At 60.2% G+C, this 56,579-nt stretch overlaps 5 protein-coding genes across 16 annotated transcripts; 3 read left to right on the top strand and 2 right to left on the bottom strand.

The window, feature by feature from the left end:
• Positions 1–4,842: 4,842 nt before the first annotated feature.
• Positions 4,843–35,635, top strand: ASPSCR1 (ASPSCR1 tether for SLC2A4, UBX domain containing). 6 transcript variants are annotated; one of them, XM_079904011.1, is made up of 17 exons: positions 4,843–4,965; positions 5,868–5,923; positions 8,882–8,996; positions 10,279–10,379; positions 18,299–18,356; positions 19,302–19,375; positions 19,729–20,161; positions 29,461–29,600; positions 29,837–29,918; positions 30,284–30,350; positions 30,798–30,860; positions 31,421–31,473; positions 32,534–32,658; positions 34,847–34,898; positions 35,135–35,204; positions 35,280–35,455; positions 35,540–35,635. In XM_079904011.1, exons 1-16 carry the CDS (start codon positions 4,864–4,866, stop codon positions 35,411–35,413), a joined length of 1,725 nt encoding a protein of 574 aa, XP_079760137.1. In that variant the 5' UTR covers positions 4,843–4,863; the 3' UTR covers positions 35,414–35,455; positions 35,540–35,635. The 6 variants fall into 6 exon arrangements, 5 of the variants coding, with proteins under 5 accessions (XP_079760137.1, XP_079760138.1, XP_079760140.1 ...); XM_079904013.1 differs by lacking the exon at positions 4,843–4,965 and adding an exon at positions 5,196–5,446; XM_079904015.1 differs by lacking the exons at positions 4,843–4,965; positions 5,868–5,923 and adding exons at positions 5,953–6,478; positions 6,765–6,955.
• A 1,177-nt stretch (positions 35,636–36,812) lies between these two features.
• CENPX (centromere protein X) lies at positions 36,813–40,901 on the bottom strand. 2 transcript variants are annotated; one of them, XM_079904079.1, is made up of 5 exons: positions 40,729–40,901; positions 38,070–38,121; positions 37,802–37,855; positions 37,414–37,502; positions 36,813–37,319 (listed from the first exon to the last, which is right to left on the bottom strand). In XM_079904079.1, exons 1-5 carry the CDS (start codon positions 40,756–40,758, stop codon positions 37,305–37,307), a joined length of 240 nt encoding a protein of 79 aa, XP_079760205.1. In that variant the 5' UTR covers positions 40,759–40,901; the 3' UTR covers positions 36,813–37,304. The 2 variants fall into 2 exon arrangements, with proteins under 2 accessions (XP_079760205.1, XP_079760204.1); XM_079904078.1 differs by lacking the exon at positions 40,729–40,901 and having other exon boundaries at positions 38,070–38,484.
• A 163-nt stretch (positions 40,902–41,064) lies between these two features.
• LRRC45 (leucine rich repeat containing 45) lies at positions 41,065–48,911 on the top strand. Of its 3 annotated transcripts, none has more exons than XM_079904006.1 (17): positions 41,065–41,673; positions 42,154–42,215; positions 42,604–42,674; positions 42,953–43,131; positions 43,406–43,534; positions 44,377–44,489; positions 44,860–44,918; positions 45,210–45,287; positions 45,588–45,723; positions 45,826–45,903; positions 46,001–46,112; positions 46,198–46,268; positions 46,691–46,783; positions 46,893–46,985; positions 47,531–47,704; positions 47,788–47,935; positions 48,206–48,911. In XM_079904006.1, the coding sequence occupies exons 1-17, from the start codon at positions 41,454–41,456 to the stop codon at positions 48,400–48,402; spliced, it is 2,013 nt and encodes a 670-aa protein (XP_079760132.1). In that variant the 5' UTR covers positions 41,065–41,453; the 3' UTR covers positions 48,403–48,911. The 3 variants fall into 3 exon arrangements, with proteins under 3 accessions (XP_079760132.1, XP_079760131.1, XP_079760133.1); XM_079904005.1 differs by having other exon boundaries at positions 43,394–43,534; XM_079904007.1 differs by lacking the exon at positions 46,893–46,985 and having other exon boundaries at positions 43,394–43,534.
• Positions 48,912–49,416: 505 nt separating this feature from the next.
• Positions 49,417–52,008, top strand: RAC3 (Rac family small GTPase 3). 2 transcript variants are annotated; one of them, XM_079904069.1, is made up of 6 exons: positions 49,417–49,567; positions 50,143–50,214; positions 50,415–50,532; positions 50,716–50,778; positions 51,212–51,375; positions 51,499–52,008. In XM_079904069.1, exons 1-6 carry the CDS (start codon positions 49,533–49,535, stop codon positions 51,557–51,559), a joined length of 513 nt encoding a protein of 170 aa, XP_079760195.1. In that variant the 5' UTR covers positions 49,417–49,532; the 3' UTR covers positions 51,560–52,008. The 2 variants fall into 2 exon arrangements, with proteins under 2 accessions (XP_079760195.1, XP_079760194.1); XM_079904068.1 differs by having other exon boundaries at positions 49,419–49,567; positions 51,212–51,371.
• Positions 52,009–53,402: 1,394 nt separating this feature from the next.
• On the bottom strand, positions 53,403–55,383 carry LOC307177170 (L-xylulose reductase). Of its 3 annotated transcripts, XM_079904064.1 has the most exons (9): positions 55,255–55,383; positions 55,074–55,171; positions 54,713–54,739; positions 54,400–54,554; positions 54,260–54,302; positions 54,084–54,183; positions 53,926–53,990; positions 53,716–53,833; positions 53,403–53,596 (listed from the first exon to the last, which is right to left on the bottom strand). In XM_079904064.1, exons 1-9 carry the CDS (start codon positions 55,304–55,306, stop codon positions 53,493–53,495), a joined length of 762 nt encoding a protein of 253 aa, XP_079760190.1. In that variant the 5' UTR covers positions 55,307–55,383; the 3' UTR covers positions 53,403–53,492. The 3 variants fall into 3 exon arrangements, with proteins under 3 accessions (XP_079760190.1, XP_079760191.1, XP_079760189.1); XM_079904065.1 differs by lacking the exon at positions 54,713–54,739; XM_079904063.1 differs by lacking the exon at positions 54,713–54,739 and having other exon boundaries at positions 53,926–54,183.
• Positions 55,384–56,579: the final 1,196 nt, after the last annotated feature.

The following is a 56,579-nucleotide window of genomic DNA, read 5'->3' as shown; positions in this document are numbered from 1 at the left end:
GCTATGTGTCATTTTATACTTATAACTTTTGAATCAAATAATATTCAAATCAAATAATAAATAAATATTTTTCATAATCAAAATATAACATTAAATCAAAAAAGAGTGAAAAAGACCCTAAAATTCAGTAATAAATGAACATGTGTATCCAATTAACATAACCACACACACAAAAAAGAATTAATGCAAATAATTTTGAACACAATACTCTGTATTTCTTTTGTGCGATATATTCTGAGGACAAAAATAACTACAAAGAAATCTTGAGATTTCCTTAGTAGGTCTGGTTACTAGCAGTATTGTTGTAGTAATTCCAAAGCTATTTGGAGGGTTGTTGTTTTTTTAATATTTATTTATTTATTTGGCTGCGCCGGGTCTTAGTTGCAGCATGTGGGAATCTTCGTTGCAGCATGTGGGATCTTTTAGTTGCAGCATGCATGCGGGAGCTAGTTCCCTGACCAGGGATCAAACCCGGGCCCCCTCTATTGGGAGTGCGGAGTCTTAACCACTGGACCACCAGGGAAGTCCCTGAAGGGTATTTTGGAACAGAGCAAATTTATAAATATATTGATGCTGCTGAAAACAAGGGTTCTCACTGTGGATAAGGGGATATTTGGTTGTGCCTTTTTTCGTAGATTGAAAATGGTTGAATATTGGCAATTTCATACAATTCAACCAAATATAAATACGGAAGGAGGGAAGAAGAAGACTGAGGGGTGGTGAATTCAGGATGCTAGTTCTGTCCCCTGAGAGGGCCTACAAACCAGAGGCACACCGGTAGCAACGAACGTGCTCAGCTCCAGACCTCGGTTTCTAAATCTCATTCCCCTCAAAAAGGGACTAGGGCTTCCTTGAGAAATGGCATTCAGGGCTGGGGCAGGGACATCCTGGGGGGGCCTAAAATACTTTCTTGTGGCTGAAGTGATGAAGTGCTCAGAGAACAACACAAACATCGAAAAGATGCAGGAAAGATGTGAGTGCTACAGGTGACTGTAGAGTAGCTCGGAGTGTGGTATCAATGACAGATCTCCCAATGTTGTATCACAGTTCGGTGGTGAAGTAAGAGAGCGGCCTTGCTCTTGAGAAATACACACTGAAGTATTTAGTGGCAGAGGTGAACAATGTCTCCACTTACTCTCAGGTGGTTCAGAACATATATACACATATACGGAGAGAGAGAGAGATAATGATGATGAAGCAAATGGGCAACATGTAAACAACTGGAGAGTCTGTCTAAGAGGTATGCAGGAGTTCCTTTTACTGTTCTTGCAACTTCTACATTTGAAATAATATGAAAATAAGAAGTCACTGCCCCCCCACCCAAGGGAGCATAGGAGCCAGCTTAAAGGGGGTGTGTGTCTCACTGGCCAAATTTGGATCAAATTTGAGCATCAGAAAGAATAACTGAATGAAGAAAAAGAATCCATGAGTTCATATTAATATTTAGGAATTAAAAAAAATTCTTGACCAAAAAATACCTATTAAATGTAGAGGAATGATAAAGTTGGAAGGTTGTGATTTTGCACCATAAATGTAATGATGGATTCAGGCAAGGACCATCAACTGATGCTAAAACCACTGGGTAAATGGTTCTTGGAAAAACATCATATTTGTGCTCTCAAAGAATTACCCCACACATAGCTTATTCAGTCTACACGGGACCTGGAACATGGAGGTTCAGTCTGCATGTCCCCACTAATGGGACAAACTGATATCCTGGACCTCCTGGGGGGCTGTCATCTATGCTGCCTCACTGCACTGAATGTTTAACTCCAGGAAAAGATCAGACAGATCCAGCCTTGGGCTCTAAAAAATGCAAATGTCATGAAAAATTAAAACGAAACAAAAAATAGAGGGACTGTGGTAGGGTGTTTTTTTTTTTTTTTTCTGGCTTCACCACACAGCTTGCAGGATCTTAGTTCCCCAACCAGGAATCGAACCCATGCCCTCAGCAGCGAAAGTGCAGAGTCCTAACTACTGGACCGCCAGGGAATTCCCAGGACTGTGGTAGATTAAAGGAGTGTAAACAGACCCAACAACAAAATGCAATGTGACAACCAGCTATAAAGGACCATTTGGGGACAACAAGGGAAAGTCTAAAGTGGGCTGTGTATTAGATAATATCATTATATCCATGGTTGTTGGGTGTGGTGATGGGTTATGATTAAAAAGGAGAAGGTCCTGGTTCTTAGGAGGAGCTGCCGCATTATTTGGGGGGAGAGTGCCTGGATGTCATCAACTTACTTTCAAATATAAGTATATATGCATATATTAATGCAAAGAGAAATGGCAAATGCTGTCATTTCCATAATGCTATATAAATGGAATGGCACAGTATGCAATCTTTGGGTACCAGCTCTTTTCACTCAGCATGTTTCCCTGGAGACTCACCCAGGCTGCGGTGTCAGTAGTTCATTCCCGTGATTGCTGAGCAGTGTTCCATGTGTGGATGTGCCACATTGTTTAACTGCTCAACCTGTTGACGGTCATCCAGGTTCATTCCAGCTTTTGACTATTAGATAAAGCTGCTGTGAAAGTTAATGTACAGATCTGTCATTTTTTAAAACGGCAAAATTGGAAAGAAAAATGTGAGCTGCAGAGAAAGGCTGAACTATGAGCACAAAGAAGAGGCTCCCCTTTGGGGTCTTGAATGCCTCTCAGAGATGATTTTTTTTTCCTAAAGATTATTTATTTATTTATTTATTTTTTGGCTGCATCGGGTCTTATTTGCAGCACGTGGGATCTTTCACTGCAGCATGCGGGCTTCTCTCTAGTTGTGGTGTTCAGGTTTTCTCTTCTCTAGTTGTGGTGTGAGGGCTCCAGGGCGCGTGGGCTCTAGCTCGCGAGCTCAGTCGTTGTGGCACGCAGACTTAGTTGCCCCGCTGCATGTGGGATCTTAGTTCCCTGACCAGGGATCGAACCCGTATCCCCTGCACTGTAAGGCTGATTCTTTACCACTGGGCCACCAGGGGAGTCCCCCAAAGATGATCTTTGACCCTACAGTTATCTCTGTGACCTCTGCTGTGATCACGCCCTTAAGGCTGTGCCTGGACCACCCGCAGGAGGTGATGGGGCCTTGAGGGAAGGTGCCAAGTTGCAGTGAGGAACTGTGGAAGGTAAGCACGAGGAGGCAGCCTCCCCACAGAGCAAATGGAGGGCCAGGCGTGTGGGTCCTAATCTATGGCAAACTTGCCATGGGGCAGGTGAGGGTCCTTCCTGCTGTGGTGTGGAGCTGGTGTGTTAACCTGGAATTTTTGCCTCCAGCCTGAAATAATCCCCTGTACCAGGGGAGCCTCTGCTGGGCATTTCCAGCCTCTGGAGGCTTCTCAAGCTGAGGTCCAGCATCCAGGGGTCGGCTCTGGGGCTTGCTTCATGGGAGCTTCGTGGGGTCTGGTCTGTCCTGCTTGGTCTTCACCAGGTCTGGCCCAGCCAGGCCACTAAGGGAGGCGGGTCTGCTCTGCCTTTCCCACCTCCTAGTGCCAATGCCAGGACACAGACCCCATTGAGCCTGGGGCACCCTGCCCCTGCCAGGTGAGTGGCAGCAGAAGGAGGAGAAGGCACATGTGGGGGGACTGTGCATTCGTTTGTCCCATCGATAGTCATTCCTCTCACAGATGTTTGCAGAGCACCCACCCCGTGCCAGGCTCTGCTCTGCGTGCCTGCCGGCGGAGGGCCAGACAGACGGGGCTGCCTTGGGACAGCCAGTAAACAAGTGAGCAGGCACGAAAGGCCTGTCCCAGTGCAGATGAGGCTCTGAGGAAACCCCACAGTGCTGAAGAGGCCAGGTTGGGGGCAACTTGGGGCCTGGCTGCCGCAGAACTGCATGTGGGGCCCTGCTGGGCTGAAGGGTGGGTTTGAGAGCTTGCAGGCAGTGGCCACAAATGCCCCACAGGTGTGTGCTCCAAGGCCTCGTGTACTCGGCTACACATAGATGATGAGACCCATGTGAGCAGGTAGGAGGGGGTGGGGCAGGTCAGCAGACGCTGTCTCTGAGCCAGAAAATTTCTCTGTCCTGTGTCCTGTGGTGTTCCCCGGCCTCAGGAGAGGGGACTGGCCGATGGGGACCAGGAAGTGTGTGTGGCTCGGTGAGGCACTGAGGTTGCATAGAGTGCTAGACAGTCCCTCGGGGGTGGTCGTGGAGCTGTGGCTACCCTGAGGCTTTCCCGTTTTCTCGCATAAGCATGCAGTCGTCTGTTTGTCAGTATGAAACTGCTTGTGAGACAGATGTGTCAGCTACACCAAGGCATGACAGCACCCACACCAGAGGGGTGGCAGGATCCCACATGCCCCTCCTCCCGGCCCTTCCACTGCCTTGGGCAGGTGGAATTGGGGGACAAGTTCTGTCAAGAGTTTAGCTGCTGGCAGAGTGAGAGCACGGACAGGCACAATGCTCGTCACAGACTTTCATTGAATCTGCTCTCTGGTTTGGAGTTTCTGGCCGGCCTTTCCTGGCAGCTGCTCCCTGACCTTGACACCACCCCACGGCCGGCAGGCATTCACTCCGCAGGGGTACCGGGCCTGACCCTACCCCTCGGGACCAGAGGGGGCAGGAAGGGGGGCAGTGGGACCCAGGACGGGCCGGCGAGGACAGGGAGCCGAGGCCTAGACGCACTCGCTGCCCGCACCGCCGGCCCAGAACCGGGCCACGTGGCCGCGCTGGAGTGACCGCGCCTATCTAACGTCGGGCGCGCGCTCGCGGGCCCCGCGAAAGCACCGGGGGCGTGGCCAGGCAGGGGCGGGCCCGGAGGCGCGCTGGCCCCGCCCCGCCCCAGGGCCCGCCCCCGAGGCCGCGAGGCTGTGCGTCCGGCTGTTGCGGATAAAGTTTGACGCTGGGCGGGCGGCGGCAGGTCACGTGAGGAGAAGATGGCGGCCCCGGCGGGCAGCGGGGGTTCTGCGGTGTCGGTGCTGGCCCCGAACGGGCGGCGCCACACGGTGAAGGTGACGCCGAGCACAGTGCTACTGCAGGTGCGGCCGCGGGCGGGCGGCGGGCAGCAAGCAGGGACGCGACGGCCGCGACTCGGCGCCGGCCGCTCCTGCGGTTCCTGCGAGGGCCGCGGGGCGGGGCCGGGCGGGACCCTCGGGGCGGGGTCTGCGACGTCCAATGAGCGGCCTCCTGGCGCGGTGGGCCCGCCCACTTCCGCGCCGGGCTCCGGGTCCGTGGGGGCGGGGGCGCCGCACTCAGGGGCTGTCAGGGGTCGCGGCCTCTGCCACCCCCACCCGAGCTCGCGGTCCTCCGAGCCCGCCTCCGAGGGCCCCCGAACCTTGTCCCCACCCCGGGGTCGCCCTTCGTCTCGGTGTGCTGTGGCCGGGTGTGCTGAGTCACTCGCAGCACTTCACCGGGCACCTGGCGGACGTCGATTGCATTACGTTGGAAATGCTTGTTGGACCCTGAAGTGTAGGGGACGGTGCACATACACGGTGGTGCAGGGGGCTGAGACGATGAATGGTAACTCAGTGTGTGCAGGGTAGGGACTGGGGCTCCCGCCCAGGGGGGCACCTAGGACCCACTCGAGCTGGGTCTCTGTGGAGTTTGAACTTTATTCTCTGTGTGTGGGGTGTCCCCGAGTGTAGGAAGATGTCTGTGGTGCCGGGTTTGTTGGGGACCCGGTTTGTTGGGTCCCACAGAGCTGGGTTGACAAAGCAGGCCCAGTGAGGAGGAGGAGAGTGAGCAGGATTTGCAGGTGAGATGTGTGGAGCTGTTGAGTGGACGGTCCATCACCTGGCTTGTATTAGGCTTAGTCCTACAGAGCCGACCGGCTCTCCAAGAGGTGGACTCTGTGCCCTTGGCTGCCTCAGTGTCACTTGCCTACCCCCGCCGGGGCCCACCAGGCCAGATACAGTGGCTCATGCCCTCATCTCACCCCTAGGTCCTGGAGGACACGTGCCATCGGCAGGACTTCAACCCCAACGAGTACGACCTGAAGTGAGTTTGCTTTGGCCGGGCCTCGGGCTCCAAATCCATCCACCCTTCCCGCAGGGCCCTGCTGAGGCTTAAACCCACAAGGTTTATTCTCTCACCCTCTGGAGGCTAGAAGCCCCTAATGATGGTGTTGGTGGGGCTGCACTCCCTCCAGAGGTCTAGGGGAGGCACCTGTCTTGCCTCTTTCAGCTTTTGGGGGCTCCAGGCGTCCCTGGGCTTGTGGCCGCCTCCCTCCAGTCTCTGCCTGCCTGCTTCCTGTGTGTTTGTGTCTCTCCTCTTTTGTCTCTTATAAGGCTACTTGTCTTTGAATTTAGGGGCTACCATGTAATCCAGGATGACCTCATCTCAAGATCCTTAATTACATCTGCAAAGGCCTTGTTTCCAAATAAGGCACATTCATGAGTTCTGGGTGTTAGGATGTGGATATGTCTTTTTAGGGGCCACCATTCTACTCACTGCAGAGGGCTTTTGTGCATTTGGTTGTGTAAGTTCCTGGTGGAGCTCTGAGGGCAAGAGGAGGTGGTCATGGAGAAATGGGAAGAAACCTGCAAACTGTAGGTGGGTTCTGGTGGGCTCACAGACTCTGGAGTTGTGTGCATGGGTCTTTGTGTGCAGGCATTTTTCCAAAGAGAGGGCTTTTACCAGATTCTTGTGGGGTCTAAGGCAATGAAAGGCTCAGAACGCCTCACTGGTTGGTATGGATTTCTGTCCCGTATGGGGAGCTTCCAATCTTAGCAGCGGCGTGTCCTTCACTGTTTGGCTGTCCTCACATTCAGGGGTAGAGAGGAGCCCAAGGGGTGGGAGCCTGCTCTGCTAGACCTGGCCCGTGCTGCCTCTCACGTAGGGCTCTGCAGAGGAGGTGTGAGTGGAGATGCCCTCACGTCATCCCAGATCTCTGCCTCTTGCCACCGAGAATCCTAGGGCCAGTGCTGGGCTGTCCCCTGGCATCCTGTCACAGAGCTGTGTGCCCTTTCTTTGCTCTCCCTGAACCTGCCTGAGATCTCCACGTGGTGCCTGGTTGGACTGTTACAACAGGTATTGATTTTTCTCTTGTCTCCTTTGTATCCACCGACTGTGTAATTTGTTTAAAAACTGCTGCCACTGCCACCGAAGGCAGCGTTTTGCACACGCATGTGTGTGCACGTGTGTGAGACCCCTTCCTCTCATCTCCAGAGCTCTGAGCCCCGCTTCTCGGGTTTTCCTTAGGTCATCTGTCCTGTCTTGCACTTGACGTTGAGGTTGTTATAAGGCAATTTCCAGCCAGTGTTGAAGATGGGTATCAAAGGTGTTTCTTTCCCAAGTCTTCTAAACGCCCTATTCATGTTCAGAAAACCATTGTTTCCAAAGGCATCTTGGCATTCATGCCATCGGGTGACCACTTTGTGTGTATTCAAAGCTCACATTCTCTCACTAGTGCTGTAGTTTTTCCCCTAAACGTTCATTGAAAATAGAGCTCACAGTCTGATTTCTGAGAGACATAAATAAGTTCTCTTATTCACTCTCCTGGTAACTTATTCTGGCTGCTGTCTGTCTCTTGTAAAGTCAAGGCCACACGGCAGAACTATTTTCTACTGTGGGCAGGAGCTTTTCTGAGACCCAAGTGATCTATAGGGTTAACAGTGGTGGTTCTCCTTCCTGTAGGGTTCCTGGGAGCTAAGGGGGTCAGGAGGAGAGGGCCCAGGGTCACTCAGGCTCCAGGGCCACCTGACCGCCACCCTCCCTGCCCACGGGTGAGGCAGTGTCCAGGCCTTCAAAGCCCACGCCCCTTCCTCTCTCTCCTCTTCTCAGGAGTGGGTATCTGCCTCCCTGTCAGTCCACCAAAGAGGTATGATCTGAGATGGATATCAGGAGCTGCAGATTGTGGTCCCAGCACTGCCTTTGGGTGGCCTGGGCTACCTACTGGCACTTCTCATCTGAGTTTCCTGTTTGTGAAGTAGGGTGACCACGACTCTGACTGTGCGTCTCGGGAGGGCAGGCTGTCAATAGAGAGCAGCAGGCGTCTCGGAGGTCCCTGGATTCTCCACCTGCCCTTCTCTCCTGGCTGTGGATATTTCCACCCTGACTCACCAGTTCACTTTGCTCCCCTCAGTTCCTTCCAAGAACCATCCCTCCTTGGATCCAGGAGCTCTATGCATGAGGGTCAGAGGAGGCTGCAAGCCCATGTGGGCCTCTTCGTCATCTGTTGGAAGCTCTAAGCTGCCAGGTCCCTGTGCAGCAGCTAAAACATGCAGGACACAGGCAGAGAGACTGAAGGGCTGCTCCAGGGTTGGAGGACCTGGCTTTGTGAGCTAGGAATGGCGGTCTCAGCCCTTCATCTGTGAATCTCAGCCACCGTGAGGGCCTGGCTCTCCATGGAGACTTCAGGCCCGGTCATTCCATTTGTGGTTCTCTAGAACTTTTGCCTTTGTCACTGGTCTTTGGGGTTGTGGCCCTGCTTCCAAGGGTAGCAGGAAGCAGGAGTGACAGGAGCGGGTCATTTTGGCTGATGGCCAGCAGCACAGGGAGAGTGGCCACAGTGGCCAGACTGCTGCAGCTCCGAGCAGTGGCGACAAGGCATCGTTCTGTTAGAACTTTTCTGCGCAGAGCATGGTGCACACCCCTTAGTCATGCCCACGTGCGCTTTTATCTTCTGAGTTTGTACTTGGGCTGGTTGCTGCTTCACAGTCTGAAAGAGCAGGCCCTCGGTTTGCCCCAGGGGTGACCTGTCTGTGTTCTCTCTGTTCTTGCCTGAACTGTATCAATGCTCACTCTCTCTTTCCTTTGGAAGACCCACTGCTGGAGTCAGGGACCCACCCTGTCTCTGCAGGCTTGCCGGCCGTCACTCTGTTCCTGCAGCCTTGGCGCCATGGGCTGTGGAATTGCTAGCCAGACGTGGGCGTCACTCTGCTTGTGCCGTCGTCCCGGCAGGGCTGGGCTGTGTTCGGGTCAGCGGGCAGCCTGTGGCTTTGGTCTGTTTTGCAGGTTTCAGAGGAATGTGCTTGACCTCTCTCTCCAGTGGAGATTTGCCAATCTGCCCAATAACGCCAAGCTGGAGATGGTGCCCATCTCCCGGAGCCGCGAGGGGCCCGAGAACATGGTAGGTGGCTCTCAAGGAGGGACTGGCTTCACTGCTCCTCCCGGCTCTTCCATTCAGACCATTTGGGCCGCAGGATGTATCAGCAGGCCGAGCAGACGGGGTGTGGAGCGTGGGCTGTTTCGGAGGGCTGTGCAGGCGAGGCGCTTGTCCTCGTCCTTGGGTGAGGCTGCCTTCTCTAGGTTAGGCCAGAGCCACTTTTCTACTCCAAAAGCTGATGATTGGAAATGAGACTTTTCATTCTTTGTGCTGAATGTTTTTTGGGGGTGGGGGGTGGAGAGGCAGTTAATTGTGCTGTGTCCGTATCAGCGTGCTGGTAGCATCCACCATACGACCTGATGTTTCTGGCCAGAAAATCACCAAGTCTTAGAGCCCACAGGACTCTGTGCGGTGTCCAGTGGAGCCTCACTTCTGGGACGAGGACACCCAGCTCAGGGGCGCAGGCTTCCTCTGACCAGTCTTGGCTAGACCACAGCCCGAGTCTCCTGACTGCAGTCCACTGCTTTCTACCAAATCAGTAACTTTTATGTCCTAGGGATTTAGTGAATGACACTAGGGTTACTGTGGATAGAGACAAGAATCATGGTGATAGCTGCTCTCTTGTGCACAAGTGGGTCCTTTACATACAAAACTGCAAATTCTCCCAACACTGCAGGGAAGTGGTTTTCATCCATGTCGAGAGGCAAGGAGGCTCAGGCCCTGGGGTGTTAGTTCTCTGTCCAGAGCCCACCAGGAGTCAGGCGCCTGGGGCTGAGCTTATTAATACACCTCTTTTTCCATTACAGTTGTGGTTCTCAGCCTTTCACATGGAAGCACCCTGACTTCCCTTGTGGGTTCCTTGGGTGTGCTGGAGACCCCCTCGCAGTTTCTTCCCACAGAACAGTTCCTCCTTTGTTTGTTATTGGGATTTAATGTAAATAAACGTGCCCTTGAGGAGTCCCTTGGCTAGAAGGGCAGGAGTAGCAATGACCTAGAGAGTCATGCGCTGGGCTGTGACAGGTGGGGCTGTGCAAGGTCCTTACCTTGGGTCTCTGCACTCGTGCTTTAGTGTGTCTGTTGTTCAACAGAGGGACCAGAGGAGAATTTACCCCCCTGTGGGTTATAGACTTGTGTCACTATTTAGGGAGATAATTGTTAAAATTATCCTGTAAGGCAGTGTGCTCCCTTACTAAAATTCAGCAAACACAATGCCCTCCGCCTGTGCCCTAAGGATCAGACTTGGTCTGGGGTCCAGCTGGGATAGCTGCTCCTCTTCCTGACTTGGTTCCTGTATCTCGCCCCTCAGGTGCGCATTGCTCTGCAGTTGGATGATGGCTCCAGGTTGCAAGACACTTTCTGCTCAGGCCAGACACTCTGGGAGCTTCTCTGCCGTTTTGCCCAGATCAGGTAAGTGTCAGTGAGCAGGTTTGGGGCTCTGCCTCCCTCTGCCCTGGGGATGCTGCCACGGTCACTGGGGCTAGTCCAGGGCCACAAGCCTGAGCTTTGCTTTGACTTCATACCAGCAGGTGCTGGTCACCAGTAGCTCATCTTTTTTACTTGGTGTCCTGGTATGATAGCCAGGCCGTGCCCTTCTGGAAGAGCTTGTGGGGAACCCAAGAGGTCCCCACCTGTGTGGTGAGCAGTCAGGGGAGAAGTGGGGTGCTGGGCTTCTCAGCTGACAAATGTTGCAGGTGTAAAACTTCCTTGTCGTGAGAATGGGCCGTATTTAAAGAAAACATCTTGATGACAGTTAACATGTGTCAGTTTCTATCTGGTGATTAATGGTTTAAACTTTATTTCTGAGTGTGTCAAAATGGTAGTCTTCTAAGTTTTGGTTTTTCATTGTGGGATGGAAGACTTTGTCCACTTTTAAAGGTCTCAACCAACAGAATGGAAGGGACCGTGAGAGGGTGTAGTGGTTGCTGTGCGGCCGTGGGCAAGTTGTTTGCCCTCTGTGGGCCTCGCAGGGGTGATGTGAGGATGAGATGAGTTAATGTGTCTCAAGTGCCGAGAACAGGACCTTGCCCACGGTTTGTCTGTGCAGAAGAAGGGGCTCTGGGTAGGGCCATCACGGTGACAGGGCCTCTAGGAAAGCCTGCTCTGATCTGATGTGGCACCCACTGCCCCTGCTGTCCCAGCATCCAGATTCCTGCTCCCCCACCTCAGCCGCTCCCATGGAACTCCTCTCCCCGTATCTGATGTGCTGGTGTCCCCCTGTTGCCAGTTCTTTCTATGACGAGGCCACGGTGGGCTGCTGTGCAAAGACCAGCTGGCCCCTGCCCCTCCTATGAGCCTGGTCCTGGGTAGCCGGGGATGCCGCCCCTGCAGCCAGCTTCTGCTTCCTACCCAGATGCTCTCCTGAGAGAACTCTGCCCCCACTCAGGTGGCTTCTGACAGTATTAGGGCTTCTAAAATGAGTACATAGGCTGCCACCTCACTCTACTGCTCTTGGCACCTGTTGTCTGACTGGTTCCTCTGTCAGCTGGGGGGGTCAGGCTGCTGTTACCCTTGTTTTCAGAAGAAGAAACAGAGACCCAGGGGAGGAGGGGGCTCCTCAAAGCCCAGGGCCTGGGTTGCCAGCACCTGCCTTCTCAGCTGCTGAAAAGATGGGGCCTCTGCCTCTGTTTCTACTTCCTTCTTTCATTTATTCAGCACAGGCTTGGCTGGGGCTCTAGTAGGAAGTTAGTCCTGGTCTCCCATAGCTAATAGGCAGGTATACAGAACTACCAGAAGAAACTATCAGAAGCTATCACAAAGAAGAAGGGAAGATGCCTTGGGAGGTGGTGGGGAAGGTCATGGAGGAGCCAGCTGCACTAGGATCTGAGAAGGAGACATCTGGGCCAAAGGAGCAGCAAGTGCAAAGGCCCTGGGGCAGAAATAAGGAGAGGAGAAACACATGGAACACAGCTTGTGATTCTTCTCCCTCCCAAAAGGCAACTAAAACGTCATTAAAGGACTTTACAGAGATACAGCCTGGAGGATGGAGAGAGCAGGAGCTGAGGCAGTGACAGCACCTGGACGTGGGTGGGGAGGGTGACAAGGGGCCAGGGGTGGCAGGGGGGTGGCCAGGGCAGGCGCTGGATGACGTGGGGTCCTAGATCCCCTCGCACTCCATGCTGCTGGTGCCAGAGCTGGTTCCCTGGGTAGGGTGGGGCTCTCTGGACTGGGGATGCCCTTGCTGTCCCGAGAACCGGGGTAGGTGAGCGTGAGCCCCCCCATGTGGCTTCCAAAATAGTGGAAGCTCCCAATGTTGGGGGCATGGGTGGCTCCCCAGATCACCACCTGGATACTGATAGCTGCACTGCGGCCAGAGCCCTGGGCGTAAACAGGAGCCCACAGCCAAAGGTGCCCAGACATTTGAGCAAGGCTGACGTGAGAGGCCAATGCAGACAGACAGGAAGAGATGGCAGCTGTCAGGACGGGTGACAGCATTTGTTTCTGTTCTCCGAGGATGGAGGGGCTGTTGGAACTGGAGCTGGATGCTATTAAAAAGAAACATTCAAAGATAAGGAAGGGCTTCCCTGGTGGCGCAGTGGTTGAGGGTCCGCCTGCCAATGCAGGGGACACGGGTTCGTGCCCCGGTCTCGGAGGATCCCACATGCCGTGGAGCGGCTGGACCCGTGAGCCATGGCCTCTGAGCCTGCGCATCCGGAGCCTGTGCTCTGCAACGGGAGAGGCCACAACAGTGAGAGCCCCGCGTGCTGCAAAAAAAAAAAAAAAAAAAAAAAAGGAAGAGCCCTTGGAAGTGGATCGGAAAGCTGCAGTAGAAGGTGCAGGGGTCAGCCACAGCTATGGATCAAACGGCACAATCCCTGTCACACATGACAGGGTGCCGCGTGTCTGGGAGTGGCCGGTGGTCCGAGGATATGCCGTTCTACTCACGCGCCTGAGGGTTAGCCGGTGTGACTGGCTGGTCTGCAGCCTGACTGAGCGCATTCTTTCCGAGGTGGCAAATGCCTGAGGGCACGTGGGGTCCGCCACTCGAGGCTTGGGAGCCGATGCTTGGACCTGGGGTGCAGGGTCCCTGCCATCCCTCCTCCTGGGAGGAGCCACAGAGCCAGGCGGCCAAGCACAGGATGGAGGCCAGAGGAAGGGGACTCGGGACAGGACAGGCCGCTGGCTCCTGATACTGCATCTCTAGAAATAAAACAGAAGCACAGGAGGAAGCTGGTGAAGATGGTGGGAAACCGTCCTGGAACCGAAGGGCATGAGTTTCCAGAGTGACAGGCTGGCTATGCCTGTACCAGTGGGGCCTCATCTGGTGGCATCACTGTAACTCATCAGGAGCTGGAGATGATGGGATGGTTCCCCACGCTCAGAGAGGGACAGCAGTCCTGCACAAAGGCCTCAGGCTCCCTGTGGCACCACCAGGAAGGTGGCCAAGCAGTGCCTTCAGAATACTGTAGGAAATTCATTTGTTCTAGAATTCTCTATTTTGCTAGATTGTTGAAGGGTGAGGATGAAACAAAGCCATTTTTAGACACAAAGGTCACCCATTTACCGCACACACCCTCTGAGCAAGCTGCTAACTGCTCCACCAAAGGGCAGGCGGGCAGGTCCACCCAGAAGCAGGCAGACGAGGGGCGTGGGGGGCTGACGCCTGGGCCCCAGACACAGGCGTGGTGGGAGCCCATGTTGCCAGACCCCCTCCTTAGGCTGTGACCACCAAAAGGAGGAGTAACCCAGAGGGAGGAGACGGGGCTCCATGGTACGGGGTCCATCCCCCCGGGAAGACTGGGTGGTTCCTCAGCTGTTGGCCTGGGGAGCCAGGGTCGCCCTGTCATGATGAAGCCTGATGCTCCCATCTGGCCCTCGAGTTGTTGGCTGGGCGGTCTGGGGGCTGCCTCTGTGGAGGGGCCGAGGTGCTGGGAACACTGGTTCACACGAGCCTCTCAGGACTGACTGACTCAGTAACCTGGGTTTAAGATACAAGAAACAGAATGTGGGGGCAGTGGGGACAGCGGCATAAGAAGCGAGGTGACATCAGGAGGATGTGGGCCCTGGGAGGGGTCGTCACGCAGGGACGGATTCTTGACTCATGCAGCGTTGAGCACGGCACGGCTTGCACCCTCTCTTTCTTGCTGTGACTGTTCTGCGTTTTTTTGGAAATGCCCTCAGCATCGTTTCCATGGCTGTGCAGTCCTGTCCTGTGTGTGTGTGCGTGCGCGCGCCCAGCCCATCCTGTGGGCAGCTGGAGGTCTGTGCCCCACTCCGCCCTGAGAATCTACTCTGGAGGCAGAATTGCTGGCCCAGCAAATGGGAACTTGTCTTGGCTTCATCTCCGGAAGTGCAGGTCCGGGCCTTTCCTTGGAAGCTGGCACTCCCTAACCGTGAAGCAAGGTTCAGATGAGGGAGGGAGGGCAGCGTCTTCAGCCCCAACGTCATGGCCAGATGCCCAGTGAGCTGGCGAAACCATGCTGGGGCTGTGCAGGGGCTGCATCAGCTGCCCACCACTGCAAGGGCCTGCCAACATGGGGGGCAGCTGCCTGACAGGTCCGGTGAGGCAAGGGAGCTCTGGCTGGCTCACAGCAGCTCCCTTGCTGGCCGGGGGCAGGAAGCTCTGGGAATTCCAAGTGTCCAAGTCCCCACAGAGTGGGACAAGTAGGAAGCTGGTTTTTCTCACTTGATGCTTTTGGGAGCAGTAAGAGTCCCAGAGCAGCTGGTGCCGTGCATGGCCAGGAGCTGTGGGAGATGAGCACAGCACCCTGGATCCACTGTTGGTCAGGAGGCAGGTCCTATGCATGGGGATCAGGGTGGATGGTGGCCCGGCCCTGACCCTAGCATCTGGAGCAATGAACTGTCCACTGGACATGCCATGTGGGCCACATGTGCGGGACATGGAGGTAATTCAGAATTTTCTGGTAGCCACATCAAAGGAAAGTAAAAACAGGTGTAATTAATTTTAGGAATATAATTAACTTGACTCAATATATCCAAAATATTCTCTGAACGTGTAATCAACAGGAAAAAGGAGATATTTTACATTCTTTGTTGGTAGGAGGTCTTTGAAATCCGGTGTGTCTCACACTTGGAGCTGGCCTCCTTCTGGGCCAGCTGCCCTGCGCGTGCTCGGCACCCGTGTGGACGGGTAGCCGCCACGGATGGCACTGGCTCCATGTGGGCTGGCCCGTCCTCCTCTCTGCTTCTCGGGCATCTGCTTCAGGGAGGGCTCCAGGCATGCCATGCCAGGCTGGATTCTTCCCGGAAGCCCGTTGCCCCTCTACACCTGGCCTCATTTCACAGCCAAGCCCACTGGTCCATCTCAGCCGTGTTCATCCCATGCATAGTAAAAGCAGGGAGTCGAGTGTCCCTGGGAAAGGTAGGTGTCTGCCTGTTCTCTCAGGGTCGTAGGGCCCCCAGGGCACAGCGGGCTGCAGGGAGGGGCTGCCCCTGAGGTTGGGGGCCGGCCTGTGGTCACGCTGTGCCCAGACCCAGAGCCTTGTGGGCGGGCAGCCAGAGGCCTAGATTCAGGGCTCTCGCGCAGCACCTCCCCACCCCCCGTCTTGTTTGGGAAGGCCAGAGGCTGCCTTCCCCCTGCAACTCCCCACTCCGTCTGCTCTGGAGGAGGAGTCTCTGTGATTCGGCCGAGCCTCGGCCTCCTTGCTCCCTTGGGCCACAACCTCATCTCTTTGTGGGTTGGGCTGCTGGGTGGTGGTGGATGTGAGTCACCTGACCCCTTGGGATGTGGCCTCACCCACCCTGGGCTTCCTTGTGGCAGCAGGGACCCCTCTGAGCCTGAAGTCACAGCTCTGTTAGTTTCAGTTGGTTTTTGTCAGTTTTGGTTGTTCTTTTTTTTTTTTTTGCGGTACGCAGGCCTCTCACTGCTGTGGCCTCTCCCGTTGCAGAGCACAGGCTCCAGACGCGCAGGCTCAGCGGCCATGGCTCACGGGCCCAGCCGCTCCGCGGCATGTGGGATCTTCCTGGACCAGGGCACGAACCCGTGTCCCCTGCATCGGCAGGTGGACTCTCAACCACTGCGCCACCAGGGAAGCCCTTGGTTGTTCTTGTGTGGGAGTGCTGTGGTGTCGGGCTTGTGTCGGTGGCACCTGAGTTTGTACCAGCCCAACTTGGTCAGGCCCAAACAGGTGACAAAAACAGAAGGGGCTCCAGATGCCTGCCTTGCCCCCAGTTCACAGCATCACCTCCCCGCGAGCCCTGCCAGGAGCCATCTGGGTGGGCGGATGGCCCATGTCTATGGGGTGACACCCTCCATGGTGGTTGAAGAGCACAGCAGCAGCAGCACCTTTGCCCTGCCTGGCTGACCCTGCTGGCCCCAGGCCTGGCCCCGAGAGCAGGTGTGCCGGCCTTAGATAGAGTGAGATCCTGCCACTCCTCCCCAGCATCATCCCTTGGGCCAAGTGGCGTCCAGTGGCTCTGCCTGGGCTGGGGGGTGGGAGCAGGTCCAGGGGCACAAGGGTCCCCAGGAGGTCCCCTCTAGGCTCCCTCTGAGACACGTGGAACTTTAGCAATGTCTGTTGCAGGGAGTGGTGGCTTCGGCTCTCCGTTGAGCTGGAACCTCCTGGTCCACTGTCCTCGGCCGGATGGGAGAGCGCTGTTAATTGGCCAGGAAAGTCTGGAAGTGATCTCGGCTGCCCCTCCCCTCGGCGTGTTTACAGGCCTCTCCTCAGATCCCACACGCGGGAATCCGATCCCTCTGGAGGAGCCGACATCAAAGCTGAGCTGCTGTTTGATGTCCAGGGGCCTCTGAGGGCAGCAGGCAGGCAGGCCTTCCCGGGTGCTGCTGTGCTCTCGTCCCTGTTTGTGATTTGTGGTCCCCACGCTGGCATTGGGTGCCCTGGACAAGGATTTCGAGGGAGGACGCCTGGCCAGAACCCCTGAGAGCAGAGGGGACTCTGCCTGTCTCGTGGTGGGCAGTCAGCTTGCTTTCTGAGCCCAGCCCTGAAAGCTGCTGTCTCTGTTGCCGTTGAAAGGAGCAGGACCCCTGTGTCTCCCCACCGCCTTCCTCCTCTCTAGCCCTGGGATCTTGTTTGCTGGAGTATCTTCCTTCACTCTTTCTCTGTTTTGGCTTCAGGATGAAGAGTGTGTAGGCCTGGTCAGGGTTGTCTCTCTGGCACTTTGGGGTCTTGTGTTTTCCTGAGGCCTGGCCACGCTGTGTGTGCGGGGTCACACCCGCCATGGCCGGCCCCCATGAGGCTCTGGTCGAGGGCTGGAAGCCTTCCCTGGGGAGCAGCTTCTTTGTGAGCACAGCCTTGGGGAGAGCCCGGGGTGCTCCATGGGGACCGGCAGCCTGTGGGAGGTGGCCGGGGACCTCTTCCAGGGGCCCCCACGGCAACCTCTGGGTTAGCTTGAGTGTCTCAGCCCTGAGGAATATGCAAAGCATAAACTGAAAGCAAACAAGAGAGACGGGAGAAAACATGCTGAACCTGAGCAGAGGACAGTGTCACGGGTCTCGGGGACGGGCCCAGGCAGTCGAGTGTCTGAGTGTCTGTGTACAGTCACCAGCTGAGCCTCCGTGTCTCCCATCCCAGCCACCTCCCTGTCTGAGCCCTGGGCTTGGCCGGGAGCACTGCACGGCCTGAGGGTGCTCCAGGTCTCCTACTCTGGCAGGCGCAACGCCTTGTGTCACCCTTCCCGGAGGAGAGGGTCAGGCCTGGGGCACTGCTGCTAGGTCTGGGACATGCGTTTATTTGGGGGCTAGTTCTACGGGTATGTGTCAGGAAATGCAGAAATAAACTTCCCTTGGTCGTCGCAGGCCTGTGTGGTACAGCTGTCGAGGTACAGGCCTGTGTGAGTGGTGTTGGCCATCCTGAGGGTGTGTGCGCGATGGTGCGCCTGCGTGCCTGCCATCCTCCAGCCTGCCCAGCTGTGCTTCCTGGGGGCCCTTCCCTCCCATCTCAGGGTCTGGTGTATAGGGGAGGGGCGTTGGTGGCTGGGCCCGCTGCCCACCTCCCTGTTTGTCCTGGCATTGCCCCACTCTCTCCTCGGAGTTTGTGTGATAGATCCGTGCCAAGTGCTCCTGGTGCTTCTGGGGCAGCAGCCTTCTCAGGGGACAGCTTCAGATAAAAGCCCAGATCATGCCCTCCCAGGACTTTCTCATCGCCGACCCTGGGCACAGTTGACAGCAACCCAAGGCACGTCCAGGAGGTGGCTGGTGCCGCCTGTCCCCGTGTTCTGTGTCCTCCCTTTGCTCTGAGCCGGGAGGCCGTGGGCAGGTGGGAGACACCCCCAGGCCATGGGCTGATGGCCAGCCGTGGGGTGGCCAGGGTGGGCGGGTCCCCCACAGTGGCTGGCCAGGGTGCTGTCCCCAGGGCAGCAGTGTCCCCAGGCAGTGGCTACCTGTGATGCTTTCTTCTCTCCCCTCTCAGGGAGTGTCTGGACCGGCCGTGTGAGGCCAGCCCCGTTTGCGTGTACATGAGAGATGAGGTAGGTGAGCTGTGGGCCCACCCGCCGGGCCCGCGCCCTGTCGCCCCCTCCCAGCCGCCACATGGGCCCACCCCACTTTCCAATCTGGAAAATTCACTCCTTTAGACCTTTCAAAGCAGCGATGGGCAGACTGGGGCCCTGAAAGCATGATGTGTTTCATGGAAAAAAGGCAGGACGCCGGCTCCGCTGGAACCAACTGCGGGCCGCCCGGGCTGCTCCCAAACCTCCCTCAGAGCCCTGTTTGTTTTCTCAGCTTCTCTCAAAGCCCAAGAGTCACAAAAGTGGTTTCATTTTAATAAATATTTGCTTTGCTCAAAGTTTTGATCTTTTTCAAAACTGAGTGTGGCGTGGTGCAGGCTTGGCCTGGCACTGAGGCCCTGCCTGTCCCCGCCCGCCCGCCCGTGACGGGGGACCCTCTTGGCGCTTGTCCCCTGGCTCACAGGGGCTTTTTGTTTCAACCCTGGCCAAGCGCCCTTTCCTGGCCTGGGGTGCCCACTGTCCCCGAGGGGCCCCTGGTGTAGACAGGGCACACCCACCTATTTATCCCAGTTTGAGGTTCCTGACCCAGGGCTCAGTGGGGCAGGGGTTCCAGGGCTGTGAGCGGGAGGGACCTTGGGGGATGGGTCCTCCCCTGGAGGAGACAGACCACTGGGCCTCAGGCACCTGGGCCTGGATCAGCTCCAGCCCTCAGAGGGCTGGTTAGCTGGCCAGATGTGCCTAACCCCGGCCTGAGCCCTGCCCACCCAGACCTCGGATGGGGTGGGGTTGGGGAGACAGACATGGACCAGCGAACAAATGCTCGGATGTAGATTGGGGTGCAGGGGGCTGGACCCAGGCCTTTTGGGAGCTGTGGCTGGCTGCGGGACCCCATGGTGCTGGTGACACAGTGCCCAGGCTGGGGGAGGCAGCGAGGGGTCAGCAGGATGTCCTGTTCCTTCCTCACAGGTGACCGGTAGAGCCGCCTTGCAGAGCACGACGCTGCAGTCACTGGGCCTCACCGGGGGCAGCGCCATCATCAGGTGGGGGGTCTCTGAGTCTGGTTTAGTGAAGAAAACTGCGGTCTCAAGGGAAAGGAAACAGGAAACGTGGGGAAGCCCAGACCCTTGCCAGTCGCTTCTCCCGCCTGCAGTCTGTGGGGGCTGGGCACCATGGGGTGCAGCATCAGGTGGGGGGGATCTGCCCTCAGCCGGGCTGGCGTGGCGGCCCCACGCACGCTTCTTCCCCCGTGAGCTGAGGCGGGTCGGGAAGGGCTGTGGGGTGCTTTCAGGGGTTGGATTTGGCTTGGTAGTCACCAGAAGATACGATGCTGGCACTGTGAGACGCGGGGCTCCGTGTATGGAGTTTCATTTGCTTTCCGGGCCTACCCACTCAGGTTTTCCATGAAGAGACATGATTCCACTGGCAGGCAGGAGCCTGGGGTCTCCTGGAGCAGAAGCCCAGGAAGCCCGACCCCTTCCTTGTCGGCCGACCAGGCAGCCAGCAGCCCTCCGTTTCCACTGAATTCAGCGGAGCTCAGCCAGGGCGATGTGAGCCATCAGGATGAGACAGCGAGCCCGGGGGCTGGCCGCGTGGATGGCCTGGGCCCGAAGCCGGTGGACGCTCAGGCAAAGCAGATCTCGAAGGAGCCCACGCCAGCCCCCTTTGTTCCTTTCTCGGGTGGGGGACAGCGACTGGGGGGCCCCTCCGGGTCCGTGAGGCCTCTGATGTCATCTTCAGCCAAACTGCCAAAGTCCTCCAGCCCTGCAGGCCCCTCCCAGCCAAAGAAGTCGAGGCCTGGCCAGGAGCCCCAGCCGGAGCCGGAGCTGGTAAGGGGCGAGCTGGGCGCTGGGGTCCTTTCTCTTAACTGCACCTGACCTCGTGGCTGCTCAGCCCAGGGTGCAGCAGGGTCGCTGGGTGCGGTTTCATCTTCCCAGGGAAGCGATTTTTTGGTTTTGCTTTGCCTGAAATCAGCTTTCTTGAGGCACCATTTTAGATGTACAGTTGATGGGTTTTGACAAACCTGTGTGTCCTGGCTGGCCATGTCACAGCCAAGAGAGCCATCCTTCCTAGAGCCTTGGACGCGGCGCCTCCACCTTCTCCTGGGCTGGTGGGTTTGACTGGCTTTTGACAGGAAGATGGTTTGGCCTTGATCGTCCCACGCCACATTGACTCCTGAGCCAGGCGTGCTGCAGCTCACATGCTACGTCCCACCACTGGCCAGTGGGCGTGTGGGGCATGCGCCAAACAGGCAGAAGAGGGTGAGTTTGCTCACTCTTCACAAGCTTGTGGGTGGGGCCTCGGACGTCTCTGGTGGGGACTTCTTGGAAGTTCCTGGCGGCCGTCTGAGCCACAGCTGGGAGGAGGGCATGCAGCCCTCACGGAGCTGTGATGAAACGGCCCAGGCCCTGGGTTGCCTCTGTGACGCTGTCTTCTAGTCTGATCAGCTCTATTGAGGTACGACTTAATAGACACCTACCATCAGGGCAGTGTTAGGCTTTTTGTCTTCTCGATGTTGAATCTGTCTTTGGGCACCTTTGAGCTGTGCCCTAGTCTCACATCCTCCCCCACAGTGATTCCCGCCCCCGTCCCCTGCTCTGACCACACACAGACATGAGGGGTGGAAGGGGCCTTGCATCTTGGATCACGCTGAGCAGGAGGACCCCCAGGTGGGCGGCACCTCTGCAGAAGTCAGGCGTGTGGCCAGTGTCTGCCTCCCCGCTGTCTGATGGAGGCCATCTCTGGTCGTCTGTGGGTCAGGCCAACCTGTCCCTGGGCAGTTGCAGCTGTGTTGGAGCTCCTAAGAGGGAGGACAGGCGTGGCCCCTGTCGGGTTGGTGCTCAAGCTTGGCACCAGGGCAGGACTTTCTCCCTGGAGCGCCTCTGGGACTTTCTCCAGTAGGGCTTTCATGAGTCGTACGGCAGAGCTTCCATAGGCTTCTTTTTTTTTTTTTTTTTTTTTTTTTTTTTTTTTTTTTTGCGGTACGCAGGCCTCTTACTGTTGTGGCCTCTCCCTTTGCGGAGCACAGGCTCCGGACGTGCAGGCTTAGTGGCCGTGGCTCATGGGCCCAGCCGCTCCACGGCATGTGGGACCTTCCCGGACCGGGGCGCGAACCCGTGTCCCCTGCATCCGCAGGCCGACTCTCAACCACTGCGCCACCAGGGAAGCCCCCATAGGCTTCTTTGTGTCCCTCTGTGTGACTGCTCCCTCAGCAGCGCTCACAGACTGTTTTCAGGAAAGGCGTGTTGTAGATTTCCCAACGTTTTGGGCTCCTGCGCTGTGCTGGGCCCCCTGCCTCTTGGTGTTGGCCCCCGGAGAGGCTCAAGCATTCATCCAGAGTCCAGCTTAGGTCTCTGGCTTGTGGCTGGAGAGGGTCTTTCCAAATAAAGAGACCTTACGGTGGGGCCAGCCTGGGTTTCCAGCCTGGGCTGCACGTTGTCACCTGTGGAGCCCATGAGGCTGCACAGGTGCATGTGGGCGTTATTTGAGACGCAGCTGCACCTTCTGAGTGAGGGCTCCAGGCTCTCTGCTCTCTTCTGCCCTTCCTTCCAGCCAGAGTGGCTCCATGTGCCAACGCTTAGGGTCCACTTGAGGTTTTAAGTGACGAGAAGGATGCCACTGCTGAAACGAATTCCTTTGTACAAATCACCTTTCCAGACGATGGAGAGCCATTGCAGGATTCCCTGCCTGGAGCAGGAGCTTGTGGAGTGAGAATGGAGAGGCTCCACCCGGGCATGGATGCTGCTGGCTTTTATACCCAGCAGCCTTGCTCACTTGCTTTGCTGGTTCCAGCAGTTTCTCATTTTCAATTGGAGTCTGCAGATAATGTCAGCTTATCTTTTTCCTTGATGTCCTTACTTCTCTCATTTTTTTTTTCTTGTCGTATTGCAGTGATTGAGTCTCTGTTGAATAGCAGCAAATTTAGTGGGCATCCTTGTCTTGACCTTGATCTCACACGGAGTAATCTTAGTTTATCTGTGAAAGATGCTGTGGGCTGTGAAAAATCTTTATCAAATCAAGAGTTTCTATTCCTAATTCTCTGAGAATTTTTCTTTATCAAAAGTAAGAGTGGTGCTTTTTTTTTTTTTTTGCTGTACGCTGGCCTCTGACTGTTGTGGCCTCTCCCGTTGTGCAGCGCAGGCTCAGCGGCCATGGCTCACGGGCGCAGCCGCCCCGCGGCATGTGGGATCTTCCCGGACCGGGGCACGAACCCGTGTCCCCTGCATCGGCAGGCGGACTCTCAACCACTGCGCCACCAGGGAAGCCCAAGAGTGGTGCTTTATGAGCTGCGTTTCCCGCATTGAGGTGATTCCACGCCTTCGCTCTCATTTAGTTCGTTTGCATGCTGAGGTTTGGGATGGATTTCCCCCACGAAGCTATCCTTGCATTCCAGGGGTCAGTCCAGTTTCAGTGATGTGTTTAGCTGCACTCTGAGTTGCTGTTAACTAATATTTTAGTGCTGGAGCCTGCATCCTGTCTCTTCTAGAGCACCCTCTTCACTCTTGCTTTCAGGTCACATACCTGAAGGGGAGGGTAGAGGGACAGGGGCACCTGTGCCTGTGCGGGGTGGGCCATGCGGAGGCTCAGCGGTGGGACAGAGCCCAAGTTCCTGCAGAGGGGCAGGTGGTGGGGGCTTCCTCCTGCTTCCTGAACCATGCTTTGTGTGTCCTTGCTGAATGGATGGGGGAAGGGAGGGGAACTGAGCCAGTCTCAAGCCCCGTGAATGTCCGTCCTGGGGAGGTGGTGGTGGTGCCCTGGCTCTTCAGGGACCCCACTGGCTTCTACGCTGATGTCTGGGCTGCATTAGACACTAGTACGAAGCCCCCAGTCTCACAGGCTCGTCACCTGGGCCCAGAATCAGCTTTCGAAAGCAGAGCCTTGTGGTTGGGGTGAGCCAGGGCTGGGGGCCCAACTCCCTTCGGGCCTGCTCTTTCTGGGGACCCCTAGGTTTGGGGGCCAGAAAACTAGTACCGGGGCTGGCTGTCTCCTTTTCCCACCCTAAAGGCTGTGGCTCTCTGCATCTCTTGGGAGCCTGCTGACTCCCCAGGGCTGTGTGGGGAGTGGCCTGGTCTGGTGCCAGCCTGATAGGTGGTTGCTGTCAGGCGCAGGATCCCAGTGCATCCCCGAGCGCTGACCCCAGGGGCCCCAGGAAGGAGGAGTCCTGGGGAGGGTCCGCCTGGCCGCCAGCAGTGCGTGTCTTTGATCTGGGAGCCCCAGCAGCTGGTTGATTGTGGAGCGTCCCCCGCCCGCCTGCCTTGCGCCTCCTGTCACACTGACAGCCGTGCACCCGGAGGCCCGGCTGGCCACATGCTGTCTGCTTTGTGTCCCCTCGAGTCCTGGGGGAGGGGAGAAGGGAACAAATCAGAACTTTTGGGGGAACTTCAAAGGTACACTTTAGTAATCAAAAAGAGTTTCCAAGTTTCCCATTAATGCTTTGCCTGTGTGTGGTTTTGGATTTGAATGAAGAGTCAGAAGAGACAGGATGAAATACAGGCAGGTCCTCGGCTGAGGCCCGGGATGGTTTACAGACCCGGGCGGCTCCTGCCTTTGATGTCAGAACATTAATTATTAGAAGGTAGTTTTACTGGCCGTCAGAACCAAGTGCGGAGAGAGGCTGGGGCTGCCCGGCGGCCCCTGGCCTGTCCTTTGAAGTCCTTCCGCTGGCCCAGGAGGCTGCCCCGCAGCTCTTTGTGCTGCTGGGCTGTGCTCCCAGCCGGCGTCCCCCCACGCAGCTGGCACAGGGGTTCGTGATCAAAGGCCCCAACCCCCTGGGAAGGGCGGGCTGACGGCAGTCTCCCCTGCCTGCCCCTCACCCTCCAGGGGATGGTCTCATCTCCTGAAGACGTGGCCCCGGGGGCTTACTCCGCACCTTGCACCCATGTCTCAGGGCAGGCGTCAGCTTCGCCTCTGGCTGTCCCCGGTTTACGGGAAGGTTTAGAACACGCAGGGCTGGGGGGAGCCTGGCCAGGACCTGGGGCCTGGGGTGGACCGAGAGCAGTGCCCCTTGCTGCCCTGCCACCCTCCTCCTCTTGGCCCGGGGTGCCTGTCCATGACATGCCCCCAAGAGCACAGCCCGCTGTCCCCCCGTGTGTGGGCCCAGGGCGTGCTGTGAGCCTGTCCCTGCCCTGCCGCTGTTTGTGGACAGTCCCGGGGCTCTGGCCTTGGCCTTAACTTGGGATGCCCTTTGAGGTTTGCTGGCAGATGGGTCAGCAACTTTGAAGGCCCCAACTGAGTCTTGAGGCGGTTTTTAAAGCCTGGTGACAGGCAGGTGCCCTCCAGCTGTCCTTGTCATGCTGTGTCTCAACCATGACTGGACTCGGGGGAGAGACAGATGCCCAACCTGCGAAGCCATGGAGAACCGGTGGGCAGGGCGCCCCGGCTGCCAGAGTACCCCCTGGAACCCCAGAGCTGCCCGCAGGGCCAGGCAGCCTCGTTTGCAGGCCCCCATCCTGATCGGGCTCAAGGGGCTCCCTCTGCGGGGTTTCTCCTGGCCCTTTGGTCTGCTGTGTGCGTCCACCCCTGGGTTTGCTGGCCTGGAGCAGGCGTCTTCCCCTGTGCATGAGGAGAGCCACCCCATGCCTTACATTTGCTTATTTCAGTCCTTTGGGGGTTCATGCACTGCGTGCACAGACAGGTGGGGCCACGCCAGGGCGTGGAGCCACCGGGTTTCAAAGTGTGCCTGCGTCACTGTCGCAGCCCAGCGTTTCTCCTCTTCTTAAAGATGCTCTCATTTTTCCTGCTTGGAAGGCGTGCAGGCCCAGGTGTGGACGTTGGCCCAGGGCTGGGGCAGGCGCGGCCTCCGCCTGTGCCGCTGGCAGGCCCAGCGGATGAGGGGCTGGAGTTCAGTGCAGCCTTGCCAGTCAGGCCTGGCCTCGTGCTGGCGCGTTGCTCCCTCCAGAGGGCGGCCGGCTCTGAGAGTGACGGAGGCTTGGCCCGCCTTCCTCCCGCGTAGTGTTTCATTTCAGCTCCAAGCCTCAAGGGGAAACGCTTCACATTCCCTGTTACCAAAAACCATTGTCAGAGGACAGTCTGGGTAAGAGGGAGGTGGGAGGGCGGGAGGAAAACAAGAGCCCTCACAGGGCAGCTGGAAAATCTGGGGTTGAGGTCACCTCCAAATAGTTTTTACATTTTTTCTCCCTGTGTCATCATGTCCTGGAAAATTACTGTCAAGAAAATGAAACCTCAGCAGGCAGTGAGGCCGCTTTTGACATGAGGAGACCCCTGTGTGCCCAAGTGGGTTCTCAGCCACTCGTGTGGTGGCCACTGGAGCATGTCCACTGGCTATTGGGGGAAGCCGTGGGCCCACGTCTCAGCCCAGAGCCCCGTCCCCTGGTCCCCTCCAGGCCTGGCATCTCACTGCCTGTGGCATGGGGCTGAGGGTAGGCAGTGCCCTCACACCTTCCTCCCCTCGGGTCTCCCTTGAAGGGTCCATCCTGGTGTGACAGAGGCTCTTCCTGAAGGCACTGGTGGCCGTCCACAGCTGGTGGCGGGTCCCCAAGTCCCCATGGCTGAGTGGCCCAGGTGTCAGTCCAGTGTCTGCAGCCTCAGGCCGTCACCCAGGGCCTCCTCTGAACATCACCCGCAGAGGGTGCTCCTGTTCCCCCACCTCCGGAGGGTCCTTTCCCTCCCAAATGCCCTCTGTGCCCCTCGCCAGTATCCTCCAGTTTGCAGACAGCCTGACTCGTCTGCTCTCTCCGTCCACCTCCCTCCTTTCTGGTCTTCTGGGTGTTCTCTTGTCTTAATACCCTCGGTGGAGGCTGGGACAGGGGAGTCTTTGCTAGGGTCTTGTGCTTGCTTGCAGGAAATGAGAGACCCCTGCCGGGTGTTCCACCGGAAGAATCGGGTCTCCTGTGGCCCCGCCCTTGGAGGCTGCAGACACCTGCCGATCCTCCCCTCAGGATCATGCCCTGCCTGTTTTCTCATCTGTCATGCGCTGTCATGTAGGCCCCCCCACCCCATGGGCTCAGACCCCAGGCTCTGGCTGCCTCCTCCTCAGTCTGCCCATCTTCTAGCCGACAGTGAGATGCCCGCAGCGTCGGGGCCACCGGGGGAGGAACCGGCTCCTCTGGCTTTCCTGGGGTTAGGGGGTGGGGGCGGCGGGAGACGGGGCCGGGGCTGTGCTCTGGACACTGACAGCGTTCAGGAGCTGGACCTTGAGCTGATGATGGAAAACCTGTGACTTTGGCAGGATGACCCAAGCCTGGTGACATTGGGTTCTTAGTGGAGGCGCGTCCTCTGAGTGGCTCCCTGGTAGGATCTGGAGGAGCAGACCTGGAGATTCGGGCTGTCAGGTGGGCCAGCTGTCAGGTGCGCTGGGAAGGTTCTAGGCCTGCCACCCCACCAGCATCCTCGGGCACCAACTGGGAGGTTCATCTTGGAGGCCCATCCTGGACCCTGGGGCTGTGTCCCTCCCTCGGCCAGCACACAGGAACCCAGTCCCCATGGTGAGGGCGCTGAGGCCCTCTGACAGTGGCCACTGTATGCGTTTTTTTTTTTTTTTTTTCTTAATGGTGTCTCATCCTAGATCTCTATTCTCCATCCAAAAACATCTCCATAAATCCACCTAGGATGGGAGCTGTGCATGATAACTGCCCATGACTAAGGAGCGGCGGGTAAAGGAACAGCAAATGAGGGCTAGATTGCCGGCAGAGCATTGGAAGTGAGCAGGGCCAGGGCTTGGCCTCCGCTGGCGCCGTGTCTGCCCTGCTTCCTCCCACGTGGAGCGGTCAGACCCACTCCTCCTTTCCTGGTCTCTCTCCTCTTTGCGGTGGAAATATCTTCTGGGCAGGCCTCATGGAGGTGTTTGAAGCCCCCTGGCTTCTCCCTCGGTCATTTGGTAGGACAGGGTGGTCCGTCCTACCAGCCCAGCCATGGATATCCACTGTTCTCATGGGACAGGGACCGCCTGGGGTCCGGTCGTGGCGGCAGCTCTGGGACTTGGGTGATCTGGCCCCTGGGCTCTGATGGGCAGCAGAGGCTGCTCAGAACCCTGGCTCCTCTGCCCAGGAGCAGGGAGGTCCCCAAGACGCAGGGCGGTGCAGGAGAACGAGAGAGTGGGATCTCGAGGTGGCTCTCTCCCAGTGCTCTGGTTCCCGTGTGGGACCCCGGCTCCTGACTGCTCTTGGACAGACAAACGGGCTTCTGGAGCAGAGCTGAGGCATGGGAGGAGGGGTGTGAATGGAAGGTAGATCCAGCGGGGAGAGAGATTTTTGTCTGCTCACTTTCTGACCGAAAGTCAGTGGCCCCTGAGCAGCATGAAGCCAGCAGCTGGTGTCACCTGCGTCCCTGTTCTGGAAGTTGTGGGAGGGTTGTGGGAAGTGCTAGCAGTCTGCAGTCCTCCAGGTTACCCCTGGGCTGTGCACTGGAAGTACCCAGGAGGATAAGGAGGCCAGAGTGGCCCCGTGCACTCAGAGTCGGGCTTCCCCAGCCGTGCCCCCCCCGGGGATCAGGGGGCCTGTCTGATGGTCAGGCTCAGCTCCAGGCCGTGGATCACAAGTCACCCAATTGCTGGATTCTCGGGGTGACTCATGTGTCCAGAACTGGGTCCTCGGAGGGCAGGACTGGGACAGGGAGGTCCCAGAGCTTGCTCGTTGGCTTGTGGGCTTTGTGCTCGAGCGCCGGGGGCCTGGCACTCGTGGACACGGCGGTGCCCAGCTCAGGCACATCCACATCTGCCCTCGCCCTCCCCCGGGAGCCCAGGCGAGTGCTCGGCCCTTCTGGAATGCAGGCGCCGTGGCTATGGGGGGCAGCCTGGCATCTTGTTATAAAAAGCTCTGGTGTGGACTGCCTGTGGGCGGCAGGAGGGTTGTGGCTTTGAGGGGGCAGCCCCCAGGGGCCTCGATCAGCCACCTACAGACCCCACTGCCCGGGCCTCAGCCAGCCCTTCCTGGCCACCCTGCCACAGTGCCTTGAGATCAGTGGGGCTTCCTGGCGAGAACCCACCTCCCTTCATTACGAGGAGTGACACAGCTGTGCACTCAGGAATGGCAGAGACCTGCTGGCCTGGGCAGTCAAGGCCTCGGGTGTGGCTGGGGGAGCAGCCCTGGGACACCTGGCAGGTGCACTGGGCAGCCTCAGCCCTCGACCAGCCCCAGGTTGGTGAGTCTGACCTCTAGAGTGGGTGGGGCTGTGGTCGGGCCGGAGCGCAGGAAGGGATGATCGGAGAAGCCTGCTGAGCCCGGCTCTGAGTGTTGAAGGCAGGAGGTGGGATTTCGGTGCCAGGCTGGGGCGGGGAGGAGGGGGCAGGCGGGAGCAGAAGGCAGAGAAGTGACCTCACCCCAGACGGCTTGTGGATGTTCTGTGCGAGGGAGGGTAGGACCTGGCATAGGCCCTGCCGGCGCAGCTGGACACCTCTGTCGGGCCCGGCTCCATGGGCGGCCTCAGCGCCGCGAAGGTGTCTCCCCACATAGTCACTTGGGCTACACTCGCTACAATTACCCACCCGGAGGCACTGCGAGCAGAGCAGGCCCTGCCTTATAATTTCCCTCTCCGTTGCTGCCAATTAGGAGAGACGCTGTCCCTTCCTGTGTCCCCACGGTGGGCAGAGGGTGGGGCCAGCTGCTCCCCCAGAGAAGGGAGGAGGGGTCAGCCTGGCCATAGGGCCAGCAGCTGGCAGGTTTTTGCCAAATCTCTAATTTGGGGGCTGTCGCTTCTCCTGCCCTTCCCGTGGAACCGCTGACATGGCCATGACCAGGGCATTGCTCCCCAAGTTTGTTCCCCACTGGGAGACCCTGATAACAGGTAGCTCCCTGGGGCTCGTGGGGAGCCCCCACGGAGACAGGAAGTGAACAGAGATGCTGCTGTTCACCCACTGCCCAAGTACCCCCCAGCAGTCAAGGTGCCAGCTGACCCGGCTAAGCCAAGACCCCAGGGCCATGTGCCCTGGTGGTGAGTGAGGGTCTCAGTGTCAGTGTTGCTAAGCAGGCAGGCATGGTGGGAGGGGCTCCAGTCCTGGACAGGCTCGGCTGTCCCATGCCCCATCACGGAGACCCGGCCCTGGCCATGGGCTAACAGGCGGGGCCGGCAGCACATGGCTCAGCCGGGGTCTGCACGGCCACCCCAGCCCCCTGGGGTCGGGAGCCTGGGCCCTTCCCGGGACCTGCATCAGCCGAGCCCTCTGCCTGCCTAGCCAGTGGACCGAGACCCCGTGGTGTGCCACCCTGACCTGGAGGTGCTGCTCCAGGCCTGGCCTGCAGAGCTGCCTGACGAGTTCTTCGAAGTGACCGTGGATGATGTCAGAAGACGTTTGGCCCAGCTCAAGAGTGAACGGTGGGTGTGCACCCGGCCCCTTCAGAGACACCCGTTCCCTTGGCAACACCTCAGAGGGTGAGGGGTCCCAGGCAGGGGGCTCCTAGTCCTGTCTGGCCCTGTGTTGCGGAGCAGCTCACGAAGTCCAGGGGGACGAGGGAGAAACCCAGAGTCCAGCTGGTGTGGGGCCTCTGCTCTGGTTGGGGAGACCTGGGACCTTCACCACTGCCACCCCCTACCCCACCCCCCCACCCCAGGAAGCGCCTGGAAGAAGCCCCCTTGGTGACCAAGGCCTTCAGAGAGGCTCAGATGAAGGAGAAGCTGCAGCGCTACCCTAAGGTACCTTTGGGCGGGAGGTGGTCTGCACATGGCTCTGCACTGGGGCCTCCTGCGGCTTCTGCAGCCCACAAGCCACTGGCCATGGTCTCCTGTACTTCAGCCCAAGCCTACACGGCCGTGGTTCGTTAATGAGCCAGGCAGCCCCATTCTAAGATGAAAAACATCAGTGTGTTTTCACAAGTGCACGTGGGTACTTGACTGGTCCTTGTGTCCAGCCCATGGGGCCGGGAGCGTTAGAGGGCAGCCAAGGTGAGGGGGTGCTGGCCCGACGTGGCCGGGGGACCTAGCCATCGTGGGCCCAGGGGTGTGGACGCCTGGATTGGACTCCAGCTGTCCTGTTGACAAGCTGGCTTGTCCTGGCCTAGGTGGTCTTGAGGGTCCTGTTTCCTGACCGCTACATCCTGCAGGGCTTCTTCCGCCCCAGCGAGACCGGTGAGCAACCCCGTCTGGGCGTCCGGGAGGGTGGGGGCGCCCTGTGAGCTCTTCCAGGCTCCTTCCCTCGGGGCCATGGGGCAGGCAGCGGGTGCAGGGCTGGGGACCGGCTCACGTTGGAGGCTCGGCAGACCAGCTAGGCAGTACCCGTGGGACTGGGTGGCCCCGTGCACCCATCTGTTCTGAGCATGGGTGGGACAGAGGGGCACCCAGAGAAGGGTGGACCCAGGTCTCCCCCACACCCAGTAGCGGGGTCTTTGGCCTGGGGCTGCAGCTCACCTGGAAGGAAGGCAGCAGTGCCACCAGTTCTGAGTGGGGTTCTTGGTGACCCTGGGGAGCGGGTCTGCACACAGGTCGGACCTGGCTCCCGTCCCATTGCAGAGGGGGCCCGGCCCTGGAGTGGGTCTGAGTGTGGGATCCCTGCTCACCCCACCCTTCCTCCTGCAGTGGGGGATTTGCGGGACTTCGTGAGGAGCCACCTGGGCAACCCCAAGCTGCCGTTCTACCTGTGTAAGTGCTTTTCTGGGACCTCCTGCTCAGCAGCCCTGGCACCTCCCAGTTGGGGCTTGAAGCAGCTTTTCCCACAGAAACAGCATCATGGGGCAGGCAGGTCCTGTGCCGGTGTCTGAGCATGAGTCCGGGACTGGGGAAGTTGGGGAGGGAGGTTGACCCTCCTCAGCGCCCCTGTGCCCTTTGCTTCCCACCTGGCCAGGAGCTGTAGGGGCTGGGGGCACAGGGGCGAGCTGCTGGCTTCCTTTGGAGGGCGTCTGGGTAGTGAAGGGTCAGGCCGCAGGGCTGCACAGGGAACTGTGAAGGGCAGGTGTCCCCTTGCAGGTGAGTCTGCCCGAGGCCCTCTTCCCAGCTTCTTGCTGGGTTTTTGCAGCGGTAGAGTGATGGACGGGGGGATGTGAGCTGAGGAGTACTTCAGAAATTCCTCAGCTGAGGCCTATGGCCCAGGCCTCATGCTCACTCTCAGGCCTGTCCTGGGGCAGGGGGTGCATGGGCAAGGGATGGGGGGGGTGATGGGGGGCGTGAGGCGTTTCCTGGCGCAGACAACCATCTTTCCGCAGTCATTGCTCCTCCAAAAACCATCCTGGACGACCACACGCTGACCCTCTTTCAGGTACTGCCTGCCTGCCTGGCTGGCTGGTGGGTGCTGCTAGGCTGGCCCGGGAGGGGCACCTGCCCAGGAGGGAGCGTGAGGCCGCAGTCGGGAGTATGATAAGGCCTTTTAGAGGGTGGACTAGGAGGGAGCAGGGTGCTGCTGAAGTCAGTTTGGGGGCTTTCCAGCCTCCTCTGCCTCCTGCCCCGGTGGGGATGGGCCTGCCCGGCTGGCTGCCACCGTCCTGAGCCAGGACTGCCCCTGGGTCTGGATGAGAAGGGGCTGGCAGGTGGGGCTGCTTAGGGGAACCCCTTAAGGGCCAAGGGTCAGAGGCCTCGGCTGCAGGTGGCCAGCTGCCCAGACGGGAGGGGCTGCTGCCAGGCCTGCTGCCCTGCCCCTGCCTTTCCCCTGGGCCCTGTGGCCTCCTCTGGGAATGCCGTGGTGGGCCCTCCCTGCTAGCTGGAGGCCCCTAGAGCTCCCAGGGTGAGGAGCGTTGATCCGGTGCCCTGCTGGGCGGCAGTCCAGAGCAAGAAGGAATGTCCTGTCCCTTCACCCCAGGAGAGCAGCCTGAGGCCTCCCCAGCCCTCTAGCCTAATGGTTTCCTCTTAAAGTGTCTTCAGATATTTTAATTAGTAACAGAGGCTGGCCTTTGTTGAGTGGCCAGCAGGCCCTGCAGAGGTCTAGTTGGGGCAAGGGGGTCTGCTTGCTGCTCAGGACTGCCACCGTCATGGGGGGATGGGGCCAGAGCAGCAGAGAGGCTGGAAGCCCACCAAGGAAAGGAGTCAAGGTTGGGGGGAGCAGGGTGCTTCCCCTGCCCCCACTCCCCCTTCTCAGCCCCCTTCTGCAGCCCCCCGGGAGCCCCAGAGGCACTGGGCCTCCTTCCTCTATCCCCACCCGCCCTCCCTCCCTCCCCACTCTCCCTCGCTGGCCAGCCTGTTGATAAACATTGAATTTGGAAGATGCTTTGGGATGGAGAGGGGCCAGCGTCCAGGCACCCCCCTCCAATTAGGAACCCTGGGGTGCTGCCTGTCCCGCCCACGTGGCCTGATTCCTGGTGACACTCTGCCCCCGCTACCAGCAGCCGTCTCCTTTCATCCGTCAGCTCGCCCTGGAGCCGTGGGGCCTCTGCTCGGAGTGGCGTCCCTGCCCGCCCGCGATCAGAGAGCTGGCAGGGCTCAGGGAAGGAAGGCTTCCTCCCTCCTGCGGGTGAGCAGGCGCGGGCGCGGAAGCTGCTGGCTTTCATGTCCCTGGCAGGGCCGCGTTCTGGCTGCCGGCTGCCCTGGAGGCTGCCCGGGGGCTGGTCCTGCGCCCCAGAAAGTGACAGCTCAGGGTGGGTGTGGGGGATGGCAGCCCAGTGCCCTTTTTGGCCACTGGATCAGGTCAGAGTGACTATTCGTTGGGAGAGGCCAAAAAAGGGTGAGGCCAAGGATGGGAGGATGCAGAGGACCCAGTCCGTGGACACAAAGGTCCCCAACCCCCCACGTCGTACCTGCTTCCTGGGACTGAGCCCCCTTAGTGCTGGTTCTGCCCCAAGCCTCAGGGAGCTCACTCGGCTCCTGTCTCAGCCACCCCCACCACTGCCTCGCCCAGAGCCCCTCCATCACCCTTAGTGGGCCTTGAAGACCACCATGATCCATGTAGACCTCGTCAGCCTGAGCAGAGGGGTACACCCTCCCTCCTGGCGGTCATGGTGGTCTTCTGTGCCGTCCACTCACCCCTTTTCCAATGGGATTCCCTGAGACACAGGCTGGCAGGTAGGGGGCTTCCAGCAGGTGCTGAGGAAAGGCAGGGAGGCCAGGTTCAAGAGGAGCTGCCTCGAGGGGCCCAAATGGGTCCTTCAAGACTTCAAGCTCTGCAGCTCCCAGACGGCCCAGCCGGGTGGGTGGCCCCAGTGCCTGGCGGGTTGGCTGGGTCAGGGTCTGGCTTCACTGCGCTACCCTAGAAAGGTTGAGGCACTGTCCTACCTGTGTTTCTCTCCCCACGCCCCCAGCTTCCAGTGCCTCCAGGGCCCTGGGGCTGCCCTCCACCCTGCAGCCCATCTCCCCGCACCAGGCTATCATTCCAGGCATCACAGTGGGGTTTCAGAGTGTTCACGGCCCTTCTCTGTCCCTCAGCTTCAACTGCAATCTCAGCGTTCCTAGGCCTGGCCTTTGAAGCTTCCTCTTATTAATACTCCCCGCCCAGACGCCAGGAGCTCAGAGCTGGGCAGAGAGGATGCGCTCAGCTGGCAGCAGTGGCCCTTCCTCCAGAGCTAAGGACACAGAGCCTTGGGCGGTGGCCTTCCTGCTGGCTCAGGCCAGCTTTGGGGCTTACAGCCATGGTCCTCGTCGGGTGCAGAGGCGGGAATAGAGGCAGCTTACGACACTGGAGGGCTTCGGGATCCTCTGCAACAGCCCTGACTCTGCACCACAGTCCAGCCCCCTACCTGGGAGGCCTCCGGGGGCGTTTCGGGGGCCACGTGATGTGTCCTTGTCCCACACCTGCGCAGGTGGAGCCAGTCCTGAGCAGAAATCTTGCACCACCACCCCCATGGACAGGCCTCCGGGAGGGGTGTGGGGACCCCAGTGCAACACCCACCCTGCAGGACAGGCTTGATGCTGGCTGGCACTGGCTTTTCCTTATCAAGTGAGACCAGTGCCGAGTCAGGGAACCCACCTATGGGCTTTTGGGTCAAGGCAGTAGGCCTGGAGGCACCGATCAGCCTGGGACTCCCAAAGCAGCTTGGCTCCCAGAGCCCCCCCCCCCCCCCCGCCTTCCCCTTGTGCCGGGGCCACTGAGGGTCCCTCCCCTGGTGCTCCTGTCTCCAGTCTGGCTGCTTCCAGTGCACCTGGGCTCATATGTCAGTCCCTATGGAGTGCCCCCGACTCCTGCACTCTGTTCTTCGGGCAGCACAGGTGAGGGAGGGGAGTGGGGGGCATGGCGGGCTGTGCCCCATGCCCCCACCCATGCAGTTCGGTGTGAGTCTGCATCTCCTCTGACCTCTTGACCTCCTGCAGTCTCTGCTGAGGGCGGGGCCTTCCAAGCTTAGTTCCCACCTTCAGACTGTCAACTGTTTACCCCGGGAACTGGGCAGGAAGGGGAGGTAGGTAAAAATGCCAGAGCACACACACCACGAGAACTTCCTGTTCAGCTGGTGTTTGGGGCTGGCCCTAGGATTCGATGGTCTGATGCCTTGGCCTGGCTTGCACTGGGGTTGGTGCCAGAGGAGGAATAGGTGAAGCTGGGCAGTGGACTGCACGGTGGGAGGGGCCTGGTAGGGCCGTAGCCCTCAGCGGAGCCCTGGGCCTTATGGGTGCAGCACCCATGAGGCCAGCATGGAAGTGCAGTGCGGCCCTCTCTGCCGTTCTCCACGGTGCCCACTTGGTCCCTGAGCTCTCCTCTGTCCTCCCTGCAGGCAAACCTCTTCCCTGCTGCCCTTGTGCACTTTGGACCTGAGGAGCCAACAGGTGGGTGGGGCCCCCCTCTGCCCACCGCTGCTGACCAGCCCCGGGCCGCACATCCCAGCTCATCAGACGCCCCAGAGCAGGGGACTTCGGGTCTGGGAGGGAGACCTGTGGCCCCGATACCCCATACCCTTCTCCTGGGGGCTTCAGGCTGGGTCACGCCCCCTCCCAGAGCAGAGCAGCAGTAGGCAGGGGCACCCCATTCTCTGTGGCCTGAGGGTAGGCTGGGCCTCCTGCAGGCATCTACCTGGAGCCCACGCTGCTGGAACACACCATTTCCCCGTCTGCAGCTGACGTGCTGGTGGCCAGGTGAGTGTCCACAGAGGGTGGGGAGAGCCCGCTGCCACAGTGCCCACCATCTGGCACCTCGGCCTTTGTTCTCAGGTCCATGTCCAGGGCTGCTGGAACCCCACCCCCGCCACCAGCCCCTGACCCTGTGCCCGTTGAGTTGGAGCCAACTGCTGAAGAAGGGGCAGTGGGCCCCCCTGAGCCCAGCCCTGGGACGGCCCAGCCAGTGAGGAGGGGTCTGGGCAAGGTGCCCAAGTGGCTGAAGCTGCCAGGTACTATGGGGGGTGGCCGGGCAGGGAGGGGCTGCTGGGCGGGAGCCCAGGGCCCAGAGGTCATCCCATGTGTTTGCGCTGCAGCCAGCAAGAGGTGAGAGCCGCCAGCCCAGAGGTGCCACTCTGCCAGCCACAGGACCCCTGCCCACCCTGAGCGGGAATAAACATGCAAGCCTCTCTTGAGACCCTCCTGTCGTCCTTTCCAGGGCAGAGGCCCTCGGTCCTCTGACCCACGGCCCTCCTCCTGCTGCTGCCCCTGCGCCGCGTCCCCAGCCGCGGGCCTCCAGCCTGGCTGGACGGTGACGTGGGCCTGGGAGGCTGCTTGCTGGGGCTTGTTCTCCTTAACGAGGGCACAGGTGTCTGCCCTGAACCGCCTGCCCCTTGGTTTTTACTTCACTGACGTTGTTCATGACGACTCCTGTAGGCAGGACACGAGTTCAGGGAGAAGGACCTCCAGGCATCGCCTGCCTGGCTGCATCTCAGGCTGGGCCCCCAGCCCTTGGCAGGAGAGGGGCGGACGCAGCCCCCACCCTGCGGTGGGACCGGGCAGGGCTGGCCTGGGGTTTCCCGGTGCCCCGCCCGCCCCACCATCTGAGCGCACTTCAAAGTGGCTGTGGGGCACGGGCTCTGGCACTTGTCGCCAGCCTCTCCCCTCAGGTCTAATGACTTCCACATGCGCCCAGAGCTTTGAAGCCCTGAGACTCCCTGCAGGAGGGGGGAGAGGGGAGTGGGGGGCAGAGGCGGGGAACGGGTGCGAGAAGGGGCCAGCGGGGCTAAACTAAGGAGGGAGGGCTGGCCCCCCACCCATGCCATCCTTGGGCATGGGGGTGGGGCTCCTGGGTGCCCGTGGCAGCAGGGGCAGACGTCCCTCCCCAGGGGAATAGGTCCTCCAGCTCTGTGAGAGTCCTGACCCCATGGTCACTGGGCCCAGGGCCCTCTGGGTGTTTCTGTCCTGGGCTGATGAGTCCCAGCAGCTTTCAGAACTGGTGGGAGGTGGGTACTGTGTTGGGGGGGAGGGCAGCCAGGCCTCCCGACTGGGCTTCTAGCGGCTCCCAAGCAGCTCTGAGCTGCCTGGCCCTGTGGCCCTGGGACCGGTGGTGCTCCCCGCTGGCGTGGCTCCCCCTGCCCCACCAGCACCCCTGCCGGGCCGGTGGCACACCACACTCACGGCAGCCCTGTGGCAGAGGCACCGTCCCAGGCGAGCAGCCACACGTGCGAGGGCTCCGATTTCACAGCCTCTTGAGCCTGGCCCACAGCAGGGCACTCACACATGCTGTTTGTTATTCTGTCCTCTCCCAGCTTTGAAGCAACTTGACTTTGGGTGATTAATGGCAACAGGAGGCTGTGCCTGGGGAGGTGGCTCTGATTTACTGACGTTGCTTTGTGAGAACAAATATACAGCTCAGGCAAGCATCTTTTGAGAGGAATATCAGACGGCTAGAAGGTGACACACAGGCTTTGATGTCGGTGGCAGAACCACACCGTTCTGCTCGTTTGTGGAGGACACACAGGCTACCTGCTCAGGCAGGCGGGTCTCCCGCACCTGCTTCCCGGTGACCAAGTGCTTCTCCCACACCGGTGGGTGCTCGGCTGTCCTGAGGGCGGGGGGCGTGAGGGGAGGGCACCAACCCAGGTGCAGGACCCTCATCCTGTCAGTGACCCCTCTATCTGCTGCATCCCGGCCATCAGCAGCAGGCAGAGGGGATGACAGGGGGAAGAGAGTGGTGCTTTGCTGGCACCCGGCCAATCCTGGGAGCTGGAGGAGAACCTTGGGGGATCAGCAGCTCCTGTCCTGTCTGAAGCCAGAGGCCGTGACGTGGAGCGGTGGCCACAGTGAGGGTGGAAACCCCTAGAAGTCCAGAAGCTGTGGGGGAGAGGAGCGCTCAGAGCCTCGTGGATGTAGCCACCCCCCCACCCCCGTCTCCTGGGCCAGGCCCTGTTCCTGGAGGTGCACCTACCAGCTGAGGCAGCACCTTCTCCAGCTGTTCCACGTCCACTTGGGCCAGGTCCTCTGCCTGGGCCTGCCGGACGCTGCGGATGGCCGCTTCTGCCGTGATGCAGGAGGGAAGTGAGGCAGAGAAGGCTTGGGGGGCCTTGAACCCTAAACCCCGTGGGCCTCAGCCCTGGCTGCTGGCCCACCCCCGTGCCAGCCGACAGCTCAGAAGGCTGAGGTTGGGGCCTCTGAAACACGGAGCTTTTCAGGGACAGGGAGCTTAGGTGCTTGGGGAAAAACTGGAAAAATGTGTCTTGGTTACCCCACTGAAAAATAAAATGCAAAGCGGTCGTGAATGATCCGGACGGGCCTGGGTGGGATACTAGAGAACACTGCTGGGTCCTTCTGCTCACCCACAACGAAGATCTTGAGCAGCTCGGCCATGAGCTGCAGCGCGTCCCCGCTGACTGCAAGGTGAAGGGAGAAGGTTACAGACACACACCCTCTCCCTGCTGCCCCACTCTGCCCTCACTGCTGCTGACCTCACGCTCTTGCCGGTGACCTCAGCCCTCCGTCTGGCCCAGTCCTCTCTGAGGCTCTGGCCCCTGCAGAGGTGCAGTGCAGGGTCCCGGGTGCCCAGCAGTCCCCGGCCACCGCCCCCCCACCCTCCCCTTCACACACCTTTGGTCTTGTCGTCTTTAAAATGCAAGTGCAGCAGCTTGCTCACCAGCTCCTGAGGGACGGAGGGGGCGTCAGTGAGCCACCGCCCCCGCCCCTCTGCTGCACACCCCTTAGGCATTTAGTTCTGGATGGGATGGGATTGTAATTTCTGGCTGGAAATGCTGTCTGTGGGGCTCTCCCAGGGTGGGGAGATTAGGCAGTGGGGAGAAACCTCTCTGAGTGCCTCCAGGAGGACCAGAAATTAGATGCAAGTGGCAGACCGGTGGGAGCAGCCCAGGTGCCTGCCTGCCGCTCTCTGGGGCTCCAGTTCTCATGGTATCCAGAGCAGTCCTGTGCTCCTGCCCCCAGGGACGAGGTGCTCTCCCCACACTGGGCCCCTTTACAGGCCTGTCCACACCACCAATGCTGCCCGGCTTTGCCAGACCCTGCTCTGGGCACTGGGTCAGCTCCATCCCAGGTCCCTCCCTGGAGCCTACGACACGACACGACACGTGGAAAGGGATCTTCCTGTAATGGGGAAGGGCACTGTGGGAACCGCAGAGCTGGGGAGGGGCCAGGCTCCTCGGTCAATGGGCAATCAAGGTAGGGGGCAGGGCCCAGACTATCTGCAGGACTTCCTGACCAATGAGGATGGGACAAGGGCGGGCCCAGGCCAAGACTCCTCAAGGGAGAGGCTTGAGCCCCAAAGTATGGCACCACTAAGCGGATATAGATTCTGGGGATCAGCATCTCAGGAGCTCAGCTTGGAACATGTTGCATGAGGGACACACGTGAGGTGTCCAAGCAGAGCAGCCATTGGGTGGCTGGAACTCAGAGATGGTTGAAGCTGGCGATGAGGATCTGGGAGGTTGCAGCACGTGGGTGGACCAAGGGAGGTTGCTGAGGGCAGGGACCAGCCAGAAGAGGCTGCGAATGAGGAGCCAGCAGAGCGCCAGGGGAGGCGGGAGGACAGCAGCAGTGGGTGCCCAGGAGAAACTGGGTGTCGTGCAGGGAAGGTGAGCTGGGGACCCACCAGGCCTCTAGCCTTAGCCACGGAGATGGCACTGCCTCACCCAGTGCAGCTCAGCAAAGCTGGAGAGCAGAGTGGAGGGAGCGGACCCTGACGAAGCCCTGGCTCAGGAGGGTAAGAGCTCGTCACCAGTCACTTGGGGCAGCACCAAAGAAGCAGCCTCATCCTCCCAGCAGTGACCACGTGAGCTTGGCGCCACCTGCTGGCCCTCCTCGCTGTGTACCTGAAAGGTACCAGCAAAGGCACAGAAGGCTCTACTGCTCCGCCAGCTCCCAGACCCTGGGGAAGAGCTAAATCAACCAGGCTGCTGCTGGGGGGCAGCTGCATGGGGTTGCCGTGATAACTAAAGCAGTCAGCACCAGCTGGGAGCAGAGGTTCCCTAAACTTGCAGAGGGTAGGATGGGACCTGGGATGTGGTCAGCCTTTGCCCCACTGTGTGGGGGCACCACGACCCCTCCCCCTCCCCGGGGACAGCCCTGCTCACGGGTAATGACCGTAACCCCAGCTCTGGCCAGAGCCCTCTGAGGGTGAGGGCTCCAGAGCTGTGCAGGACTGCATGAAGGAGGCCCAGCCCAGTGCTCCCCTCTGCAGCTATTACAGTGGAGGATTCCTACAACCCCCTGCCTCGGTGGTTTTCCCTTTGACACTATATACCCCTTGTAGGCCAGGGCAGAGTGACGATTCTGGGTGATAGAAAGAGAACACCCACTGGGGACTGGCTGGACAAGTACTCATGAGGGGCTGAGACTCTCCCTCCTGCCCACAAAGGCCTGATATCAAGGGCTCAATGTCACCTAACCTTAAGACAGAGCAACAATGTGAGACTCAGACCACTTACAGCCTGCGGGGTGTGGGAGGCAGCTGACCTCACCACCCACCCACCCAGAGCCCCATTTGCCAGGTGCAGAGCAAAGGGGCTGACTCTGGAGGCGGATGGCCTGGGTTTGACTCTAGTTCTGCCTCTTTCCCACTGGCAGGTGGGGGTAGTACCAGTACCCATCTCCTATGGTGTTGAGCATTACACGGGCTAATCCATTTCAAGTGCATGTAACAGTGCCTGACTGTGCTGGGTGTGCTGCTAAGAAAAGCACTTGTAGAGCCACGTACACACCAGGCAACGAAGCCAGCCTGGCTCAAGTGAGACGCAAAGCACAGGGCTGGTGTGATAGGAAACAGGCCAAAAGGAAGCTTTAGAATACGCAGGCGCCGAGACTACCCGCGAGCTGGGCCGCACTGTGCTCTACGCTAAATTCTTTAGGGTGAGTCCTGCGGATCCCGGAGCCGCGGGGCGGGAGCCCAGGCTCCTCTCTGAGCCTCCCTTCATTTGTGCTGGCACTTACCCCTGCCCGATTTCTGCAGACCCTCTCCCTCTTGCCGCAGACCAGGCTGCCTACCCAACCTTCCGCTACCCGGCCGCGGGATCCCATCCACGGAGGACGAAAGGTGTGCAGGACGAGGGTCATTGCCAGATTCTGGGAATGGGCTCACCCTATAAGGCACCCGACGGCAGCGCGGGGGCTGGCTCAGGATCCGCACGTGGGTCACTCAGGGGACCGGGCCGCAGCGTCCCCGCCGGACCCGCGCGTGCCCCCCGCCCCGGCGGCCTCGCCCCGCGCCCCCAGCCCGCCCCGCCAGCAGGCCCTCTCTCACTTTCCGGAAGCCGGCGCCGATTTCCTCCATGACCGCCACCAAGGTGCGCGCCCTCCGGAGCCCCGCCCCCGCGTCCCCAGCCAATGAACCTTGAGCGCGCCCTCCGGAGACCCTCCCTCGCGACTCCAACCAATCGACAAAGAGCGCGCCTTCTGGAGCCCCGCCCCCCGCCTCCAGCCAATGGACCCTCCGCGCGCGCCCGCTCCTTCGCCTTCACTAGCCCGCGGTGAGCGCCCCTCCTCCGCAAAGCCTCCTGGGAGTTGTAGTTTCCTCCAGGTCTTCCCGACGCTCCCTGCTCTTCCTGGATACTGAGGCGCGCGGCGGCCGTGACGAGCGAGCGGGGGGCCAGCGGCGCGAGGGCTGGGGCATCGGGCCCGGAGCCCAGGGGTACGGGCGACGTCCGGACGGACCGGCCCCGCCGCTGGAGGCCCCGCCCCCGAGGACGCCCCACCTCCTCGGTCCCAGGCTTCAGCGGTCCGCTGAGAATCACCCGCCCCTGCCCTCCTGGGGCCTCGCGCCTGTTGGACCAACTCAGTTTGCGCCTCTTTTCCTGGCTGCCGAAGACTTAGAGTCTTTGTGCCCCCACTGAGCTGCCGGGGGCTCTCTGAAGGCCCCCAGGGGAGAGGCCCTGCCGTACTGCCCTTCCCCGGCTTCCCGATCCCAGCTGGCTCCTGGTGAGGCCTGCCTAGGCGCTTTCCGGGAAGCCCTTCCTACACCCCAGGGACATGGAGGAGTTCCGGCGCACCTACAGCCGGCTGTGCAAGGAGAGTGGGGCCGAGCCCCAGGAGACTGTTCTGCAGCAAATGCACCAGCTGCCGCAGGGCCGGCTGGACCTGGCCACACAGAGCCTGACAGTGGACACCTGCAGGGCTCTGGGCAAGCTGCTACAGAAGGAGGCACTGCTGACGGAGCTCGTCCTGAGTGACTGCATGCTGAGTGAGGAAGGTGGGCACCAAGGGCCGGCGGCCCAGGGCAGCCCTTCCAACTTCAGTGTTGGGGCCGGGCTCCCCTGGCTTCTTTTTGCTCTGCTGCTTATTAGCTGCACGTGCCACAGTCCTTGGTGCTTAGCATCTCTAGCAGAGAACTCAGTCTCACCCGATCTCTTCTTTGTGAGGTTACTCCCTTTTACTGTCATAAAGCAGCAGCAGCGTCCTCTCTGGAAACCCGGGAGCAGAAGGCAGTTTCTCTTTGTAATGGGAAAGCCTTAGTGTCCCCTGACTTAGGAGAGTCCCGCTGTGCTGGTGAGCCACCCGACTCCACACCTGGCGGATGTTTCAAACCTGACACAGGAGTGGGGTGACTCCTTTTTGGCATGAACCTTGGCTGGTGGGGGCCACTGGGACAGCCGTCTCTCCCCTATGTGTGGGGAGCTGACCCAAGACGGAGACACCAGGGGTGGAGGGTGACTGCCCTGCTCTCTTACAGGGGCCGTGCTGCTGCTGCAGGGGCTGTGTGTCAACACCATCGTGCGGTTTCTGGATCTCAAGGTGGGTGGATCTGCACTCAGGGGCGTGCCACCTGAGAGCAGGAGTAGAGAAGATACAGGTGTCCTGGCGACCAGGGGTCTGCATGGTGGCCGGAGACTGTGTCTGTAAGCACTCTTAGCACACAGGCTCCGCACCATTTGCTCATGGTCTCACGCACGCGTGTCGGTGTTCTGAGGGCAGGAACGTGAGTTCCAGAATGTTCTCACAAGCAAACTGAAATAGCCTGCATTAGGAGGCCACTGCGGGCAGGGAAAGCAGAATTTGAAAGGAGCCACACCTTCCGTTCGCCATGGCCTCCCCCACCGCCTGACGCCTGACGCCTGGCGAGGGTATTCAGAGCCCAGCTCAGGATGCCGGGGAGTGACTGGCTGGCCTCTTCCTGTCCTAGGGCAATAACCTTCGCGCCTCAGGGGCCGAGGCACTGGCAAAACTCCTCCGACAGAACAAGTCCATTCAGAGGTAGGGTGGCGGTCCCAGCCCCTGCTCTCCCCCGAGCCCCCGCTCTCTCTCTGCGTGGTTCTGGGTTGGCTCCAGCGGACACGGTTCTGCAACATGAGAGTTCACGCCTTCATGCCGGTCTTCCGTGGTGGGGAGTAGGCGGGTATGAGTTACTCACGCGCCTCCAGCCTTTCTGCCAGAGACACCCAAGCCTGTGCCCCTCCTCAAGCCCGCTGGACCCCATGGGAGCAGGATGGGAGCCTTCGGGGCCACGCACCTCACGTCCACCCTTCCTGCAGCCTAACCCTGGAGTGGAACAGCCTGGGCACGTGGGAAGAAGCCTTCGCGGCCTTCTGCGGGGCCCTGGCAGCCAATGGCGCCCTGCGGCAGCTGGACCTCCGCAACAACCAGATCAGCCACAAGGGTGCCGAGGAGCTGGCTCTGGCCCTGAAGAGCAACACCAGCCTCCAGCAGCTTGGTGAGGCCGCCAGCACTGGCCTCTTCGTCCTCAGACCGGGCCAGGAGGTCTTGGTCTGGGGGGGAAGGGGGAGGGGTTGCATCTCATCGCTTCCTCAGCCCTCCCACTGCTTCCTTTGTCCTCTCCCAGAAGGGTGGGGGTGGGAGAGGAGGGGCACGCTGAGCTGGGCTCCTGATCTGTGGCCGATCGCAGGGAGTACCAGTATTCCAGGCTGGGCCAGCCCTCCCACCCCCGCCCCGTGCTTTCCATCTGGCAACACCAGATTTCCCTCCAGACCTGCGCTGGAATCACATTGGCCTCCTGGGGGGCCGCGCCCTGGTAAACTGTCTCCCCAGCAACAGAACCCTGTGGAAGCTGGAGCTGGCTGGGAACAGCATCCCCGGTGACATCCTCAGAGCCGTGGGTACGGGCACATGGAGCCGCTGGTGGCTTGCACTGTTTGGAGCAGGACATAGAGCTGATTCCCTGTGTCAGAGACTCAGCCACTGAGGGAGGGGTGGCTTGGGCCAGAACAAGTAAACACGGCATCACGATGGTAGCATGTTAAAAACAGAGGAAGTGAGAGCAGGCTCCAGGGAAGAAAAGGCAGCGGCAGGAGCCTGCAGAGTGCCGACTGCCTGGTGCTGCGCCTCACCCTCCTCGCACCACGGTCTCCGCCTGTCATGACCCTGACTCTTCAGCCCCAAGCCCACTGAGCACTCTGCCACTCCCCATGGCTCGTTGTCCCACCGGCAGCGCCAGCCACCCAAGGGCCCGAGCCTGGGTTGCAATCTAGTGTGGCATCACCACCTGCTGGGTCTGCCCAACGCATGTCCTCTCCCACTTCTTGGTTCTTGGGCCTGCCTCTGAGTCACCCCAGTTGGCACTGTGGCCACTTCGGGCTGGCCTCTCTCCAAATGCTGCCTGGACCTTTCCAGAGCATGGGAGCTGAGCACACCATTCACCTCTTAAACGTCACAAGCTGGCCTTTGGCCTTTGGGGCGGAGCCCAAATGCCCACCTTTTCTGGCAGTTGAGCAGCCTCTCCACCTCTCCCCGTGTGCCTGTTCCCCCTCCCAGGCTCCTGGCTTCACTGTTGTCCCTACCCCCGCCCCCTCTGAGCCCCTCACTTGCTAGTGCACTGAGGGGTCTGATTTGTGGGGTGAGATACCACCTCGCGCAGTGTCTTCTGGGCATGGGGCTGGGCTGGCCGTTGGCCACTCCTGGGGCTCGGCCTCCCGGTAGACAACTTGGCTCTTTCCAACAGAGCAAGCCATGGATCACAACCAGGACCGGCAGACCGCCTTCCGGGAAAGCCAGGCCCGCGCCCACGTGCTCAGCAAGGAGGTGCGGCACCTCCGGGAAGAGAAGTCCAAACAGGTGAGGACAGTGCTGCCTCTGACTGCAGGGCCTCGCCCCAACCCCAGCCCCGCCCTGGCTGTATGGACAAAGGGCCCCCCTCAGCCCCCGTGCCATGGCCTTGTTCCTTCCTTCTGGGCCCTGGAGCCTCTCCAAGCAGCCAGTAGCCAGGCCTGAGAGGCAGCCTCTTGTTCTGATGCCCTCTGGCTGGGTGGGCGGGTAGGTGGGCTTCCCCTCTGGGCCTCCCTGCGTGGGAGCCACTCTCCCTTTGGATGAGGCTGAGCCCTTTCGTGTCCTGCCGCCTCAGTGGATGTCTGCTCTCCTGTCCGCTGACGGTGGGGAGTGGGCGGGCTCTGGGCCTTGACCGGGCTCTGGCTGGCTCTGTCCCCAGTTTCTGGACTTGATGGAGACGATCGACAGACAGAGAGAAGAGATGGTCAGGAGCAGCAAGTGAGTGTGGCCCCAGGGCCAGGGGGCAGGGAGGTGGTGCGCTGGGGGTACCCGGGCTTCGGGTCCTCACTCTGGCCTTGGAGTGACCTGACGTGAGCCTCGTCGCCTGCCCGTGAACAAGGTTGTGGGGTGTGTTTACTGAGGGAGTTGGCTGGAGGGTTAGAGGCTGCACCGCGACTTCCTCAGCCCACACCTGGAGGTGGCGTGAGTGTGAGGAGCAGCAGCTGCCGCAGGGAGGGGCCCAGAGGGCGCCAGGGTTTGGGTCTCTTGAACCCTCCTCTGTGCCCACAGGGCGTCGGCAGCACGCGTGGGGCAGCTTCAGGAAGCCCTGAACGAGAGGCATTCCATCATCAACGCTCTCAAGGCCAAGTAAGGAGGAGCAGAGGGTAGGACGCCAAGTAAGGAGGAGCAGAGGGTAGGACGGGGTTGTGCGGAGGCTTCAAAACACTTTAGAGACCTGCCCACAGGGCAGAGGAGGACTGTCCAGACAAGGACTCGAGTCCCCAGCGTACAAAGGAGGTGGAGGGACCGCTGGGATGGTAACCTGGGAACGCTTCTTGGAGGAGGTGGGCGCTAGCTGGGGTAATAGTCTGGCAAGAGTGAGAACAGCAAGGACTTAGCAGAGTCTAGAGGAGGGATGGGGTGGGGCTAGCCCTTCCCTCCTTGCAGGCTGCAGATGGCTGAGGCCGCCCTGGCTCTGTCAGAGCAGAAGGCCCAGGACTTGGGGGAGCTCCTGGCCACCACAGAGCAGGAACAGCGGAGCCTGGCACAGAGGCAGGCAAAGGAGCACAGGCTGGAGCAGCAGGTGGGCAGGGAGGGCTGGATGGGCAGGTGGTTGGGTGTGGGGTAGGCAGGCGGTGCGTGGTGGCAGGTGTCCAGTGGTGCCCTTTCCCCATCTGACCCCCAGGAAGCTGCAGAGCGGGAGTCTAAGCTCCTCAGAGACTTGTCTGCTGCCAATGAAAAGAACTTGCTTTTGCAAAACCAGGTATGGGGGCAGGGTGTGGGGGCAGGTCCCTGGAAGGCCTGGGGCAGGGCTTCAGGGAAGGGGCCAAAGCTTCCCTCCCTCAGTGCCGGTTTTCCAGGTGGACGAGTTGGAGCGGAAAGTGAAATCTCAGCAGGATCAGCTATTCCTGACCAGGCAGGAGCTGACCAACACGGCAGCTGAGCTGAAGATGCGGGCTGTCCAGGCTGAAGGTGGGCACACACAGGGCTGCCACTGGGTCCTGAGAACCAAGGCCCCCAGAGGAGTCCTACCCACGCTCTTCCCCTGTGCTTCCAGAACGCCTGGAACTGGAGAAGAAGAGGTCCCGGCAGAGCTTGGAGGACGCGGAACACCTGCGCTTCAAGGAGGTGCCTCATTAGTTGTGTCGTCTGGCCTTTGCTCTCTCCGCTTCATCGGGGCCTGCAGACACCTCGGTGTGGCATGGTGTCCCCAAGGCGCACTCCTGGCCAGGCTTCCCTCGACAACCTTGGGGTGCTGGTGGCATTTCTCCAACAGCCCTGGTAGATGTCAGACCCAGAACCTCCCCACCAGTTTCTAGAAGGGACCCTGACTGCTGGGGCCACAGCGCAGGCTGCCATGTGCTCTGTGCCACCTGGGGTGCAGCACTGGGACGTGCCGTCCATCCTCACTTCCTGTGAGGTCACTTGGGGCAGCACTCACTCGGAAGTAACAGAGTCCCCAAGATTCACCTGCCCCCAGGGTGGGGGTCCCAGAGGGGAAGGCTGGGGAGCCAGCGTGCCAGCCCTGTCCCCACCCCACACCTGGGCAGGTGGAGCACATGACTCGCCACCTGGAGGAGAGCGAGAGGGCCATGCAGGAGAGGGTACAGAGGCTGGAGGCTGTGCGGCTGTCCCTGGAGGAGGTGAGCTGGGCGCCAGGCTCTGCTCTCCCCTAGGGAGGCTGGGTGTGGCCAGAAGGGGTCCCTGGGCAGGGGCAGAGGGCAGGCCCAGTGGTCACTGTCTGCGGTGTAGGAGCTGAGCCGGGCAAAGGCCGCGGCACTCAGTGAGCGCAGCCAAGCTGAGGAGGAGCTCATCAAGGCCAAGAACCAAGTCCGCCTGGAGGAGGTGAGCCCAGGGCCACGGTCCGCTGCTTGCAGCGCCCACTGGGGAGAGAGGTCTGAGGGGTTGGCATGAGCTGCCTGGGTTGCACAGCCCTTTGGGCTTAAGTGGGCCAGACCAAGGCTGTCTTCTGACTCTGTAGGGAGGGACAAGGGAACAGGAGGTCCAGGGGTGCAGAAAACTTAGACGAGGACACTCATCCCATCAGCACCATATCCAGCCCCCCCCACGCCCACGCAAAGAGCCAATGGTCCAGCCCCAAGGTGGGGAAGGGGTTTGGCCCAAATGTGCAGCCTGTGACCACATGGTGGAAGTAGGGGACCAGAGGCCAGAGGGCAGGATGGTGTCAGCCTGGGACATGGGGGAGGCTCCTCATTCAAGTTGAGCCCATTCAGAGCAACATATGCTATAACTTTAGTGACAAGGCAGTTTCCACATTGCAAACATACGCTCCTCTTTGTCTGAAGGTGGGGCTGGGGGGTTCACTCCTCTCGTGAGCTCAGGGCCACAGGCCAGAAAGCAGCTCACCAGCCCCTCTCCTGGGCCTGCAGCAGCAGCGCCTGGCTCACCTGGAGGAGAAGCTGCGGCTGCTGGCGCAGGCTCGGGACGAGGCTCAAAGCGCCTGCCTGCAGCAGAAGCAGGTGGTAGCCGATGCCCAGGCGCGGGCCAGCCAGCTTGGCCGGCAGGTGGAGGGCCTGACGCGGCGCCTGGAGGAGCTGCAGCAGGTAGCCGGGACATCGAGGGCTCCCAGGGGTGCCCCTGGTGCCCCCAGCTGCCACCTCACCCCCCCCACCTCCTTGCCTGGCAGGAGCTGAGCAACAAGGACCAAGAAAAGGCGGCTGAGGTGACAAGGGTGCGGCTGGAGCTGCAGGAGCAGAACGGCCGCCTGCAAGCCGAGCTGACAGCCCAGGAAGCGCTGAAGGAGAAGGCAGCGGCCCTGGAACGCCAGCTGAAAGGCGAGCTGAGCGCCACCCCCGCCCCCCTGTGGCTTCTCTGCAGGGCCTTCCTTACTGGGTCATCCCACAGGAGGAGGAGGAGGCTGGCCTGGAGAGCTGAGCTTGGCCTAGGTCTCAGCTCCAGGAGGTTCTGGTAGGGGAGGCTGGGTATGTGTGTGCCCAGGGGACCCCGAGCGAACCCCACCCTGCCGGCCCCCTGCGGACCTCTGGGTTGGCAGGAGCCCAGGCAGTCCCCAGAGCCCCTTCCTCACTGAGCTTCCTCCCTTGCAGTGATCGCAAGTGACCACCGGGAGGCACTGCTGGACAGGGAGAGCGAGAATGCCTCTCTCCGTGAAAAGCTTCGCCTGAAGCAGGCCGAGATTGCCCGGATCCGGGATGAGGAGGCCCAAAGGGCCAGCTTCCTGCAAAATGCTGTTCTGGCTTATGTGCAGGGGTCCCCCCTGAGGACCTTGAGCCCCCAAAAGTGAGGGGAGGCAAGGAAAGTCTGAAAGTGGCAGGAAGGTGGCATCTGTTGGACATCTTTGTCTCATGCCTGCCTCTCCCTTCTTTACAAGGGACAGGCCATGGGTAGGTCCGGGCTCTTTAGGCAGGGTCTACAGCCGGTGACTTGGAAAATCAGTGCTGGATGTGAGATGGATGTGAGAGCAGGACGGCTGCAGCTTACCACCAGAGTGCCCACCTGCGGGGGGTCCAGAACCTCGCTGGCCAAGGGGGCTGGAGAGGGCCCCAGCCCCATCCCCACTCCTTCATCCCAATCACAAGGAATGATGTGCCTGAGAACACAGACCCATGTTGGAAGGAGATCTGGGGGAGCAGGCCCGAGCTCTCCTGGCCCCACCCACCACAGTTCAGTCACCTTTCACAACCATGAGCTCCGCAGGCCCCAGCGCTCACTCCAGGGTGTTCTGAAATACAGACTTTTGCAATTTGTGATACATTTTGGCCCCAGTGCCTTTATCCAGTATCAGTCTTTTCTCCAAGCTTGGGCCCTTCAGGAAAGGCCCTCCAGGTGTGGCTGGGTCACCCTTCTAACTGCTACCAGGTAGGGATTGGTCCAGCTACTGCAGCAGACAGGTGGGGATGGGGGCAGCTCGGCAGGGGGCTGCCTGCCTCGTGGATCTCTAGTGACTGCAAACACCTGAGTTTTCACCAGCTGTCTCGTGGTTAGAGGGTGGGTGGGCCTCAGCCCCTCCCTCGGTGGGCCCGGGGAATCCTCTCCCTAGAAGAAACCTTGTGTGCACCGACCACAACCTGTTCAGGTGGGTGGGAGCAGCCTGTCTGCGCTGCCCTCGCCCCTTGGCGTGGGTCACAGGGGCTCTGGGGAGGGCCTGCCCAAGCTCGACACGGATTGCGGGGTGCCCTGTGACCCCGCCCCCCACCAGATTTCTCTGGAAGGCGCGTCAGCCCGGGTTCGGGGCGGGTCCGCGCCCCCCGCCCTCCATGCCGGCCGCGTTCGGCTGTCTCCGCGCCCGGCGCTCGGCGGCGCTCGGCTGTCTCCGGCCGCTCGGCTCGGCGCTCGGCTCGGGTCCGCGGCCGCTGCGGCGCCGGGCATTTCTCCGCAGCTCGGCTCGCGGCCGCGCCCGCCCGGCCCGCGCCCATGCAGGCCATCAAGTGCGTGGTGGTCGGCGACGGGTGAGTGCGCGAGGCGGAGGCCGCTCGGCCTGGCGCGCCAGGCGCGCCGGGAGGGGTTGGCCCCGGGGACCCTCCTGGGCAGGGCGCGGGGCTCCGGGGCGCGGCCGGGACGGAGGGTGCGGCGTGCGGTCCGGGGATCCCGGCTTGGGGTCCAGGCGGGGCGGCCCCGACCGGCCCGTGGGCGTTGGGGGACCGGGCAGCGGCGGGAGGACGCGGTGGGGCGGGGTCCCGGCTGGTCGCGGGGCGCAGGCCTCCAGCCCAGGCCCACCTGATGCTGCCGGCAGCCAGCGGCCCCTCCTGGCCTCCCGGTGGGTGGGGCCAGGCCTCTCACCTGGGCTTAACCCTCAGCCGGTGCCACCTTCCCGGCACCTGCCTGGGGCTCTGAGGCAGCTCGCTCCAGCCCTCACCCACCACTCTGCCACCCCGGAGGCCCTCCTGCCCTGGTCCTCTATCGCTGCGGATCTGCTGGGCAGGCAACCCTGTTCCCACCCTGGGCACCGTGGGAGGGGCTGCCCTCGCTGGGCAGAGGGCTGAGGTGGGTCTGGGAGCAGCGTGGACTTGCCCTCTCTCCGCAGCGCCGTGGGGAAGACCTGCCTGCTGATCAGTTACACGACCAACGCCTTCCCTGGAGAGTACATCCCCACCGTGTGAGCAGGCGGGCGGGTCCAGAGCTGGCAAGGGGAGGGTATGGACGCCTGTGTGCGGGGCTCCCCTGGGCTTCGAGGTCGGGCCCAAGTAGCCCTGGTCTGGGTTCCGGGGTGAGGCGAGGTGCTGACAGAGCTCCAGGTCTGTGCAGGCCTGAGAACCCAGACACGGGGGGGAATCTCTCTCACTTTGTTTCCTGCAGTTTTGACAACTATTCTGCGAATGTGATGGTGGACGGGAAGCCTGTCAACTTGGGGCTGTGGGACACCGCTGGGCAGGAGGACTACGACCGGCTTCGGCCACTCTCCTACCCCCAAACTGTAGGGGACCACAGGGCTGCCTGCAGGGGCCGGGTGGCTCGGGTGGAGGCCCAGAGGGCCTGGTGTGTGTGCACGCGTGTGTGTGTGTGTGTTGGGGGGGTGAGCAGAGGCCATTCGGAGCCTCTTTGACCATTCCTACATGGTACCCTCTCTTCTTCCCTTCTTCTCTCCCTTTCTCCCAAGGACGTCTTTCTGATCTGCTTCTCCCTGGTGAGCCCAGCCTCCTTTGAGAATGTTCGAGCCAAGGTAGGAAAGGGCCAGAAGCAGAGTTGTGTTTCTGGGAGGGGAGGAAGCTGCCCAGAGGACTTGCCCTTAGAGGGCAGGGGTCTCTTGCTTGAGGGCCTTACAGAGACATATTGTCCTTTGGAGATTGCCGGGTGTGAGGTCTCATGGCCCAGAGGGTGATGAGGGGCCAGGGGTGGGGTAGGGGTGGTGAGTGAGGCTCTCAGAGAAGGAAGGGCCCTGACTGAGAGGACCTGACGGGCCTGGAAGCGTCTTGGCTAGGTATTTTTGTTCTTGGTCGTTCCCCTAACAGACCCAGTGGTCGCCCCGTGAAACAAGAAGGGCTAAGTGTGGGTCTAGGCACAAGGAAGGGGCCTTTGGGAGCCATGGCCTGCTCTGGGCCAGGCTGAGGGCAAAGCTCTCGAGGGGTAGGGATCAGAGCCTCTCATCCCCACAGTGGTACCCAGAGGTTCGGCACCACTGCCCCCACACGCCCATCCTCCTGGTGGGCACCAAGCTGGACCTTCGTGACGATAAGGACACCATCGAGCGGCTACGGGATAAGAAGCTAGCGCCCATCACTTACCCCCAGGGCCTGGCCATGGCCCGGGAGATCGGTGAGTGGGCACGGACAGGCCTGCCGGTGCAGGGAGGAGAGGTTCGCTCTGGGGGGCACAGTGCTGCCCCCGCTGCCCGCCTGTGCTGCCTGCCACCCTCACTCTTCTCTTTCTTTGCTGCCCCCAGGCTCTGTCAAGTACCTGGAGTGCTCAGCCCTGACCCAGCGGGGCCTGAAGACTGTGTTTGATGAGGCCATCCGGGCTGTGCTCTGCCCGCCTCCTGTGAAGAAGCCGGGGAAGAAGTGCACGGTCTTCTAGAGCCCTCACTTCTGGAGGAGCAGCCTCCAGCCGCCCGCGCCTGTATCTGTTGTGTTGAGATGTCTGGTGTCCCCGAGTCTGCTGTGGGGAAGTTTTGTGGGTGGGGAGGGGGAAGAATCACGGGGACGAGGCTGCTGCTCCCGGGGTGGTGCTGGGGCCATGGGGTCCTGTCCACTCTGCCTCCTCTACCTGGGGGTACAGCTCCAGCCTTCCCTGGCCCCCAGGGAGTCCGGAAGGGAGCAGGGTCTCCCTCAGGCTGCAGGGGCAGGTCCAGGGCAGCCCCAGGATGGGCTTCCCTGATGGGGGAGTTTGTGGGGTGGGTTCTGTCCTTGTGCCCCAGGATGGGGCAGCCCCTTTTTATTTTATACAATAAACCTTCTTCATCATCTCCTGCTGTCTTGCTACCTGCCCTGTTCCTGTCTCCCCCTGCCTGCTCCTGCACCCTGAGGGTGCCAAGCCCCCAACCCCCACCATCCACGGGTACAGAGCGGGTGAGCTTCACACACACACACACACACACGCGCGCGCGCACCAGAGGAGAGGAGGAAAAGCTTGCTGAGCCCTCTCGGTCTCCAAAGGAGGGACCCAGATCAAAGTGGGGGCAAGTGCATTTGGTCCCTTCTGGATGAAGAAAGCCCTTCTCACGCTGACTTCAGGCCCCTGGGAGGGCACAGCCAGGAGAGCAAGGGGCAGGATGGTCTGCAAGTCAGGCCCCATGGGGCCCTGTGGAGCCCAGGCAAGGCCAGGGGACACTAGCTGAGTGTTCAGGAAGACAGACCGTCAAGAGGAAGGACGTCCAGGCAGAGTGACCCTGCAGCCGTGGAGGTAGAACAAACGTGGTGTGGAGAGGACAGGAGGGGTTGCAGGTGAGCCAACAGCCTGGCATCGCTGGGCAGACAAAGGCGGGAGGTGAGGGGCGGGCCTGGCCTGGAGCTAGGACTTCACCCCTGAGGCCGTAAGGCACTACTCTGGTGTGATGAGAAGCCACACTGCACCCCCGCAATGGTGTGTAGAGGGTGGACTGCTGAATTTCAGGAATTTTGCTAGCCAGTTTTTAAACAGCTATTGTTAATAATTATATAAACTTACATTAGTTGTTTTTAAAAAAATGAAATTAACAAATACTCAAAACACATCACTTCCTAAATATTTTTGTACATATTACTATTATCTGTGCTATCGGGTGTAAGGCTTTTGTATCTGTGTGGTGGGGGACACGCATCTCTCCCCAGCTCCACCTCAAGGACAGTAAACAGGCGGGAGTATTTTACCATAGAAGTTGGCAAATCCTACAGCTGGAGCTTGTGCTCAGTACGTGGTGAATAACTCACAAAGCTGAGGGAATGAAAATTGAAAACCGTCATCTGATTCAGCAAAGAAGTCGCTCAAGTCATCAACAAAGTAATGAAGTCCCAACACACAGCATCCTCAGTTCACGTTTGTCTTATGCATGGACTTCAGGAATGCCAACCAACACTCATGTTAAAAACACCACTGCTTCCATACCAGAGACCTCTGGACAGGGCCAAAGGCCAACCTCGGTCAAATTCACCACTCTCATTAGGAGCTGGCCTTCTGGAAGATTCTACCTCCCAGTCCTGCCAGGGACTTAGCCAGGCCTGAAAATCTCTCACAGGAGGGACAGGCTGCCACTGGCCCATGATGTGAGTTGAATGGTTGCCTCTACCTGGGACTCATCCCCACACCCAGCCCTGAGCGCTACATCTTCCAGCCACTTGACTGCAGCCTAGGAATGAGTGTGCAGGCTGGGCAGAAGAATCATGTTTATTGGAGGGATGGGGAAGGGGGGTGGGGGTAAAAGTGGGCTCAGCATGGAACATGTGTGTGTGTGGGTGGAGGGGCTCAGGTAGCCAGGAAGCCTCCATCCACCGGCACAGTGGAGCCCGTGGTCATGCTGCTGCGGTCACTCAGCAGGAAGAGGATGGTGTCTACCACGTTCTCCACCTCTGTGGGCGGGGTGGGGTTCAGGATGTGGTTGAAATGAGCTGCCCTTCATCCTTCCCTCCCACCCCTCACCTGAGCAAGCCACTGATGCAACTCCCAGCTGGGCTCCCGCCTGACTCACCGGCAAACTTGCCAAGTGGGATGCGATCCAGCATGGTCTTGGCCTTCTGGGGGTCGCTCCAGTTGGCCTGGCCCATGGGTGTCATCACCACTGTGGGGTTGAGTGCATTCACACGGATCTGTACTGGAACAAGAAGGGGGTCAGCTGGGTGGGCTGAGGCTCTCTGGGCACGTGGGCTGGGTGATGGGAAGGCATCCTAGTGGGGCTCACCTGGTGTGGCCCAAGCTCCAGAGCCATTACCTTGGTCAGCATGTCCAAGGCGCCCTTGGTGGAGCCTGTGAGGAGAGACAGCCTGTGTAGAGCCTGAGCTGGCTGCTCAGGCTGGGGGGTGGGAGGTGAGGGGCAGGGCACAGTTGGGGCTTGCTCACAGTAGACGCTGTGGTTAGTCAGTGCGCGCTGGGAGGCCTGGCTAGAGACATTCACGATGGACCCCGGGGCTCCCCGAGCTATTAAGCCTCGGGCCACGATCTGGAATTGCAGAGGAAGCATGAGGCAGAACTGGTGTCACCCCCCAGTTCCCACTCCGGCTCTGAAGGCAGCTCACCTGGGACACCTGGATGACAGCCCGAAGGTTCACGTCAAAAGACCTGGAAGTAGATGGATAGACCGTGGTCAGGGACTGGGACTGCTGCAGCAGGAGACAGCCCTTCCCCCCGGGAGTTCCTCCACCCCACCCTGGCTCACGTGTCACACGCCTCCTTGGTGACCTCCAGGAAGGGCTGCAGCAGCGCCACGGCAGCATTGTTCACCAGCAGGTCCACAGGGCCCACGCCGCCCAGCGCTCGCTCCGTGGCCTCCCAGTCACCCAGGTCCACACACACAGGCTCTACCCCTGGGCACTGTGTGTATTAGGTGGTAAGGGGGCACATCTACCAGAGGATCCATGCCCAAGGAAGGGTACATCTGGGCCTCTGGCATGCGAGGGAGAAGGGCTGGGTTTGCATGGCCTTTCAGTTAGACAGGGGGAGGGGTTAGGGGTTCCAGAGGAGCCAGTCACCTTCTTGGGGCTCAGAATCCCAGGCTGCTGCAGGTGGAGGGTAGTTAACTCGGCCTCTGGGCCACTGGGCAACTCGGGGCTTCGGGAACGGGAGCCTGGCCCCGCCTCCGGCCAGTCTATTTCCTCCCAGCGCCCGAACGCGTCTGGCCCCGGGCCTGCAAGGCAGCCATTTCTGCCTGCTCCTAAGCCCAGGGGGAGTCGTCGTTCTCCCAACCCGTCGGCCCCCAACAGAGGCCGTGCGCCCGGCGTGGGGGAGGGTGTGCAAGAGTCCTTGGCGATCCCTAGCGCCCGGCGGCCGCGTGTCCCGGCCCGCCCTCAGCCTCGCCCGCCGCCCGCTGGGCTGGGACAAGGCGACGCCTACCTCGCGGACCAGGCTGTCCAGGTCGGCCTGGGTCCGGCTCACAGCCACCACTTGTGCACCCGCCGCGTGCAGCGCCTGGACAGTGCTGCGCCCGATGCCTGCGAGGAGCGCGGCTCAGTGCGGGCGCCCCTCCCCGGCCACCCCCTCCCAGGCCCACCTTTGGCCGCCGCCCCGGGCCCACCTTTGCCCGCCCCAGTGACGAGCGCCCGGCGCCCCGCTAGGCTCAGCTCCATGAGGCTCGGACCGACCCTGTGCACTGCTGAGGCCCAACTGCGTGCCTGGGTCCAGCTGCGCGCGACTGTCCGGGAGGGCGCGGGGCGGGGCGGGACGCGGCGGGCCAATTGCAGGGCGGTGTCCTGGGGAGGGAGGGAATATTCAAATAGAGGCTTCCCCGCGGGGGCGATTGGCCGAAAGGAGTGGGCGAGGCCGGGGCGGGGCAGGCTGGGTCCCCGCTGGACTCTTGGGCGGGGTTTTTCAAACTGCCCTGTTGTGACCCTTCGAACCAGAGTGAAATAGGTTTAGCGGGCCCCGCTAGCATTTCCCCTGCCAAGATGATTATTACAAAAAAACAGATGTGGTAATTAATACGTGAAATTAATACGTAATTATACGTAGCTGTACGTGAAAGAGATCTCAGTCAGGGCTTTTTTTTTTTTTTTTTTTTTTGCGGTACGCGGGCCTCTCACTGTTGTGGCCTCTCCCGTTGCGGAGCACAGGCTCTGGACGTGCAGGCTCAGCGGCCATGGCTCACGGGCCCAGCCACTCCGCGGCATGTGGGATCCTCCTGGACCGGGGCACGAACCTGTGTCCCCTGTATCGGCAGGCAGACTCTCAACCGCTGCGCCACCAGGGAAGCCCAACATTTTTTTCTTTTGTTTCTGAGAAGAAAAGTTTGGCAAAAAGGATCACATGCTCCCCTCCCCCAGACCTGGGAGTAGCTCACGCAGGCTCACTTGTGCTTAGAGGGAAAGGGTTTGGACAACCCAATAAGCCTGAAGAAGAGGCCAAGGCCAGCAAAGGTGTGCTTTAGCCTCAAAGGGAGTTGAAACGCTGACTCACCCCACCAACCCACAGAAGGCCACCAGGACTTTAAAAACTTGGATAGGATGGGAAGGGATAGGCTTAGGGTCATGGGGTACCCAGTGGCCAGCAAGGGCAAGCATTGCTTCCTGCAGCTTTAGGGTCAGAGATATATGTGTGCTTACGTGTCCATGTGTGCCATTGGCTCCTCCTGTAAAAGCTACTTTGTTCTGTGGGTCATGGTGGGAAAGTCTAGAAACACTGCCCTTGAGGACCTTCTGTGGACAGGAGTAAGGAAGTGGTGATTGCAGGGCCTCTGGGTCACTGTGGCTTTGGGCCCAGAGAGGTGGACAGTCTGGAGGAGAGGGTGGCTGGGGACAGCAGGAGGCACAGGTTTGAGAAGCCCCTGGAGGATAGCCAAGTGAGTCCTCCCTACCAGATCTGGCACTGTGGTGCAGCCAACACCCTCTAGGCACTGGGCAAACC

Source organism: Stenella coeruleoalba, assembly GCF_951394435.1.
Source record: "Stenella coeruleoalba genome assembly, chromosome: 19".
In the NCBI taxonomy this organism is placed as follows: Eukaryota; Metazoa; Chordata; class Mammalia; order Artiodactyla; family Delphinidae; genus Stenella; species Stenella coeruleoalba.
The sequence above is the reverse complement of the archived record's forward strand: the minus strand, read 5'-3'. Positions and strand labels throughout refer to the sequence as shown.

Bases quoted from the DNA above. Each gene is read 5' to 3' on its own strand.
- ASPSCR1 (XM_079904011.1), top strand. From the start codon at position 4,864: ATGGCGGCCCCGGCGGGCAGCGGGGGTTCTGCGGTGTCGGTGCTGGCC. The intron at 8,997-10,278 runs GTAGGTGGCTCT...CTCGCCCCTCAG, and splicing joins GCGAGGGGCCCGAGAACATG to GTGCGCATTGCTCTGCAGTT. The intron at 30,351-30,797 runs GTGAGCAACCCC...TTCCTCCTGCAG, and splicing joins CTTCCGCCCCAGCGAGACCG to TGGGGGATTTGCGGGACTTC.
- CENPX (XM_079904078.1), bottom strand. From the start codon at position 38,187: ATGCCTAAGGGGTGTGCAGCAGAGGGGCGGGGGCGGTGGCTCACTGAC. The intron at 37,856-38,069 runs GTGTGTGAAGGG...TTCACCTTGCAG, and splicing joins TAAAGACGACAAGACCAAAG to TCAGCGGGGACGCGCTGCAG. The intron at 37,503-37,801 runs GTGAGCAGAAGG...GCATCACGGCAG, and splicing joins GCTCAAGATCTTCGTTGTGG to AAGCGGCCATCCGCAGCGTC.
- LRRC45 (XM_079904005.1), top strand. From the start codon at position 41,454: ATGGAGGAGTTCCGGCGCACCTACAGCCGGCTGTGCAAGGAGAGTGGG. The intron at 42,675-42,952 runs GTAGGGTGGCGG...CCCTTCCTGCAG, and splicing joins CAGAACAAGTCCATTCAGAG to CCTAACCCTGGAGTGGAACA. The intron at 43,132-43,393 runs GTGAGGCCGCCA...TGGCAACACCAG, and splicing joins CACCAGCCTCCAGCAGCTTG to ATTTCCCTCCAGACCTGCGC.
- RAC3 (XM_079904068.1), top strand. From the start codon at position 49,533: ATGCAGGCCATCAAGTGCGTGGTGGTCGGCGACGG. The intron at 50,215-50,414 runs GTGAGCAGGCGG...TGTTTCCTGCAG, and splicing joins GGAGAGTACATCCCCACCGT to TTTTGACAACTATTCTGCGA. The intron at 51,372-51,498 runs GTGAGTGGGCAC...TGCTGCCCCCAG, and splicing joins GGCCATGGCCCGGGAGATCG to GCTCTGTCAAGTACCTGGAG.
- LOC307177170 (XM_079904063.1), bottom strand. From the start codon at position 55,306: ATGGAGCTGAGCCTAGCGGGGCGCCGGGCGCTCGTCACTGGGGCGGGC. The intron at 54,184-54,259 runs GTGAGCTGCCTT...CTGCAATTCCAG, and splicing joins CTGTCATCCAGGTGTCCCAG to ATCGTGGCCCGAGGCTTAAT. The intron at 53,597-53,715 runs GTGAGTCAGGCG...CCCCGCCCACAG, and splicing joins CCCACTTGGCAAGTTTGCCG to AGGTGGAGAACGTGGTAGAC.